Below are 70,091 nucleotides of genomic sequence, written 5' to 3' on the forward strand. Positions count from 1 at the left end.
GCAGAGTGTAAGAGACAGTAGCAGAGTGTAATAGACAGCAGCAGAGTGTAAGAGAGTGTAAGAGACAGTAGCAGAGTGTAATAGACAGTAACAGAGTGTAAGAGAGTGTTATAGACAATAGCAGAGTGTAAGAGACAATAGCAGAGTGTAAGAGACAGTAGCAGAGTGTAATAGACTGTAGCAGAGTGTAACATAGTGTAAGAGAGTGTAAGAGACAGTAGCAGAGTGTAATAGACAGTAACAGAGTGTAAGAGAGTGTTATAGACAGTAGCAGAGTGTAAGAGAGTGTAAGAGACAGTTACAGAGTGTAAGAGAGTGTAACAGAGTGTAAGAGAGTGTAAGAGACAGTAACATAGTGTAGGAGAGTGTAAGAGACAGTAACAGAGTGTAAGAGACAGTAGCAGAGTGTAAGAGAGTGTAAGAGAGTGTTATAGACAGTAGCAGAGTGTAAGGGACAATAGCAGAGTGTAAGAGACAGTAGCAGAGTGTAATAGACTGTAGCAGAGTGTAAAATAGTGTAAGAGAGTGTAAGAGACAGTAGCAGAGTGTAATAGACAGTAATAGAGTGTAAGAGAGTGTTATAGACAGTAGCAGAGTTTAAGAGACAGTAACAGAGTGTAAGAGACAGTAAGAGTGTAAGAGGGTGTAAGAGACAGTAGCAGAGTGTAGGAGAGTGTAAGAGAGTGTAAGAGAGTGTAAGAGACAGTAACAGAGTGTAAGAGACAGTAACAGAGTGTAAGAGACAGCAGCAGAGTGTAAGAGAGTGTAACAGAGTATAGGAGACAGTAACAGAGTATAGGAGACAGTAACAGAGTGTAAGAGAGTGTAAGAGACAGTTACAAAGTGTAAGAGAGTGTAACATAGTGTAAGAGACAGTAACAGAGTGTAAGAGACAGCAGAAGAGTGTAAGAGAGTTGAAGAGACAGTCGCAGAGTGTAATAGACAGTAACAGAGTGTAAGAGAGTGTTATAGACAGTAGCAGAGTGTAAGAGACAATAGCAGAGTGTAATAGACTGGAGCAGAGTGTAACATAGTGTAAGACAGTGTAAGAGACTGTAGCAGAGTGTAATAGACAGTAACAGAGTGTAAGAGAGTGTTATAGACAGTAGCAGAGTGTAAGAGACAATAGCAGAGTGTAAGAGACAGTAGCAGAGTGTAATAGACAGCAGCAGAGTGTAAGAGAGTGTAAGAGACAGTAGCAGAGTGTAATAGACAGTAACAGAGTGTAAGAGAGTGTTATAGACAATAGCAGAGTGTAAGAGACAATAGCAGAGTGTAAGAGACAGTAGCAGAGTGTAATAGACTGTAGCAGAGTGTAACATAGTGTAAGAGAGTGTAAGAGACAGTAGCAGAGTGTAATAGACAGTAACAGAGTGTAAGAGAGTGTTATAGACAGTAGCAGAGTGTAAGAGAGTGTAAGAGACAGTTACAGAGTGTAAGAGAGTGTAACAGAGTGTAAGAGAGTGTAAGAGACAGTAACATAGTGTAGGAGAGTGTAAGAGACAGTAACAGAGTGTAAGAGACAGTAGCAGAGTGTAAGAGAGTGTAAGAGAGTGTTATAGACAGTAGCAGAGTGTAAGGGACAATAGCAGAGTGTAAGAGACAGTAGCAGAGTGTAATAGACTGTAGCAGAGTGTAAAATAGTGTAAGAGAGTGTAAGAGACAGTAGCAGAGTGTAATAGACAGTAATAGAGTGTAAGAGAGTGTTATAGACAGTAGCAGAGTTTAAGAGACAGTAACAGAGTGTAAGAGACAGTAAGAGTGTAAGAGGGTGTAAGAGACAGTAGCAGAGTGTAGGAGAGTGTAAGAGAGTGTAAGAGAGTGTAAGAGACAGTAACAGAGTGTAAGAGACAGTAACAGAGTGTAAGAGACAGCAGCAGAGTGTAAGAGAGTGTAACAGAGTATAGGAGACAGTAACAGAGTATAGGAGACAGTAACAGAGTGTAAGAGAGTGTAAGAGACAGTTACAGAGTGTAAGAGAGTGTAACATAGTGTAAGAGACAGTAACAGAGTGTAAGAGACAGCAGAAGAGTGTAAGAGAGTTGAAGAGACAGTCGCAGAGTGTAATAGACAGTAACAGAGTGTAAGAGAGTGTTATAGACAGTAGCAGAGTGTAAGAGACAATAGCAGAGTGTAATAGACTGGAGCAGAGTGTAAAATAGTGTAAGAGAGTGTAAGAGACTGTAGCAGAGTGTAATAGACAGTAACAGAGTGTAAGAGAGTGTTATAGACAGTAGCAGAGTGTAAGAGACAATAGCAGAGTGTAAGAGACAGTAGCAGAGTGTAATAGACAGCAGCAGAGTGTAAGAGAGTGTAAGAGACAGTAGCAGAGTGTAATAGACAGTAACAGAGTGTAAGAGAGTGTTATAGACAGTAGCAGAGTGTAAGAGACAATAGCAGAGTGTAAGAGACAGTAGCAGAGTGTAATAGACTGTAGCAGAGTGTAACATAGTGTAAGAGAGTGTAAGAGACAGTAGCAGAGTGTAATAGACAGTAACAGAGTGTAAGAGAGTGTTATAGACAGTAACATAGTGTAGGAGAGTGTAAGAGACAGTAACAGAGTGTAAGAGACAGTAGCAGAGTGTAAGAGAGTGTAAGAGAGTGTTATAGACAGTAGCAGAGTGTAAGAGACAATAGCAGAGTGTAAGAGACAGTAGCAGAGTGTAATAGACTGTAGCAGAGTGTAACAGTGTAAGAGAGTGTAAGAGACAGTAGCAGAGTGTAATAGACAGTAACAGAGTGTAAGAGAGTGTTATAGACAGTAGCAGAGTGTAAGAGACAGTAGCAGAGTGTAAGAGACAATAGCAGAGTGTAAGAGACAGTAGCAGAGTGTAATAGACTGTAGCAGAGTGTAACATAGTGTAAGAGAGTGTAAGAGACAGTAGCAGAGTGTAATAGACAGTAACAGAGTGTACGAGAGTGTTATAGACAGTAGCAGAGTTTAAGAGACAGTAACAGAGTGTAAGAGACAGTAACAGAGTGTAAGAGACAGTAACAGAGTGTAAGAGGGTGTAAGAGACAGTAGGAGAGTGTAAGAGAGTGTAAGAGAGTGTAAGAGAGTGTAAGAGACAGTAACAGAGTGTAAGAGACAGCAGCAGAGTGTAAGAGAGTGTAACAGAGTATAGGAGACAGTAACAGAGTATAGGAGACAGTAACAGAGTATAGGAGACAGTTACAGAGTGTAAGAGAGTGTAACATAGTGTAAGAGACAGTAACAGAGTGTAAGAGACAGCAGAAGAGTGTAAGAGAGTTGAAGAGACAGTCGCAGAGTGTAATAGACAGTAACAGAGTGTAAGAGAGTGTTATAGACAGTAGCAGAGTGTAAGAGACAATAGCAGAGTGTAATAGACTGGAGCAGAGTGTAACATAGTGTAAGACAGTGTAAGAGACTGTAGCAGAGTGTAATAGACAGTAACAGAGTGTAAGAGAGTGTTATAGACAGTAGCAGAGTGTAAGAGACAATAGCAGAGTGTAAGAGACAGTAGCAGAGTGTAATAGACAGCAGCAGAGTGTAAGAGAGTGTAAGAGACAGTAGCAGAGTGTAATAGACAGTAACAGAGTGTAAGAGAGTGTTATAGACAATAGCAGAGTGTAAGAGACAATAGCAGAGTGTAAGAGACAGTAGCAGAGTGTAATAGACTGTAGCAGAGTGTAACATAGTGTAAGAGAGTGTAAGAGACAGTAGCAGAGTGTAATAGACAGTAACAGAGTGTAAGAGAGTGTTATAGACAGTAGCAGAGTGTAAGAGAGTGTAAGAGACAGTTACAGAGTGTAAGAGAGTGTAACAGAGTGTAAGAGAGTGTAAGAGACAGTAACATAGTGTAGGAGAGTGTAAGAGACAGTAACAGAGTGTAAGAGACAGTAGCAGAGTGTAAGAGAGTGTAAGAGAGTGTTATAGACAGTAGCAGAGTGTAAGGGACAATAGCAGAGTGTAAGAGACAGTAGCAGAGTGTAATAGACTGTAGCAGAGTGTAAAATAGTGTAAGAGAGTGTAAGAGACAGTAGCAGAGTGTAATAGACAGTAATAGAGTGTAAGAGAGTGTTATAGACAGTAGCAGAGTTTAAGAGACAGTAACAGAGTGTAAGAGACAGTAAGAGTGTAAGAGGGTGTAAGAGACAGTAGCAGAGTGTAAGAGAGTGTAAGAGAGTGTAAGAGACAGTAACAGAGTGTAAGAGACAGTAACAGAGTGTAAGAGACAGCAGCAGAGTGTAAGAGAGTGTAACAGAGTATAGGAGACAGTAACAGAGTATAGGAGACAGTAACAGAGTGTAAGAGAGTGTAAGAGACAGTTACAGAGTGTAAGAGAGTGTAACATAGTGTAAGAGACAGTAACAGAGTGTAAGAGACAGCAGAAGAGTGTAAGAGAGTTGAAGAGACAGTCGCAGAGTGTAATAGACAGTAACAGAGTGTAAGAGAGTGTTATAGACAGTAGCAGAGTGTAAGAGACAATAGCAGAATGTAATAGACTGGAGCAGAGTGTAACATAGTGTAAGAGAGTGTAAGAGACTGTAGCAGAGTGTAATAGACAGTAACAGAGTGTAAGAGAGTGTTATAGACAGTAGCAGAGTGTAAGAGACAATAGCAGAGTGTAAGAGACAGTAGCAGAGTGTAATAGACAGCAGCAGAGTGTAAGAGAGTGTAAGAGACAGTAGCAGAGTGTAATAGACAGTAACAGAGTGTAAGAGAGTGTTATAGACAGTAGCAGAGTGTAAGAGACAATAGCAGAGTGTAAGAGACAGTAGCAGAGTATAATAGACAGCAGCAGAGTGTAAGAGAGTGTAAGAGACAGTAGCAGAGTGTAATAGACTGTAGCAGAGTGTAACAGTGTAAGAGAGTGTAAGAGACAGTAGCAGAGTGTAATAGACATTAACAGAGTGTAAGAGAGTGTTATAGACAGTAGCAGAGTTTAAGAGACAGTAACAGAGTGTAAGAGACAGTAACAGAGTGTAAGAGGGTGTAAGAGACAGTAGCAGAGTGTAGGAGAGTGTAAGAGAGTGTAAGAGACAGTAACAGAGTGTAAGAGACAGTAACAGAGTGTAAGAGACAGCAGCAGAGTGTAAGAGAGTGTAACAGAGTGTAAGAGACAGTAACAGAGTGTAAGAGAGTGTTATAGACAGTAGCAGAGTGTAAGAGACAATAGCAGAGTGTAAGAGACAGTAGCAGAGTGTAATAGACAGCAGCAGAGTGTAAGAGAGTGTAAGAGACAGTAGCAGAGTGTAATAGACAGTAACAGAGTGTAAGAGAGTGTTATAGACAGTAGCAGAGTGTAAGAGACAATAGCAGAGTGTAAGAGACAGTAGCAGAGTGTAATAGACAGCAGCAGAGTGTAAGAGAGTGTAAGAGACAGTAGCAGAGTGTAATAGACAGTAACAGAGTGTAAGAGAGTGTTATAGACAGTAGCAGAGTGTAAGAGACAATAGCAGAGTGTAAGAGACAGTAGCAGATTGTAATAGACTGTAGCAGAGTGTAACATAGTGTAAGAGAGTGTAAGAGACAGTAGCAGAGTGTAATAGACAGTAACAGAGTGTAAGAGAGTGTTATAGACAGTAGCAGAGTGTAAGAGACAATAGCAGAGTGTAAGAGACAGTAGCAGAGTGTAATAGACAGCAGCAGAGTGTAAGAGAGTGTAAGAGACAGTAGCAGAGTGTAATAGACAGTAACAGTGTAAGAGAGTGTTATAGACAGTAGCAGAGTGTAAGAGACAATAGCAGAGTGTAAGAGACAGTAGCAGAGTGTAATAGACTGTAGCAGAGTGTAACATAGTGTAAGAGAGTGTAAGAAACAGTAGCAGAGTGTAATAGACAGTAACAGAGTGTAAGAGAGTGTTATAGACAGTAGCAGAGTGTAAGAGAGTGTAAGAGACAGTTACAGAGTGTAAGAGAGTGTAACAGAGTGTAAGAGAGTGTAAGAGACAGTAACATAGTGTAGGAGAGTGTAAGAGACAGTAACAGAGTGTAAGAGACAGTAGCAGAGTGTAAGAGAGTGTAAGAGAGTGTTATAGACAGTAGCAGAGTGTAAGGGACAATAGCAGAGTGTAAGAGACAGTAGCAGAGTGTAATAGACTGTAGCAGAGTGTAAAATAGTGTAAGAGAGTGTAAGAGACAGTAGCAGAGTGTAATAGACAGTAATAGAGTGTAAGAGAGTGTTATAGACAGTAGCAGAGTTTAAGAGACAGTAACAGAGTGTAAGAGACAGTAAGAGTGTAAGAGGGTGTAAGAGACAGTAGCAGAGTGTAGGAGAGTGTAAGAGAGTGTAAGAGAGTGTAAGAGACAGTAACAGAGTGTAAGAGACAGTAACAGAGTGTAAGAGACAGCAGCAGAGTGTAAGAGAGTGTAACAGAGTATAGGAGACAGTAACAGAGTATAGGAGACAGTAACAGAGTGTAAGAGAGTGTAAGAGACAGTTACAAAGTGTAAGAGAGTGTAACATAGTGTAAGAGACAGTAACAGAGTGTAAGAGACAGCAGAAGAGTGTAAGAGAGTTGAAGAGACAGTCGCAGAGTGTAATAGACAGTAACAGAGTGTAAGAGAGTGTTATAGACAGTAGCAGAGTGTAAGAGACAATAGCAGAGTGTAATAGACTGGAGCAGAGTGTAACATAGTGTAAGACAGTGTAAGAGACTGTAGCAGAGTGTAATAGACAGTAACAGAGTGTAAGAGAGTGTTATAGACAGTAGCAGAGTGTAAGAGACAATAGCAGAGTGTAAGAGACAGTAGCAGAGTGTAATAGACAGCAGCAGAGTGTAAGAGAGTGTAAGAGACAGTAGCAGAGTGTAATAGACAGTAACAGAGTGTAAGAGAGTGTTATAGACAATAGCAGAGTGTAAGAGACAATAGCAGAGTGTAAGAGACAGTAGCAGAGTGTAATAGACTGTAGCAGAGTGTAACATAGTGTAAGAGAGTGTAAGAGACAGTAGCAGAGTGTAATAGACAGTAACAGAGTGTAAGAGAGTGTTATAGACAGTAGCAGAGTGTAAGAGAGTGTAAGAGACAGTTACAGAGTGTAAGAGAGTGTAACAGAGTGTAAGAGAGTGTAAGAGACAGTAACATAGTGTAGGAGAGTGTAAGAGACAGTAACAGAGTGTAAGAGACAGTAGCAGAGTGTAAGAGAGTGTAAGAGAGTGTTATAGACAGTAGCAGAGTGTAAGGGACAATAGCAGAGTGTAAGAGACAGTAGCAGAGTGTAATAGACTGTAGCAGAGTGTAAAATAGTGTAAGAGAGTGTAAGAGACAGTAGCAGAGTGTAATAGACAGTAATAGAGTGTAAGAGAGTGTTATAGACAGTAGCAGAGTTTAAGAGACAGTAACAGAGTGTAAGAGACAGTAAGAGTGTAAGAGGGTGTAAGAGACAGTAGCAGAGTGTAGGAGAGTGTAAGAGAGTGTAAGAGAGTGTAAGAGACAGTAACAGAGTGTAAGAGACAGTAACAGAGTGTAAGAGACAGCAGCAGAGTGTAAGAGAGTGTAACAGAGTATAGGAGACAGTAACAGAGTATAGGAGACAGTAACAGAGTGTAAGAGAGTGTAAGAGACAGTTACAGAGTGTAAGAGAGTGTAACATAGTGTAAGAGACAGTAACAGAGTGTAAGAGACAGCAGAAGAGTGTAAGAGAGTTGAAGAGACAGTCGCAGAGTGTAATAGACAGTAACAGAGTGTAAGAGAGTGTTATAGACAGTAGCAGAGTGTAAGAGACAATAGCAGAGTGTAATAGACTGGAGCAGAGTGTAAAATAGTGTAAGAGAGTGTAAGAGACTGTAGCAGAGTGTAATAGACAGTAACAGAGTGTAAGAGAGTGTTATAGACAGTAGCAGAGTGTAAGAGACAATAGCAGAGTGTAAGAGACAGTAGCAGAGTGTAATAGACAGCAGCAGAGTGTAAGAGAGTGTAAGAGACAGTAGCAGAGTGTAATAGACAGTAACAGAGTGTAAGAGAGTGTTATAGACAGTAGCAGAGTGTAAGAGACAATAGCAGAGTGTAAGAGACAGTAGCAGAGTGTAATAGACTGTAGCAGAGTGTAACATAGTGTAAGAGAGTGTAAGAGACAGTAGCAGAGTGTAATAGACAGTAACAGAGTGTAAGAGAGTGTTATAGACAGTAACATAGTGTAGGAGAGTGTAAGAGACAGTAACAGAGTGTAAGAGACAGTAGCAGAGTGTAAGAGAGTGTAAGAGAGTGTTATAGACAGTAGCAGAGTGTAAGAGACAATAGCAGAGTGTAAGAGACAGTAGCAGAGTGTAATAGACTGTAGCAGAGTGTAACAGTGTAAGAGAGTGTAAGAGACAGTAGCAGAGTGTAATAGACAGTAACATAGTGTAAGAGAGTGTTATAGACAGTAGCAGAGTGTAAGAGACAGTAGCAGAGTGTAAGAGACAATAGCAGAGTGTAAGAGACAGTAGCAGAGTGTAATAGACTGTAGCAGAGTGTAACATAGTGTAAGAGAGTGTAAGAGACAGTAGCAGAGTGTAATAGACAGTAACAGAGTGTACGAGAGTGTTATAGACAGTAGCAGAGTTTAAGAGACAGTAACAGAGTGTAAGAGACAGTAACAGAGTGTAAGAGGGTGTAAGAGACAGTAGGAGAGTGTAAGAGAGTGTAAGAGAGTGTAAGAGAGTGTAAGAGACAGTAACAGAGTGTAAGAGACAGCAGCAGAGTGTAAGAGAGTGTAACAGAGTATAGGAGACAGTAACAGAGTATAGGAGACAGTAACAGAGTATAGGAGACAGTTACAGAGTGTAAGAGAGTGTAACATAGTGTAAGAGACAGTAACAGAGTGTAAGAGACAGCAGAAGAGTGTAAGAGAGTTGAAGAGACAGTCGCAGAGTGTAATAGACAGTAACAGAGTGTAAGAGAGTGTTATAGACAGTAGCAGAGTGTAAGAGACAATAGCAGAGTGTAATAGACTGGAGCAGAGTGTAACATAGTGTAAGACAGTGTAAGAGACTGTAGCAGAGTGTAATAGACAGTAACAGAGTGTAAGAGAGTGTTATAGACAGTAGCAGAGTGTAAGAGACAATAGCAGAGTGTAAGAGACAGTAGCAGAGTGTAATAGACAGCAGCAGAGTGTAAGAGAGTGTAAGAGACAGTAGCAGAGTGTAATAGACAGTAACAGAGTGTAAGAGAGTGTTATAGACAATAGCAGAGTGTAAGAGACAATAGCAGAGTGTAAGAGACAGTAGCAGAGTGTAATAGACTGTAGCAGAGTGTAACATAGTGTAAGAGAGTGTAAGAGACAGTAGCAGAGTGTAATAGACAGTAACAGAGTGTAAGAGAGTGTTATAGACAGTAGCAGAGTGTAAGAGAGTGTAAGAGACAGTTACAGAGTGTAAGAGAGTGTAACAGAGTGTAAGAGAGTGTAAGAGACAGTAACATAGTGTAGGAGAGTGTAAGAGACAGTAACAGAGTGTAAGAGACAGTAGCAGAGTGTAAGAGAGTGTAAGAGAGTGTTATAGACAGTAGCAGAGTGTAAGGGACAATAGCAGAGTGTAAGAGACAGTAGCAGAGTGTAATAGACTGTAGCAGAGTGTAAAATAGTGTAAGAGAGTGTAAGAGACAGTAGCAGAGTGTAATAGACAGTAATAGAGTGTAAGAGAGTGTTATAGACAGTAGCAGAGTTTAAGAGACAGTAACAGAGTGTAAGAGACAGTAAGAGTGTAAGAGGGTGTAAGAGACAGTAGCAGAGTGTAAGAGAGTGTAAGAGAGTGTAAGAGACAGTAACAGAGTGTAAGAGACAGTAACAGAGTGTAAGAGACAGCAGCAGAGTGTAAGAGAGTGTAACAGAGTATAGGAGACAGTAACAGAGTATAGGAGACAGTAACAGAGTGTAAGAGAGTGTAAGAGACAGTTACAGAGTGTAAGAGAGTGTAACATAGTGTAAGAGACAGTAACAGAGTGTAAGAGACAGCAGAAGAGTGTAAGAGAGTTGAAGAGACAGTCGCAGAGTGTAATAGACAGTAACAGAGTGTAAGAGAGTGTTATAGACAGTAGCAGAGTGTAAGAGACAATAGCAGAATGTAATAGACTGGAGCAGAGTGTAACATAGTGTAAGAGAGTGTAAGAGACTGTAGCAGAGTGTAATAGACAGTAACAGAGTGTAAGAGAGTGTTATAGACAGTAGCAGAGTGTAAGAGACAATAGCAGAGTGTAAGAGACAGTAGCAGAGTGTAATAGACAGCAGCAGAGTGTAAGAGAGTGTAAGAGACAGTAGCAGAGTGTAATAGACAGTAACAGAGTGTAAGAGAGTGTTATAGACAGTAGCAGAGTGTAAGAGACAATAGCAGAGTGTAAGAGACAGTAGCAGAGTGTAATAGACAGCAGCAGAGTGTAAGAGAGTGTAAGAGACAGTAGCAGAGTGTAATAGACTGTAGCAGAGTGTAACAGTGTAAGAGAGTGTAAGAGACAGTAGCAGAGTGTAATAGACATTAACAGAGTGTAAGAGAGTGTTATAGACAGTAGCAGAGTTTAAGAGACAGTAACAGAGTGTAAGAGACAGTAACAGAGTGTAAGAGGGTGTAAGAGACAGTAGCAGAGTGTAGGAGAGTGTAAGAGAGTGTAAGAGACAGTAACAGAGTGTAAGAGACAGTAACAGAGTGTAAGAGACAGCAGCAGAGTGTAAGAGAGTGTAACAGAGTGTAAGAGACAGTAACAGAGTGTAAGAGAGTGTTATAGACAGTAGCAGAGTGTAAGAGACAATAGCAGAGTGTAAGAGACAGTAGCAGAGTGTAATAGACAGCAGCAGAGTGTAAGAGAGTGTAAGAGACAGTAGCAGAGTGTAATAGACAGTAACAGAGTGTAAGAGAGTGTTATAGACAGTAGCAGAGTGTAAGAGACAATAGCAGAGTGTAAGAGACAGTAGCAGAGTGTAATAGACAGCAGCAGAGTGTAAGAGAGTGTAAGAGACAGTAGCAGAGTGTAATAGACAGTAACAGAGTGTAAGAGAGTGTTATAGACAGTAGCAGAGTGTAAGAGACAATAGCAGAGTGTAAGAGACAGTAGCAGATTGTAATAGACTGTAGCAGAGTGTAACATAGTGTAAGAGAGTGTAAGAGACAGTAGCAGAGTGTAATAGACAGTAACAGAGTGTAAGAGAGTGTTATAGACAGTAGCAGAGTGTAAGAGACAATAGCAGAGTGTAAGAGACAGTAGCAGAGTGTAATAGACAGCAGCAGAGTGTAAGAGAGTGTAAGAGACAGTAGCAGAGTGTAATAGACAGTAACAGTGTAAGAGAGTGTTATAGACAGTAGCAGAGTGTAAGAGACAATAGCAGAGTGTAAGAGACAGTAGCAGAGTGTAATAGACTGTAGCAGAGTGTAACATAGTGTAAGAGAGTGTAAGAAACAGTAGCAGAGTGTAATAGACAGTAACAGAGTGTAAGAGAGTGTTATAGACAGTAGCAGAGTGTAAGAGAGTGTAAGAGACAGTTACAGAGTGTAAGAGAGTGTAACAGAGTGTAAGAGAGTGTAAGAGACAGTAACATAGTGTAGGAGAGTGTAAGAGACAGTAACAGAGTGTAAGAGACAGTAGCAGAGTGTAAGAGAGTGTAAGAGAGTGTTATAGACAGTAGCAGAGTGTAAGGGACAATAGCAGAGTGTAAGAGACAGTAGCAGAGTGTAATAGACTGTAGCAGAGTGTAAAATAGTGTAAGAGAGTGTAAGAGACAGTAGCAGAGTGTAATAGACAGTAATAGAGTGTAAGAGAGTGTTATAGACAGTAGCAGAGTTTAAGAGACAGTAACAGAGTGTAAGAGACAGTAAGAGTGTAAGAGGGTGTAAGAGACAGTAGCAGAGTGTAAGAGAGTGTAAGAGAGTGTAAGAGACAGTAACAGAGTGTAAGAGACAGTAACAGAGTGTAAGAGACAGCAGCAGAGTGTAAGAGAGTGTAACAGAGTATAGGAGACAGTAACAGAGTATAGGAGACAGTAACAGAGTGTAAGAGAGTGTAAGAGACAGTTACAGAGTGTAAGAGAGTGTAACATAGTGTAAGAGACAGTAACAGAGTGTAAGAGACAGCAGAAGAGTGTAAGAGAGTTGAAGAGACAGTCGCAGAGTGTAATAGACAGTAACAGAGTGTAAGAGAGTGTTATAGACAGTAGCAGAGTGTAAGAGACAATAGCAGAGTGTAATAGACTGGAGCAGAGTGTAACATAGTGTAAGAGAGTGTAAGAGACTGTAGCAGAGTGTAAGAGAGTGTAAGAGACAGTAGCAGAGTGTAATAGACAGTAACAGAGTGTAAGAGAGTGTTATAGACAGTTGCAGAGTGTAAGAGACAATAGCAGAGTGTAAGATACAGTAGAAGAGTGTAAGAGACTGTAACAGAGTGTAAGAGACAGTAACAGAGTGTAAGAGACAGTAACAGAGTGTAAGAGACAGTAGCAGAGTGAAAGAGACAGTAGTAGAGTGTAGTAGAGTGTAAGAGAGCGTCACATGGCATATACCGTCCTCTAGGACCACATGGTCCCGAATGATCTCAGTATACTGTGAACGTCTTTGGGTATCTCTTCGCGTAGACATCGTAAACCTGTGTAAGAGACAGTAACAGAGTATATGAGACAGCAGCAGAGTGTAAGAGAGTGTAACATAGTGTAAGACAGTGTAAGAGACAGTAGCAGAGTGAAAGAGACAGTAGCAGAGTGTAAGAGACAGTAGCAGAGTGTAAGAGACAGTAACAGAGTGTAAGAGATAGTAGCAGAGTGTAAGAGAGTGTAAGAGACAGTAACAGTGTGTAAGAGGGTGTAACAGCGTGTAAGAGAGTGTAACAGCATGTAAGAGAGTGTAACAGCATGTAAGAGAGTGTAACAGAGTGTAAGGGAGTGTAAGAGACAGTAACAGAGTGTAAGGGGGTGTAAGAGAAAGTAGAAGAGTGTAGGAGAGTGTAAGAGAGTGTAATAGACAGTAACAGAGTGTAAGAGACAGTAAAAGAGTGTAAGAGACAGCAGCAGAGTGTAAGAGAGTGTAAGAGACAGTAACAGAGTGTAAGAGACAGTAACAGAGTGTAAGAGACAGTAAATGAGTATACGAGAGTGTAGTAGAGTGTAAGAGACAGTAACAGAGCGTAAGAGACAGTAGCAGTGTGTAAGAGACAGAAGCAAAGTGAAAGAGAGAGTAGCAGAGTGTAAGAGACAGTAGCAGAGTGTAAGAGAGTGTAAGAGACAGTAACAGAGTGTAAGAGAGTGTAACAGCGTGTAAGAGAGTGCAACAGAGTGTAAGAGACAGTAACAGAGTGTAGGAGAGTGTAAGAGACAGTAACAGAGTGTAAGAGACAGTAACAGAGTGTAAGAGACAGCAGCAGAGTGTAAGAGAGTGTAACATAGTGTAAGAGAGTGTAAGAGACAGTAGCAGAGTGTAATAGACAGTAACAGAGTGTAATAGAGTGTAAGAGACAGTAGAAGAGTGTAAGAGACAGTAGCAGAGTGTAATAGACTGTAACAGAGTGTAAGAGAGTGTAAGAGACAATAGCAGAGTGTAATAGACAGTAACAGAGTGTAAGAGAGTGTTATAGACAGTAGCAGAGTGCAAGAGACAATAGCAGAGTGTAAGAGACAGTAGCCGAGTGTAATAGACAGCAGCAGAGTGTAAAATAGTGTAAGAGAGTGTAAGAGACAGTAGCAGAGTGTAATAGACAGTAATAGAGTGTAAGATTGTGTAAGAGAGTGTTATAGACAGTAGCAGAGTGTAAGAGACAGTAACAGAGTGTAAGAGACAGTAACAAAGTGAAAGAGACAGTAGCAGAGTGAAAGAGACAGTAGTAGAGTGTAGTAGAGTGTAAGAGATAGGAGTGTAAGAGACAGTAACAGAGTGTAAGAGACAGTAACAGAGTGTAAGAGACAGCAGCAGAGTGTAAGAGAGTGTAATAGACAGTAACAGAGTGTACGAGAGTGTAGTAGAGTGTAAGAGACAGTAGCAGAGTGTAAGAGAGTGTAACAGGGTGTAAGAGACAGTAACAGAGTATAGGAGACAGTAACAGAGTGTAAGAGACAGTAACAGAGTGTACGAGACAGTAACATAGTGTAAGATACAGTAACAGAGTGTATGACAGTGTAGTACAGTGTAAGACACAGTAACAGAGCGTAAGAGATAGTAGCAGAGTGTAAGAGACAGTAGCAGAGTGAAAGAGACAGTAGCAGAGTGTTAGAGACAGTAGCAGAGTGTAAGAAACAGTAACAGAGTGTAAGAGACAGTAGCAGAGTGTAAGAGAGTGTAAGAGACAGTAACAGTGTGTAAGAGGGTGTAACAGCGTGTAAGAGAGTGTAACAGCGTGTAAGAGAGTGTAACAGAGTGTAAGAGAGTGTAAGAGACAGTAACAGAGTGTAAGAGGGTGTAAGAGACAGTAGCAGAGTGTAAGAGAGTGTAAGAGAGTGTTATAGACAGTAGCAGAGTGTAAGAGACAATAGCAGAGTGTAAGAGACAGTAGCAGAGTGTAATAGACTGTAGCAGAGTGTAACAGTGTAAGAGAGTGTAAGAGACAGTAGCAGAGTGTAATAGACAGTAACAGAGTGTAAGAGAGTGTTATAGACAGTAGCAGAGTGTAAGAGACAGTAGCAGAGTGTAAGAGACAATAGCAGAGTGTAAGAGACAGTAGCAGAGTGTAATAGACTGTAGCAGAGTGTAACATAGTGTAAGAGAGTGTAAGAGACAGTAGCAGAGTGTAATAGACAGTAACAGAGTGTACGAGAGTGTTATAGACAGTAGCAGAGTTTAAGAGACAGTAACAGAGTGTAAGAGACAGTAACAGAGTGTAAGAGACAGCAGCAGAGTGTAAGAGAGTGTAACAGAGTATAGGAGACAGTAACAGAGTATAGGAGACAGTAACAGAGTGTAAGAGAGTGTAAGAGACAGTTACAGAGTGTAAGAGAGTGTAACATAGTGTAAGAGACAGTAACAGAGTGTAAGAGACAGCAGAAGAGTGTAAGAGAGTTGAAGAGACAGTCGCAGAGTGTAATAGACAGTAACAGAGTGTAAGAGAGTGTTATAGACAGTAGCAGAGTGTAAGAGACAATAGCAGAGTGTAATAGACTGGAGCAGAGTGTAACATAGTGTAAGACAGTGTAAGAGACTGTAGCAGAGTGTAATAGACAGTAACAGAGTGTAAGAGAGTGTTATAGACAGTAGCAGAGTGTAAGAGACGATAGCAGAGTGTAAGAGACAGTAGCAGAGTGTAATAGACAGCAGCAGAGTGTAAGAGACAGTAGCAGAGTGTAATAGACAGTAACAGAGTGTAAGAGAGTGTTATAGACAGTAGCAGAGTGTAAGAGACAATAGCAGAGTGTAAGAGACAGTAGCAGAGTGTAATAGACTGTAGCAGAGTGTAACATAGTGTAAGAGAGTGTTATAGACAGTAGCAGAGTGTAAGAGAGTGTAAGAGACAGTTACAGAGTGTAAGAGAGTGTAACAGAGTGTAAGAGAGTGTAAGAGACAGTAACATAGTGTAGGAGAGTGTAAGAGACAGTAACAGAGTGTAAGAGACAGTAAGAGAGTGTAAGAGAGTGTTATAGACAGTAGCAGAGTGTAAGGGACAATAGCAGAGTGTAAGAGACAGTAGCAGAGTGTAAGAGACAGTAGCAGAGTGTAAAATAGTGTAAGAGAGTGTAAGAGACAGTAGCAGAGTGTAATAGACAGTAATAGAGTGTAAGAGAGTGTTATAGACAGTAGCAGAGTTTAAGAGACAGTAACAGAGTGTAAGAGACAGTAAGAGTGTAAGAGGGTGTAAGAGACAGTAGCAGAGTGTAGGAGAGTGTAAGAGAGTGTAAGAGACAGTAACAGAGTGTAAGAGACAGCAGCAGAGTGTAAGAGACAGTAACAGAGTGTAAGAGAGTGTAACAGAGTTTAAGAGACAGTAACAGAGTGTACAAGAGTGTAGTAGAGTGTAAGAGACAGTAACAGAGCATAAGATACAGTAACAGAGCATAAGAGACAGAAGCAGAGTGTAAGAGACAGAAACAGAGTGAAAGAGAGAGTAGCAGAGTGTAAGAGACAGTAGCAGAGTGTAAGAGAGTGTAAGAGAAATTAACAGAGTGTAATAGAGTGTAACAGCGTGTAAGAGAGTGTAACAGAGTGTAAGAGAGTGTAGGAGACAGTAACAGAGTGTAGGAGAGTGTAAGAGACAGTAACAGAGTGTAAGAGACAGTAACAGAGTGTAAGAGAGTGTAACATAGTGTAAGAGAGTGAAAGAGACAGTAGCAGAGTGTAATAGACAGTAACAGAGTGTAAGACAGTGTTATAGACAGTAGCAGAGTGTAAGAGACAATAGCAGAGTGTAAGAGACAGTAACAGAGTGTAAGAGACAGTAACAGAGTGTATGAGAGTGTAGTAGAGTGTAAGAGACAGTAACAGAGCGTAAGAGATAGTAGCAGAGTGTAAGAGACAGTAGCAGAGTGAAAGAGACAGTAGTAGAGTGTAAGAGACAGTAGCAGAGTGTAAGAGACAGTAACAGAGTGTAAGAGATAGTAGCAGAGTGTAAGAGAGTGTAAGAGACAGTAACAGTTTGTAAGAGGGTGTAACAGCGTGTAAGAGAGTGTAACAGCATGTAAGAGAGTGTAACAGAGTGTAAGGGAGTGTAAGAGACAGTAACAGAGTGTAAGGGGGTGTAAGAGACAGTAGAAGAGTGTAGGAGAGTGTAAGAGAGTGTAATAGACAGTAACAGAGTGTAAGAGACAGTAACAGAGTGTAAGAGACAGCAGCAGAGTGTAAGAGAGTGTAACAGAGTATAGGAGACAGTAACAGAGTATAGGAGACAGTAACAGAGTGTAAGAGAGTGTAAGAGACAGTTACAGAGTGTAAGAGAGTGTAACATAGTGTAAGAGACAATAGCAGAGTGTAAGAGACAGTAGCAGAGTGTAATAGACAGCAGCAGAGTGTAAGAGAGTGTAAGAGACAGTAGCAGAGTGTAATAGACAGTAACAGAGTGTAAGAGAGTGTTATAGACAGTAGCAGAGTGTAAGAGACAATAGCAGAGTGTAAGAGACAGTAGCAGAGTGTAATAGACTGTAGCAGAGTGTAACAGTGTAAGAGAGTGTAAGAGACAGTAGCAGAGTGTAATAGACATTAACAGAGTGTAAGAGAGTGTTATAGACAGTAGCAGAGTTTAAGAGACAGTAACAGAGTGTAAGAGACAGTAACAGAGTGTAAGAGGGTGTAAGAGACAGTAGCAGAGTGTAGGAGAGTGCAAGAGAGTGTAAGAGACAGTAACAGAGTGTAAGAGACAGTAACAGAGTGTAAGAGACAGCAGCAGAGTGTAAGAGAGTGTAACAGAGTGTAAGAGACAGTAACAGAGCATAAGAGACAGTAGCAGAGTGTAAGAGACAGAAGCAGAGTGAAAGAGAGAGTAGCAGAGTGTAAGAGACAGTAGCAGAGAGTAAGAGACAGTAGCAGTGTAAGAGAGTGTAATAGACAGTAACAGAGTGTAAGAGAGTGTAACAGCATGTAAGAGAGTGTAACAGAGTGTAAGAGAGTGTAAGAGACAGTAACAGAGTGTAAGAGACAGTAACAGAGTGTAAGAGACAGCAGCAGAGTGTAAGAGTGTGTAACATAGTGTAAGAGAGTGAAAGAGATAGTAGCAGAGTGTAATAGACAGTAACAGAGTGTAATAGAGTGTAAGAGACAGTAGCAGAGTGTAAGAGACAATAGCAGAGTGTAAGAGACAGTAGCAGAGTGTAATAGACTGTAGCAGAGTGTAACAGAGTGTAAGAGAGTGTAAGAGACAATAGCAGAGTGTAATAGACAGTAACAGAGTGTAAGAGAGTGTTATAGACAGTAGCAGAGTGCAAGAGACAATAGCAGAGTGTAAGAGACAGTAGCAGAGTGTAATATACAGTAACAGAGTGTAAGAGACAGTAACAGAGTGTAAGAGACAGCAGCAGAGTGTAAGAGTGTAAGAGACAGTAACAGAGTGTAAGAGAGTGTAACAGAGTGTAAGAGACAGTAACAGAGTGTACGAGACAGTAACAGAGTGTACGAGACAGTAACAGAGTGTACGAGACAGTAACAGAGTGTAAGAGACAGTAACAGAGTATACGAGAGTGTAGTAGAGTGTAAGAGACAGTAACACAGCGTAAGAGACAGTAGCAGTGTGTAAGAGACAGAAGCAAAGTGAAAGAGAGAGTAGCAGAGTGTAATAGACAGTAGCAGAGTGTAAGAGACAGTAGCAGAGTGTAAGAGAGTGTAAGAGACAGTAACAGAGTGTAAGAGAGTGTAACAGCGTGTAAGAGAGTGTAACAGAGTGTAAGAGACAGTAAGAGAGTGTAAGAGAGTGTAAGAGACAGTAACAGAGTGTAGGAGAGTGTAAGAGACAGTAACAGAGTGTAAGAGACAGTAACAGAGTGTAAGAGACAGCAGCAGAGTGTAAGAGAGTGTAACATAGTGTAAGAGAGTGTAAGAGACAGTAGCAGAGTGTAATAGACAGTAACAGAGTGTAATAGAGTGTAAGAGACAGTAGCAGAGTGTAAGAGACAATAGCAGAGTGTAAGAGACAGTAGCAGAGTGTAACATAGTGTAAGAGAGTGTTATAGACAGTAGCAGAGTGTAAGAGACAGTAACAGAGTGTAAGAGACAGTAACAGAGTGAAAGAGACAGTAGCAGAGTGAAAGAGACAGTAGTAGAGTGTAGTAGAGTGTAAGAGATAGGAGTGTAAGAGACAGTAACAGAGTGTAAGAGACAGTAACAGAGTGTAAGAGACAGCAGCAGAGTGTAAGAGAGTGGAATAGACAGTAACAGAGTGTACGAGAGTGTAGTAGAGTGTAAGAGACAGTAGCAGAGTGTAAGAGAGTGTAACAGGGTGTAAGAGACAGTAACAGAGTATAGGAGACAGTAACAGAGTGTAAGAGACAGTAACAGAGTGTACGAGACAGTAACATAGTGTAAGATACAGTAACATAGTGTAAGATACAGTAACAGAGTGTATGACAGTGTAGTACAGTGTAAGACACAGTAACAGAGCGTAAGAGATAGTAGCAGAGTGTAAGAGACAGTAGCAGAGTGAAAGAGACAGTAGCAGAGTGTTAGAGACAGTAGCAGAGTGTAAGAAACAGTAACAGAGTGTAAGAGACAGTAGCAGAGTGTAGGAGAGTGTAAGAGACAGTAACAGTGTGTAAGAGGGTGTAACAGCGTGTAAGAGAGTGTAACAGCGTGTAAGAGAGTGTAACAGAGTGTAAGAGAGTGTAAGAGACAGTAACAGAGTGTAAGAGGGTGTAAGAGACAGTAGCAGAGTGTAAGAGAGTGTAAGAGACAATAGCAGAGTGTAAGAGACAGTAGCAGAGTGTAATAGACTGTAGCAGAGTGTAACAGTGTAAGAGAGTGTAAGAGACAGTAGCAGAGTGTAATAGACAGTAACAGAGTGTAAGAGAGTGTTATAGACAGTAGCAGAGTGTAAGAGACAGTAGCAGAGTGTAAGAGACAATAGCAGAGTGTAAGAGACAGTAGCAGAGTGTAATAGACTGTAGCAGAGTGTAACATAGTGTAAGAGAGTGTAAGAGACAGTAGCAGAGTGTAATAGACAGTAACAGAGTGTACGAGAGTGTTATAGACAGTAGCAGAGTTTAAGAGACAGTAACAGAGTGTAAGAGACAGTAACAGAGTGTAAGAGGGTGTAAGAGACAGTAGGAGAGTGTAAGAGAGTGTAAGAGAGTGTAAGAGACAGTAACAGAGTGTAAGAGACAGCAGCAGAGTGTAAGAGAGTGTAACAGAGTATAGGAGACAGTAACAGAGTATAGGAGACAGTAACAGAGTGTAAGAGAGTGTAAGAGACAGTTACAGAGTGTAAGAGAGTGTAACATAGTGTAAGAGACAGTAACAGAGTGTAAGAGACAGCAGAAGAGTGTAAGAGAGTTGAAGAGACAGTCGCAGAGTGTAATAGACAGTAACAGAGTGTAAGAGAGTGTTATAGACAGTAGCAGAGTGTAAGAGACAATAGCAGAGTGTAATAGACTGGAGCAGAGTGTAACATAGTGTAAGACAGTGTAAGAGACTGTAGCAGAGTGTAATAGACAGTAACAGAGTGTAAGAGAGTGTTATAGACAGTAGCAGAGTGTAAGAGACAATAGCAGAGTGTAAGAGACAGTAGCAGAGTGTAATAGACAGCAGCAGAGTGTAAGAGAGTGTAAGAGACAGTAGCAGAGTGTAATAGACAGTAACAGAGTGTAAGAGAGTGTTATAGACAGTAGCAGAGTGTAAGAGACAATAGCAGAGTGTAAGAGACAGTAGCAGAGTGTAAGAGACAGTAGCAGAGTGTAACATAGTGTAAGAGAGTGTAAGAGACAGTAGCAGAGTGTAATAGACAGTAACAGAGTGTAAGAGAGTGTTATAGACAGTAGCAGAGTGTAAGAGAGTGTAAGAGACAGTTACAGCGTGTAAGAGAGTGTAACAGAGTGTAAGAGAGTGTAAGAGACAGTAACATAGTGTAGGAGAGTGTAAGAGACAGTAACATAGTGTAAGAGACAGTAGCAGAGTGTAAGAGAGTGTAAGAGAGTGTTATAGACAGTAGCAGAGTGTAAGAGACAATAGCAGAGTATAAGAGACAGTAGCAGAGTGTAATAGACTGTAGCAGAGTGTAACAGTGTAAGAGAGTGTAAGAGACAGTAGCAGAGTGTAATAGACAGTAACAGAGTGTAAGAGAGTGTTATAGACAGTAGCAGAGTGTAAGAGACAGTAGCAGAGTGTAAGAGACAATAGCAGAGTGTAAGAGACAGTAGCAGAGTGTAATAGACTGTAGCAGAGTGTAACATAGTGTAAGAGAGTGTAAGAGACAGTAGCAGAGTGTAATAGACAGTAACAGAGTGTACGAGAGTGTTATAGACAGTAGCAGAGTTTAAGAGACAGTAACAGAGTGTAAGAGACAGTAACAGAGTGTAAGAGGGTGTAAGAGACAGTAGGAGAGTGTAAGAGAGTGTAAGAGAGTGTAAGAGAGTGTAAGAGACAGTAACAGAGTGTAAGAGACAGCAACAGAGTGTAAGAGACAGCAGCAGAGTGTAAGAGAGTGTAACAGAGTATAGGAGACAGTAACAGAGTATAGGAGACAGTAACAGAGTATAGGAGACAGTAACAGAGTGTAAGAGAGTGTAAGAGACAGTTACAGAGTGTAAGAGAGTGTAACATAGTGTAAGAGACAGTAACAGAGTGTAAGAGACAGTAACAGAGTGTAAGAGACAGCAGAAGAGTGTAAGAGAGTTGAAGAGACAGTCGCAGAGTGTAATAGACAGTAACAGAGTGTAAGAGAGTGTTATAGACAGTAGCAGAGTGTAAGAGACAATAGCAGAGTGTAATAGACTGGAGCAGAGTGTAACATAGTGTAAGACAGTGTAAGAGACTGTAGCAGAGTGTAATAGACAGTAACAGAGTGTAAGAGAGTGTTATAGACAGTAGCAGAGTGTAAGAGACAATAGCAGAGTGTAAGAGACAGTAGCAGAGTGTAATAGACAGCAGCAGAGTGTAAGAGAGTGTAAGAGACAGTAGCAGAGTGTAATAGACAGTAACAGAGTGTAAGAGAGTGTTATAGACAATAGCAGAGTGTAAGAGACAATAGCAGAGTGTAAGAGACAGTAGCAGAGTGTAATAGACTGTAGCAGAGTGTAACATAGTGTAAGAGAGTGTAAGAGACAGTAGCAGAGTGTAATAGACAGTAACAGAGTGTAAGAGAGTGTTATAGACAGTAGCAGAGTGTAAGAGAGTGTAAGAGACAGTTACAGAGTGTAAGAGAGTGTAACAGAGTGTAAGAGAGTGTAAGAGACAGTAACATAGTGTAGGAGAGTGTAAGAGACAGTAACAGAGTGTAAGAGACAGTAGCAGAGTGTAAGAGAGTGTAAGAGAGTGTTATAGACAGTAGCAGAGTGTAAGGGACAATAGCAGAGTGTAAGAGACAGTAGCAGAGTGTAATAGACTGTAGCAGAGTGTAAAATAGTGTAAGAGAGTGTAAGAGACAGTAGCAGAGTGTAATAGACAGTAATAGAGTGTAAGAGAGTGTTATAGACAGTAGCAGAGTTTAAGAGACAGTAACAGAGTGTAAGAGACAGTAAGAGTGTAAGAGGGTGTAAGAGACAGTAGCAGAGTGTAGGAGAGTGTAAGAGAGTGTAAGAGAGTGTAAGAGACAGTAACAGAGTGTAAGAGACAGTAACAGAGTGTAAGAGACAGCAGCAGAGTGTAAGAGAGTGTAACAGAGTATAGGAGACAGTAACAGAGTATAGGAGACAGTAACAGAGTGTAAGAGAGTGTAAGAGACAGTTACAGAGTGTAAGAGAGTGTAACATAGTGTAAGAGACAGTAACAGAGTGTAAGAGACAGCAGAAGAGTGTAAGAGAGTTGAAGAGACAGTCTCAGAGTGTAATAGACAGTAACAGAGTGTAAGAGAGTGTTATAGACAGTAGCAGAGTGTAAGAGACAATAGCAGAGTGTAATAGACTGGAGCAGAGTGTAAAATAGTGTAAGAGAGTGTAAGAGACTGTAGCAGAGTGTAATAGACAGTAACAGAGTGTAAGAGAGTGTTATAGACAGTAGCAGAGTGTAAGAGACAATAGCAGAGTGTAAGAGACAGTAGCAGAGTGTAATAGACAGCAGCAGAGTGTAAGAGAGTGTAAGAGACAGTAGCAGAGTGTAATAGACAGTAACAGAGTGTAAGAGAGTGTTATAGACAGTAGCAGAGTGTAAGAGACAATAGCAGAGTGTAAGAGACAGTAGCAGAGTGTAATAGACTGTAGCAGAGTGTAACAGTGTAAGAGAGTGTAAGAGACAGTAGCAGAGTGTAATAGACATTAACAGAGTGTAAGAGAGTGTTATAGACAGTAGCAGAGTTTAAGAGACAGTAACAGAGTGTAAGAGACAGTAACAGAGTGTAAGAGGGTGTAAGAGACAGTAGCAGAGTGTAGGAGAGTGTAAGAGAGTGTAAGAGACAGTAACAGAGTGTAAGAGACAGTAACAGAGTGTAAGAGACAGCAGCAGAGTGTAAGAGAGTGTAACAGAGTGTAAGAGACAGTAACAGAGCATAAGAGACAGTAGCAGAGTGTAAGAGACAGAAGCAGAGTGAAAGAGAGAGTAGCAGAGTGTAAGAGACAGTAGCAGAGAGTAAGAGACAGTAGCAGAGTGTAAGAGAGTGTAATAGACAGTAACAGAGTGTAAGAGAGTGTAACAGCATGTAAGAGAGTGTAACAGAGTGTAAGAGAGTGTAAAAGACAGTAACAGAGTGTAAGAGACAGTAACAGAGTGTAAGAGACAGCAGCAGAGTGTAAGAGTGTGTAACATAGTGTAAGAGAGTGAAAGAGATAGTAGCAGAGTGTAATAGACAGTAACAGAGTGTAATAGAGTGTAAGAGACAGTAGCAGAGTGTAAGAGACAATAGCAGAGTGTAAGAGACAGTAGCAGAGTGTAATAGACTGTAGCAGAGTGTAACAGAGTGTAAGAGACAATAGCAGAGTGTAATAGACAGTAACAGAGTGTAAGAGAGTGTTATAGACAGTAGCAGAGTGCAAGAGACAATAGCAGAGTGTAAGAGACAGTAGCAGAGTGTAATATACAGTAACAGAGTGTAAGAGACAGTAACAGAGTGTAAGAGACAGCAGCAGAGTGTAAGAGTGTAAGAGACAGTAACAGAGTGTAAGAGAGTGTAACAGAGTGTAAGAGACAGTAACAGAGTGTACGAGACAGTAACAGAGTGTACGAGACAGTAACAGAGTGTACGAGACAGTAACAGAGTGTAAGAGACAGTAACAGAGTATACGAGAGTGTAGTAGAGTGTAAGAGACAGTAACAGAGTGTAAGAGACAGTAGCAGAGTGTAAGAGAGTGTAAGAGAGTGTTATAGACAGTAGCAGAGTGTAAGGGACAATAGCAGAGTGTAATAGACTGTAGCAGAGTGTAAAATAGTGTAAGAGAGTGTAAGAGACAGTAGCAGAGTGTAATAGACAGTAATAGAGTGTAAGAGAGTGTTATAGACAGTAGCAGAGTTTAAGAGACAGTAACAGAGTGTAAGAGACAGTAAGAGTGTAAGAGGGTGTAAGAGACAGTAGCAGAGTGTAGGAGAGTGTAAGAGAGTGTAAGAGAGTGTAAGAGACAGTAACAGAGTGTAAGAGACAGTAACAGAGTGTAAGAGACAGCAGCAGAGTGTAAGAGAGTGTAACAGAGTATAGGAGACAGTAACAGAGTATAGGAGACAGTAACAGAGTGTAAGAGAGTGTAAGAGACAGTTACAGAGTGTAAGAGAGTGTAACAGTGTAAGAGACAGTAACAGAGTGTAAGAGACAGCAGAAGAGTGTAAGAGAGTTGAAGAGACAGTCGCAGAGTGTAATAGACAGTAACAGAGTGTAAGAGAGTGTTATAGACAGTAGCAGAGTGTAAGAGACAATAGCAGAGTGTAATAGACTGGAGCAGAGTGTAAAATAGTGTAAGAGAGTGTAAGAGACTGTAGCAGAGTGTAATAGACAGTAACAGAGTGTAAGAGAGTGTTATAGACAGTAGCAGAGTGTAAGAGACAATAGCAGAGTGTAAGAGACAGTAGCAGAGTGTAATAGACAGCAGCAGAGTGTAAGAGAGTGTAAGAGACAGTAGCAGAGTGTAATAGACAGTAACAGAGTGTAAGAGAGTGTTATAGACAGTAGCAGAGTGTAAGAGACAATAGCAGAGTGTAAGAGACAGTAGCAGAGTGTAATAGACTGTAGCAGAGTGTAACAGTGTAAGAGAGTGTAAGAGACAGTAGCAGAGTGTAATAGACATTAACAGAGTGTAAGAGAGTGTTATAGACAGTAGCAGAGTTTAAGAGACAGTAACAGAGTGTAAGAGACAGTAACAGAGTGTAAGAGGGTGTAAGAGACAGTAGCAGAGTGTAGGAGAGTGTAAGAGAGTGTAAGAGACAGTAACAGAGTGTAAGAGACAGTAACAGAGTGTAAGAGACAGCAGCAGAGTGTAAGAGAGTGTAACAGAGTGTAAGAGACAGTAACAGAGCATAAGAGACAGTAGCAGAGTGTAAGAGACAGAAGCAGAGTGAAAGAGAGAGTAGCAGAGTGTAAGAGACAGTAGCAGAGAGTAAGAGACAGTAGCAGAGTGTAAGAGAGTGTAATAGACAGTAACAGAGTGTAAGAGAGTGTAACAGCATGTAAGAGAGTGTAACAGAGTGTAAGAGAGTGTAAGAGACAGTAACAGAGTGTAAGAGACAGTAACAGAGTGTAAGAGACAGCAGCAGAGTGTAAGAGTGTGTAACATAGTGTAAGAGAGTGAAAGAGATAGTAGCAGAGTGTAATAGACAGTAACAGAGTGTAATAGAGTGTAAGAGACAGTAGCAGAGTGTAAGAGACAATAGCAGAGTGTAAGAGACAGTAGCAGAGTGTAATAGACTGTAGCAGAGTGTAACAGAGTGTAAGAGACAATAGCAGAGTGTAATAGACAGTAACAGAGTGTAAGAGAGTGTTATAGACAGTAGCAGAGTGCAAGAGACAATAGCAGAGTGTAAGAGACAGTAGCAGAGTGTAATATACAGTAACAGAGTGTAAGAGACAGTAACAGAGTGTAAGAGACAGCAGCAGAGTGTAAGAGTGTAAGAGACAGTAACAGAGTGTAAGAGAGTGTAACATAGTGTAAGAGACAGTAACAGAGTGTAAGAGACAGCAGAAGAGTGTAAGAGAGTTGAAGAGACAGTCGCAGAGTGTAATAGACAGTAACAGAGTGTAAGAGAGTGTTATAGACAGTAGCAGAGTGTAAGAGACAATAGCAGAGTGTAATAGACTGGAGCAGAGTGTAAAATAGTGTAAGAGAGTGTAAGAGACTGTAGCAGAGTGTAATAGACAGTAACAGAGTGTAAGAGAGTGTTATAGACAGTAGCAGAGTGTAAGAGACAATAGCAGAGTGTAAGAGACAGTAGCAGAGTGTAATAGACAGCAGCAGAGTGTAAGAGAGTGTAAGAGACAGTAGCAGAGTGTAATAGACAGTAACAGAGTGTAAGAGAGTGTTATAGACAGTAGCAGAGTGTAAGAGACAATAGCAGAGTGTAAGAGACAGTAGCAGAGTGTAATAGACTGTAGCAGAGTGTAACAGTGTAAGAGAGTGTAAGAGACAGTAGCAGAGTGTAATAGACATTAACAGAGTGTAAGAGAGTGTTATAGACAGTAGCAGAGTTTAAGAGACAGTAACAGAGTGTAAGAGACAGTAACAGAGTGTAAGAGGGTGTAAGAGACAGTAGCAGAGTGTAGGAGAGTGTAAGAGAGTGTAAGAGACAGTAACAGAGTGTAAGAGACAGTAACAGAGTGTAAGAGACAGCAGCAGAGTGTAAGAGAGTGTAACAGAGTGTAAGAGACAGTAACAGAGCATAAGAGACAGTAGCAGAGTGTAAGAGACAGAAGCAGAGTGAAAGAGAGAGTAGCAGAGTGTAAGAGACAGTAGCAGAGAGTAAGAGACAGTAGCAGAGTGTAAGAGAGTGTAATAGACAGTAACAGAGTGTAAGAGAGTGTAACAGCATGTAAGAGAGTGTAACAGAGTGTAAGAGAGTGTAAGAGACAGTAACAGAGTGTAAGAGACAGTAACAGAGTGTAAGAGACAGCAGCAGAGTGTAAGAGTGTGTAACATAGTGTAAGAGAGTGAAAGAGATAGTAGCAGAGTGTAATAGACAGTAACAGAGTGTAATAGAGTGTAAGAGACAGTAGCAGAGTGTAAGAGACAATAGCAGAGTGTAAGAGACAGTAGCAGAGTGTAATAGACTGTAGCAGAGTGTAACAGAGTGTAAGAGACAATAGCAGAGTGTAATAGACAGTAACAGAGTGTAAGAGAGTGTTATAGACAGTAGCAGAGTGCAAGAGACAATAGCAGAGTGTAAGAGACAGTAGCAGAGTGTAATATACAGTAACAGAGTGTAAGAGACAGTAACAGAGTGTAAGAGACAGCAGCAGAGTGTAAGAGTGTAAGAGACAGTAACAGAGTGTAAGAGAGTGTAACAGAGTGTAAGAGACAGTAACAGAGTGTAATAGACTGTAGCAGAGTGTAACATAGTGTAAGAGAGTGTAAGAGACAGTAGCAGAGTGTAATAGACAGTAACAGAGTGTAAGAGAGTGTTATAGACAGTAGCAGAGTGTAAGAGAGTGTAAGAGACAGTTACAGAGTGTAAGAGAGTGTAACAGAGTGTAAGAGAGTGTAAGAGACAGTAACATAGTGTAGGAGAGTGTAAGAGACAGTAACAGAGTGTAAGAGACAGTAGCAGAGTGTAAGAGAGTGTAAGAGAGTGTTATAGACAGTAGCAGAGTGTAAGGGACAATGTGTAAGAGACAGTAACAGAGTGTAAGAGGGTGTAAGAGACAGTAGCAGAGTGTAGGAGAGTGTAAGAGAGTGTAAGAGACAGTAACAGAGTGTAAGAGACAGTAACAGAGTGTAAGAGACAGCAGCAGAGTGTAAGAGAGTGTAACAGAGTGTAAGAGACAGTAACAGAGCATAAGAGACAGTAGCAGAGTGTAAGAGACAGAAGCAGAGTGAAAGAGAGAGTAGCAGAGTGTAAGAGACAGTAGCAGAGAGTAAGAGACAGTAGCAGAGTGTAAGAGAGTGTAATAGACAGTAACAGAGTGTAAGAGAGTGTAACAGCATGTAAGAGAGTGTAACAGAGTGTAAGAGAGTGTAAGAGACAGTAACAGAGTGTAAGAGACAGTAACAGAGTGTAAGAGACAGCAGCAGAGTGTAAGAGTGTGTAACATAGTGTAAGAGAGTGAAAGAGATAGTAGCAGAGTGTAATAGACAGTAACAGAGTGTAATAGAGTGTAAGAGACAGTAGCAGAGTGTAAGAGACAATAGCAGAGTGTAAGAGACAGTAGCAGAGTGTAATAGACTGTAGCAGAGTGTAACAGAGTGTAAGAGACAATAGCAGAGTGTAATAGACAGTAACAGAGTGTAAGAGAGTGTTATAGACAGTAGCAGAGTGCAAGAGACAATAGCAGAGTGTAAGAGACAGTAGCAGAGTGTAATATACAGTAACAGAGTGTAAGAGACAGTAACAGAGTGTAAGAGACAGCAGCAGAGTGTAAGAGTGTAAGAGACAGTAACAGAGTGTAAGAGAGTGTAACAGAGTGTAAGAGACAGTAACAGAGTGTAATAGACTGTAGCAGAGTGTAACATAGTGTAAGAGAGTGTAAGAGACAGTAGCAGAGTGTAATAGACAGTAACAGAGTGTAAGAGAGTGTTATAGACAGTAGCAGAGTGTAAGAGAGTGTAAGAGACAGTTACAGAGTGTAAGAGAGTGTAACAGAGTGTAAGAGAGTGTAAGAGACAGTAACATAGTGTAGGAGAGTGTAAGAGACAGTAACAGAGTGTAAGAGACAGTAGCAGAGTGTAAGAGAGTGTAAGAGAGTGTTATAGACAGTAGCAGAGTGTAAGGGACAATAGCAGAGTGTAAGAGACAGTAGCAGAGTGTAATAGACTGTAGCAGAGTGTAAAATAGTGTAAGAGAGTGTAAGAGACAGTAGCAGAGTGTAATAGACAGTAATAGAGTGTAAGAGAGTGTTATAGACAGTAGCAGAGTTTAAGAGACAGTAACAGAGTGTAAGAGACAGTAAGAGTGTAAGAGGGTGTAAGAGACAGTAGCAGAGTGTAGGAGAGTGTAAGAGAGTGTAAGAGAGTGTAAGAGACAGTAACAGAGTGTAAGAGACAGTAACAGAGTGTAAGAGACAGCAGCAGAGTGTAAGAGAGTGTAACAGAGTATAGGAGACAGTAACAGAGTATAGGAGACAGTAACAGAGTGTAAGAGAGTGTAAGAGACAGTTACAGAGTGTAAGAGAGTGTAACATAGTGTAAGAGACAGTAACAGAGTGTAAGAGACAGCAGAAGAGTGTAAGAGAGTTGAAGAGACAGTCGCAGAGTGTAATAGACAGTAACAGAGTGTAAGAGAGTGTTATAGACAGTAGCAGAGTGTAAGAGACAATAGCAGAGTGTAATAGACTGGAGCAGAGTGTAAAATAGTGTAAGAGAGTGTAAGAGACTGTAGCAGAGTGTAATAGACAGTAACAGAGTGTAAGAGAGTGTTATAGACAGTAGCAGAGTGTAAGAGACAATAGCAGAGTGTAAGAGACAGTAGCAGAGTGTAATAGACAGCAGCAGAGTGTAAGAGAGTGTAAGAGACAGTAGCAGAGTGTAATAGACAGTAACAGAGTGTAAGAGAGTGTTATAGACAGTAGCAGAGTGTAAGAGACAATAGCAGAGTGTAAGAGACAGTAGCAGAGTGTAATAGACTGTAGCAGAGTGTAACAGTGTAAGAGAGTGTAAGAGACAGTAGCAGAGTGTAATAGACATTAACAGAGTGTAAGAGAGTGTTATAGACAGTAGCAGAGTTTAAGAGACAGTAACAGAGTGTAAGAGACAGTAACAGAGTGTAAGAGGGTGTAAGAGACAGTAGCAGAGTGTAGGAGAGTGTAAGAGAGTGTAAGAGACAGTAACAGAGTGTAAGAGACAGTAACAGAGTGTAAGAGACAGCAGCAGAGTGTAAGAGAGTGTAACAGAGTGTAAGAGACAGTAACAGAGCATAAGAGACAGTAGCAGAGTGTAAGAGACAGAAGCAGAGTGAAAGAGAGAGTAGCAGAGTGTAAGAGACAGTAGCAGAGAGTAAGAGACAGTAGCAGTGTAAGAGAGTGTAATAGACAGTAACAGAGTGTAAGAGAGTGTAACAGCATGTAAGAGAGTATAACAGAGTGTAAGAGAGTGTAAGAGACAGTAACAGAGTGTAAGAGACAGTAACAGAGTGTAAGAGACAGCAGCAGAGTGTAAGAGTGTGTAACATAGTGTAAGAGAGTGAAAGAGATAGTAGCAGAGTGTAATAGACAGTAACAGAGTGTAATAGAGTGTAAGAGACAGTAGCAGAGTGTAAGAGACAATAGCAGAGTGTAAGAGACAGTAGCAGAGTGTAATAGACTGTAGCAGAGTGTAACAGAGTGTAAGAGAGTGTAAGAGACAATAGCAGAGTGTAATAGACAGTAACAGAGTGTAAGAGAGTGTTATAGACAGTAGCAGAGTGCAAGAGACAATAGCAGAGTGTAAGAGACAGTAGCAGAGTGTAATATACAGTAACAGAGTGTAAGAGACAGTAACAGAGTGTAAGAGACAGCAGCAGAGTGTAAGAGTGTAAGAGACAGTAACAGAGTGTAAGAGAGTGTAACAGAGTGTAAGAGACAGTAACAGAGTGTACGAGACAGTAACAGAGTGTACGAGACAGTAACAGAGTGTACGAGACAGTAACAGAGTGTAAGAGACAGTAACAGAGTATACGAGAGTGTAGTAGAGTGTAAGAGACAGTAACACAGCGTAAGAGACAGTAGCAGTGTGTAAGAGACAGAAGCAAAGTGAAAGAGAGAGTAGCAGAGTGTAATAGACAGTAGCAGAGTGTAAGAGACAGTAGCAGAGTGTAAGAGAGTGTAAGAGACAGTAACAGAGTGTAAGAGAGTGTAACAGCGTGTAAGAGAGTGTAACAGAGTGTAAGAGACAGTAAGAGAGTGTAAGAGAGTGTAAGAGACAGTAACAGAGTGTAGGAGAGTGTAAGAGACAGTAACAGAGTGTAAGAGACAGTAACAGAGTGTAAGAGACAGCAGCAGAGTGTAAGAGAGTGTAACATAGTGTAAGAGAGTGTAAGAGACAGTAGCAGAGTGTAATAGACAGTAACAGAGTGTAATAGAGTGTAAGAGACAGTAGCAGAGTGTAAGAGACAATAGCAGAGTGTAAGAGACAGTAGCAGAGTGTAACATAGTGTAAGAGAGTGTTATAGACAGTAGCAGAGTGTAAGAGACAGTAACAGAGTGTAAGAGACAGTAACAGAGTGAAAGAGACAGTAGCAGAGTGAAAGAGACAGTAGTAGAGTGTAGTAGAGTGTAAGAGATAGGAGTGTAAGAGACAGTAACAGAGTGTAAGAGACAGTAACAGAGTGTAAGAGACAGCAGCAGAGTGTAAGAGAGTGTAATAGACAGTAACAGAGTGTACGAGAGTGTAGTAGAGTGTAAGAGACAGTAGCAGAGTGTAAGAGAGTGTAACAGGGTGTAAGAGACAGTAACAGAGTATAGGAGACAGTAACAGAGTGTAAGAGACAGTAACAGAGTGTACGAGACAGTAACATAGTGTAAGATACAGTAACATAGTGTAAGATACAGTAACAGAGTGTATGACAGTGTAGTACAGTGTAAGACACAGTAACAGAGCGTAAGAGATAGTAGCAGAGTGTAAGAGACAGTAGCAGAGTGAAAGAGACAGTAGCAGAGTGTTAGAGACAGTAGCAGAGTGTAAGAAACAGTAACAGAGTGTAAGAGACAGTAGCAGAGTGTAGGAGAGTGTAAGAGACAGTAACAGTGTGTAAGAGGGTGTAACAGCGTGTAAGAGAGTGTAACAGCGTGTAAGAGAGTGTAACAGAGTGTAAGAGAGTGTAAGAGACAGTAACAGAGTGTAAGAGGGTGTAAGAGACAGTAGCAGAGTGTAAGAGAGTGTAAGAGACAATAGCAGAGTGTAAGAGACAGTAGCAGAGTGTAATAGACTGTAGCAGAGTGTAACAGTGTAAGAGAGTGTAAGAGACAGTAGCAGAGTGTAATAGACAGTAACAGAGTGTAAGAGAGTGTTATAGACAGTAGCAGAGTGTAAGAGACAGTAGCAGAGTGTAAGAGACAATAGCAGAGTGTAAGAGACAGTAGCAGAGTGTAATAGACTGTAGCAGAGTGTAACATAGTGTAAGAGAGTGTAAGAGACAGTAGCAGAGTGTAATAGACAGTAACAGAGTGTACGAGAGTGTTATAGACAGTAGCAGAGTTTAAGAGACAGTAACAGAGTGTAAGAGACAGTAACAGAGTGTAAGAGACAGTAACAGAGTGTAAGAGGGTGTAAGAGACAGTAGGAGAGTGTAAGAGAGTGTAAGAGAGTGTAAGAAACAGTAACAGAGTGTAAGAGACAGCAGCAGAGTGTAAGAGAGTGTAACAGAGTATAGGAGACAGTAACAGAGTATAGGAGACAGTAACAGAGTATAGGAGACAGTAACAGAGTGTAAGAGAGTGTAAGAGACAGTTACAGAGTGTAAGAGAGTGTAACATAGTGTAAGAGACAGTAACAGAGTGTAAGAGACAGCAGAAGAGTGTAAGAGAGTTGAAGAGACAGTCGCAGAGTGTAATAGACAGTAAGAGTGTAAGAGAGTGTTATAGACAGTAGCAGAGTGTAAGAGACAATAGCAGGGTGTAATAGACTGGAGCAGAGTGTAACATAGTGTAAGACAGTGTAAGAGACTGTAGCAGAGTGTAATAGACAGTAACAGAGTGTAAGAGAGTGTTATAGACAGTAGCAGAGTGTAAGAGACAATAGCAGAGTGTAAGAGACAGTAGCAGAGTGTAATAGGCAGCAGCAGAGTGTAAGAGAGAGTAAGAGACAGTAGCAGAGTGTAATAGACAGTAACAGAGTGTAAGAGAGTGTTATAGACAGTAGCAGAGTGTAAGAGACAATAGCAGAGTGTAAGAGACAGTAGCAGAGTGTAATAGACTGTAGCAGAGTGTAACAGTGTAAGAGAGTGTAAGAGACAGTAGCAGAGTGTAATAGACATTAACAGAGTGTAAGAGAGTGTTATAGACAGTAGCAGAGTTTAAGAGACAGTAACAGAGTGTAAGAGACAGTAACAGAGTGTAAGAGGGTGTAAGAGACAGTAGCAGAGTGTAGGAGAGTGTAAGAGAGTGTAAGAGACAGTAACAGAGTGTAAGAGACAGTAACAGAGTGTAAGAGACAGCAGCAGAGTGTAAGAGAGTGTAACAGAGTGTAAGAGACAGTAACAGAGCGTAAGAGACAGTAGCACAGTGTAAGAGACAGAAGCAGAGTGAAAGAGAGAGTAGCAGAGTGTAAGAGACAGTAGCAGAGAGTAAGAGACAGTAGCAGAGTGTAAGAGAGTGTAATAGACAGTAACAGAGTGTAAGAGAGTGTAACAGCATGTAAGAGAGTGTAACAGAGTGTAAGAGAGTGTAAGAGACAGTAACAGAGTGTAAGAGACAGTAACAGAGTGTAAGAGACAGTAACAGAGTGTAAGAGACAGCAGCAGAGTGTAAGAGTGTGTAACATAGTGTAAGAGAGTGAAAGAGATAGTAGCAGAGTGTAATAGACAGTAACAGAGTGTAATAGAGTGTAAGAGACAGTAGCAGAGTGTAAGAGACAATAGCAGAGTGTAAGAGACAGTAGCAGAGTGTAATAGACTGTAGCAGAGTGTAACAGAGTGTAAGAGAGTGTAAGAGACAATAGCAGAGTGTAATAGACAGTAACAGAGTGTAAGAGCGTGTTATAGACAGTAGCAGAGTGCAAGAGACAATAGCAGAGTGTAAGAGACAGTAGCAGAGTGTAATATACAGTAACAGAGTGTAAGAGACAGTAACAGAGTGTAAGAGACAGCAGCAGAGTGTAAGAGTGTAAGAGACAGTAACAGAGTGTAAGAGAGTGTAACAGAGTGTAAGAGACAGTAACAGAGTGTACGAGACAGTAACAGAGTGTACGAGACAGTAACAGAGTGTACGAGACAGTAACAGAGTGTAAGAGACAGTAACAGAGTATACGAGAGTGTAGTAGAGTGTAAGAGACAGTAACACAGCGTAAGAGACAGTAGCAGTGTGTAAGAGACAGAAGCAAAGTGAAAGAGAGAGTAGCAGAGTGTAAGAGACAGTAGCAGAGTGTAAGAGACAGTAGCAGAGTGTAAGAGTGTAAGAGACAGTAACAGAGTGTAAGAGAGTGTAACAGCGTGTAAGAGAGTGTAACAGAGTGTAAGAGACAGTAAGAGAGTGTAACAGAGTGTAAGAGACAGTAACAGAGTGTAGGAGAGTGTAAGAGACAGTAACGGAGTGTAAGAGACAGTAACAGAGTGTAAGAGACAGCAGCAGAGTGTTAGAGAGTGTAACATAGTGTAAGAGAGTGTAAGAGACAGTAGCAGAGTGTAATAGACAGTAACAGAGTGTAAGAGAGTGTAAGAGACAGTAGCAGAGTGTAAGAGACAGTAGCAGAGTGTAATAGACTGTAGCAGAGTGTAACAGAGTGTAAGAGAGTGTAAGAGACAATAGCAGAGTGTAATAGACAGTAACAGAGTGTAAGAGAGTGTTATAGACAGTAGCAGAGTGCAAGAGACAATAGCAGAGTGTAAGAGACAGTAGCAGAGTGTAATAGACTGTAACAGAGTGTAACAGAGTGTAAGAGAGTGTAAGAGACAGTAGCGGAGTGTAATAGACAGTAACAGAGTGTAAGAGAGTGTTATAGACAGTAGCAGAGTGTTATAGACAATAGCAGAGTGTAAGAGACAGTAGCAGAGTGTAATAGACAGCAGCAGAGTGTAAGAGAGTGTAAGAGACAGTAGCAGAGTGTAATATACAGTAACAGAGTGTAAGAGAGTGTTATAGACAGTATCAGAGTGTAAGAGACAATAGCAGAGTGTAAGAGACAGTAGCAGAGTGTAATAGACTGTAGCAGAGTGTAACATAGTGTAAGAGAGTGTAAGAGACAGTAGCAGAGTGTAATAGACAGTAACAGAGTGTAAGAGAGTGTTATAGACAGTAGCAGAGTGTAAGAGAGTGTAAGAGACAGTTACAGAGTGTAAAAGAGTGTAACAGAGTGTAACAGAGTGTAAGAGACAGTAACATAGTGTAGGAGAGTGTAAGAGACAGTAACAGAGTGTAAGAGACAGTAACAGAGTGTAAGAGGGTGTAAGAGACAGTAGCAGAGTATAGGAGAGTGTAAGAGAGTGTAAGAGACAGTAAGAGTGTAAGAGACAGTAACAGAGTGTAAGAGACAGCAGCAGAGTGTAAGAGAGTGTAACAGAGTGTAAGAGACAGTAACAGAGCGTAAGAGACAGTAGCAGAGTGTAAGAGACAGAAGCAGAGTGAAAGAGAGAGTAGCAGAGTGTAAGAGACAGTAGCAGAGTGTAAGAGACAGTAGCAGAGTGTAAGAGAGTGTAAGAGACAGTAACAGAGTGTAAGAGAGTGTAACAGCATGTAAGAGAGTGTAACAGAGTGTAAGAGAGTGTAAGAGACAGTAACAGAGTGTAGTAGAGTGTAAGAGACAGTAACAGAGTGTAAGAGACAGTAACAGAGTGTAAGAGACAGCAGCAGAGTGTAAGAGAGTGTAACATAGTGTAAGAGAGTGAAAGAGACAGTAGCAGAGTGTAATAGACAGTAACAGAGTGTAGGAGAGTGTCAGAGACAGTAACAGAGTGTAAGAGTCAGCAGCAGAGTGTAAGAGAGTGTAACATAGTGTAAGAGAGTGTAAGAGACAGTAGCAGAGTGTAATAGACAGTAACAGAGTGTAAGAGAGTGTTATAGACAGTAGCAGAGTGTAAGAGACAATAGCAGAGTGTAAGATACAGTAGCAGAGTGTAAGAGACAGTAACAGAGTGTAAAAGACAGTAACAGAGTGTAAGAGACAGTAGCAGAGTGAAAGAGACAGTAGTAGAGTGTAGTAGAGTGTAAGAGAGTGTCACATGGCATATACCGTCCTCTAGGATCACATAGTCCTGAATGATCTCAGTATACTGTGAACGTCTTTGGGGATCTCTTCGCGTAGACCTCGTAAACCTGTGTAAGAGACAGTAAAAGAGTATATGAGACAGTAGTGGAGTGTAAGAAAGTGTAACAGAGTATAGGAGACAGTAACAGAGTGTAAGAGAGTGTAAGAGACAGTTACAGAGTGTAAGAGAGTGTAAGAGAGTGTAACAGAGTGTAAGAGACAGTAACAGAGTGTAAGAGACAGCAGCAGAGTGTAAGAGAGTGTAAGAGACAGTAGCAGAGTGTAATAGACAGTAACAGAGTGTAAGAGAGTGTTATAGACAGTAGCAGAGTGTTATAGACAATAGCAGAGTGTAAGAGACAGTAGCAGAGTGTAATAGACAGCAGCAGAGTGTAAGAGAGTGTAAGAGACAGTAGCAGAGTGTAATAGACAGTAACAGAGTGTAAGAGAGTGTTATAGACAGTAGCAGAGTGTAAGAGACAATAGCAGAGTGTAAGAGACAGTAGCAGAGTGTAATAGACTGTAGCAGAGTGTAACATAGTGTAAGAGAGTGTAAGAGACAGTAGCAGAGTGTAATAGACAGTAACAGAGTGTAAGAGAGTGTTATAGACAGTAGCAGAGTTTAAGAGACAGTAACAGAGTGTAAGAGGGTGTAAGAGACAGTAGCAGAGTGTAAGAGAGTGTAAGAGAGTGTAAGAGAGTGTAAGAGACAGTAACAGAGTGTAAGAGACAGTAACAGAGTGTAAGAGACAGTAACAGAGTGTAAGAGACAGCAGCAGAGTGTAAGAGAGTGTAACAGAGTATAGGAGACAGTAACAGAGTATAGGAGACAGTAACAGAGTGTAAGAGAGTGTAAGAGACAGTTACAGAGTGTAAGAGAGTGTAACATAGTGTAAGAGACAGTAACAGAGTGTAAGAGACAGCAGAAGAGTGTAAGAGAGTTGAAGAGACAGTCGCAGAGTGTAAGAGACAATAGCAGAGTGTAAGAGACAGTAGCAGAGTGTAATAGACTGTAGCAGAGTGTAACATAGTGTAAGAGAGTGTAAGAGACAGTAGCAGAGTGTAATAGACAGTAACAGAGTGTAAGAGAGTGTTATAGACAGTAGCAGAGTGTAAGAGACAATAGCACAGTGTAATAGAGTGTAGCAGAGTGTAATAGAGTGTAGCAGAGTGTAAGAGAGTGTAAGAGACAGTAGCAGAGTGTAATAGACAGTAACAGAGTGTAAGAGAGTGTTATAGACAGTTGCAGAGTGTAAGAGACAATAGCAGAGTGTAAGATACAGTAACAGAGTGTAAGAGAGTGTAAGAGACAGTTACAGAGTGTAAGAGAGTGTAAGAGAGTGTAACAGAGTGTAAGAGACAGTAACAGAGTGTAAGAGACAGCAGCAGAGTGTAAGAGAGTGTAAGAGACAGTAGCAGAGTGTAATAGACAGTAACAGAGTGTAAGAGAGTGTTATAGACAGTAGCAGAGTGTTATAGACAATAGCAGAGTGTAAGAGAGTGTAAGAGACAGTAGCAGAGTGTAATAGACAGTAACAGAGTGTAAGAGAGTGTTATAGACAGTAGCAGAGTTTAAGAGACAATAGCAGAGTGTAAGAGACAGTAGCAGAGTGTAATAGACTGTAGCAGAGTGTAACATAGTGTAAGAGAGTGTAAGAGACAGTAGCAGAGTGTAATAGACAGTAACAGAGTGTAAGAGAGTGTTATAGACAGTAGCAGAGTTTAAGAGACAGTAACAGAGTGTAAGAGACAGTAACAGAGTGTAAGAGGGTGTAAGAGACAGTAGCAGAGTGTAGGAGAGTGTAAGAGAGTGTAAGAGAGTGTAAGAGACAGTAACAGAGTGTAAGAGACAGTAGCAGAGTGTAAGAGACAGCAGCAGAGTGTAAGAGAGTGTAACAGAGTATAGGAGACAGTAACAGAGTATAGGAGACAGTAACAGAGTGTAAGAGAGTGTAAGAGACAGTTACAGAGTGTAAGAGAGTGTAACATAGTGTAAGAGACAGTAACAGAGTGTAAGAGACAGCAGAAGAGTGTAAGAGAGTTGAAGAGACAGTCACAGAGTGTAAGAGACAATAGCAGAGTGTAAGAGACAGTAGCAGAGTGTACTAGACTGTAGCAGAGTGTAACATAGTGTAAGAGAGTGTAAGAGACAGTAGCAGAGTGTAATAGACAGTAACAGAGTGTAAGAGAGTGTTATAGACAGTAGCAGAGTGTAAGAGACAATAGCAGAGTGTAATAGAGTGTAGCAGAGTGTAATAGAGTGTAGCAGAGTGTAAGAGAGTGTAAGAGACAGTAGCAGAGTGTAATAGACAGTAACAGAGTGTAAGAGAGTGTTATAGACAGTTGCAGAGTGTAAGAGACAATAGCAGAGTGTAAGATACAGTAGAAGAGTGTAAGAGACTGTAACAGAGTGTAAGAGACAGTAACAGAGTGTAAGAGACAGTAACAGAGTGTAAGAGACAGTAGCAGAGTGAAAGAGACAGTAGTAGAGTGTAGTAGAGTGTAAGAGAGCGTCACATGGCATATACCGTCCTCTAGGACCACATGGTCCCGAATGATCTCAGTATACTGTGAACGTCTTTGGGTATCTCTTCGCGTAGACATCGTAAACCTGTGTAAGAGACAGTAACAGAGTATATGAGACAGCAGCAGAGTGTAAGAGAGTGTAACATAGTGTAAGACAGTGTAAGAGACAGTAGCAGAGTGAAAGAGACAGTAGCAGAGTGTAAGAGACAGTAGCAGAGTGTAAGAGACAGTAACAGAGTGTAAGAGATAGTAGCAGAGTGTAAGAGAGTGTAAGAGACAGTAACAGTGTGTAAGAGGGTGTAACAGCGTGTAAGAGAGTGTAACAGCATGTAAGAGAGTGTAACAGCATGTAAGAGAGTGTAACAGAGTGTAAGGGAGTGTAAGAGACAGTAACAGAGTGTAAGGGGGTGTAAGAGACAGTAGAAGAGTGTAGGAGAGTGTAAGAGAGTGTAATAGACAGTAACAGAGTGTAAGAGACAGTAAAAGAGTGTAAGAGACAGCAGCAGAGTGTAAGAGAGTGTAAGAGACAGTAACAGAGTGTAAGAGACAGTAACAGAGTGTAAGAGACAGTAAATGAGTATACGAGAGTGTAGTAGAGTGTAAGAGACAGTAACAGAGCGTAAGAGACAGTAGCAGTGTGTAAGAGACAGTAGCAGAGTGTAAGAGAGTGTAAGAGACAGTAACAGAGTGTAAGAGAGTGTAACAGCGTGTAAGAGAGTGCAACAGAGTGTAAGAGACAGTAACAGAGTGTAGGAGAGTGTAAGAGACAGTAACAGAGTGTAAGAGACAGTAACAGAGTGTAAGAGACAGCAGCAGAGTGTAAGAGAGTGTAACATAGTGTAAGAGAGTGTAAGAGACAGTAGCAGAGTGTAATAGACAGTAACAGAGTGTAATAGAGTGTAAGAGACAGTAGAAGAGTGTAAGAGACAATAGCAGAGTGTAAGAGACAATAGCAGAGTGTAACATAGTGTAAGGGAGTGTTATAGACAGTAGCAGAGTGTAAGAGACAGTAACAGAGTGTAAGAGACAGTAACAGAGTGAAAGAGACAGTAGCAGAGTGAAAGAGACAGTAGTAGAGTGTAGTAGAGTGTAAGAGATAGGAGTGTAAGAGACAGTAACAGAGTGTAAGAGACAGTAACAGAGTGTAAGAGACAGCAGCAGAGTGTAAGAGAGTGTAATAGACAGTAACAGAGTGTACGAGAGTGTAGTAGAGTATAAGAGACAGTAGCAGAGTGTAAGAGAGTGTAACAGGGTGTAAGAGACAGTAACAGAGTATAGGAGACAGTAACAGAGTGTAAGAGACAGTAACAGAGTGTACGAGACAGTAACATAGTGTAAGATACAGTAACAGAGTGTATGACAGTGTAGTACAGTGTAAGACACAGTAACAGAGCGTAAGAGATAGTAGCAGAGTGTAAGAGACAGTAGCAGAGTGAAAGAGACAGTAGCAGAGTGTTAGAGACAGTAGCAGAGTGTAAGAAACAGTAACAGAGTGTAAGAGACAGTAGCAGAGTGTAAGAGAGTGTAAGAGACAGTAACAGTGTGTAAGAGGGTGTAACAGCGTGTAAGAGAGTGTAACAGCGTGTAAGAGAGTGTAACAGAGTGTAAGAGAGTGTAAGAGACAGTAACAGAGTGTAAGAGGGTGTAAGAGACAGTAGCAGAGTGTAAGAGAGTGTAAGAGAGTGTTATAGACAGTAGCAGAGTGTAAGAGACAATAGCAGAGTGTAAGAGACAGTAGCAGAGTGTAATAGACTGTAGCAGAGTGTAACAGTGTAAGAGAGTGTAAGAGACAGTAGCAGAGTGTAATAGACAGTAACAGAGTGTAAGAGAGTGTTATAGACAGTAGCAGAGTGTAAGAGACAGTAGCAGAGTGTAAGAGACAATAGAAGAGTGTAAGAGACAGTAGCAGAGTGTAATAGACTGTAGCAGAGTGTAACATAGTGTAAGAGAGTGTAAGAGACAGTAGCAGAGTGTAATAGACAGTAACAGAGTGTACGAGAGTGTTATAGACAGTAGCAGAGTTTAAGAGACAGTAACAGAGTGTAAGAGACAGTAACAGAGTGTAAGAGGGTGTAAGAGACAGTAGGAGAGTGTAAGAGAGTGTAAGAGAGTGTAAGAGAGTGTAAGAGTGTAAGAGACAGTAACAGAGTGTAAGAGACAGTAACAGAGTGTAAGAGACAGCAGCAGAGTGTAAGAGAGTGTAACAGAGTATATGAGACAGTAACAGAGTATAGGAGACAGTAACAGAGTGTAAGAGAGTGTAAGAGACAGTTACAGAGTGTAAGAGAGTGTAACATAGTGTAAGAGACAGTAACAGAGTGTAAGAGACAGCAGAAGAGTGTAAGAGAGTTGAAGAGACAGTCGCAGAGTGTAATAGACAGTAACAGAGTGTAAGAGAGTGTTATAGACAGTAGCAGAGTGTAAGAGACAATAGCAGAGTGTAATAGACTGGAGCAGAGTGTAACATAGTGTAAGACAGTGTAAGAGACTGTAGCAGAGTGTAATAGACAGTAACAGAGTGTAAGAGAGTGTTATAGACAGTAGCAGAGTGTAAGAGACAATAGCAGAGTGTAAGAGACAGTAGCAGAGTGTAATAGACAGCAGCAGAGTGTAAGAGAGTGTAAGAGACAGTAGCAGAGTGTAATAGACAGTAACAGAGTGTAAGAGAGTGTTATAGACAGTAGCAGAGTGTAAGAGACAATAGCAGAGTGTAAGAGACAGTAGCAGAGTGTAATAGACTGTAGCAGAGTGTAACATAGTGTAAGAGAGTGTTATAGACAGTAGCAGAGTGTAAGAGAGTGTAAGAGACAGTTACAGAGTGTAAGAGAGTGTAACAGAGTGTAAGAGAGTGTAAGAGACAGTAACATAGTGTAGGAGAGTGTAAGAGACAGTAACAGAGTGTAAGAGACAGTAAGAGAGTGTAAGAGAGTGTTATAGACAGTAGCAGAGTGTAAGGGACAATAGCAGAGTGTAAGAGACAGTAGCAGAGTGTAAGAGACAGTAGCAGAGTGTAAAATAGTGTAAGAGAGTGTAAGAGACAGTAGCAGAGTGTAATAGACAGTAATAGAGTGTAAGAGAGTGTTATAGACAGTAGCAGAGTTTAAGAGACAGTAACAGAGTGTAAGAGACAGTAAGAGTGTAAGAGGGTGTAAGAGACAGTAGCAGAGTGTAGGAGAGTGTAAGAGAGTGTAAGAGACAGTAACAGAGTGTAAGAGACAGCAGCAGAGTGTAAGAGACAGTAACAGAGTGTAAGAGAGTGTAACAGAGTTTAAGAGACAGTAACAGAGTGTACAAGAGTGTAGTAGAGTGTAAGAGACAGTAACAGAGCATAAGAGACAGTAACAGAGCATAAGAGACAGAAGCAGAGTGTAAGAGACAGAAACAGAGTGAAAGAGAGAGTAGCAGAGTGTAAGAGACAGTAGCAGAGTGTAAGAGAGTGTAAGAGAAATTAACAGAGTGTAATAGAGTGTAACAGCGTGTAAGAGAGTGTAACAGAGTGTAAGAGAGTGTAGGAGACAGTAACAGAGTGTAGGAGAGTGTAAGAGACAGTAACAGAGTGTAAGAGACAGTAACAGAGTGTAAGAGAGTGTAACATAGTGTAAGAGAGTGAAAGAGACAGTAGCAGAGTGTAATAGACAGTAACAGAGTGTAAGACAGTGTTATAGACAGTAGCAGAGTGTAAGAGACAATAGCAGAGTGTAAGAGACAGTAACAGAGTGTAAGAGACAGTAACAGAGTGTAAGATACAGTAACAGAGTGTATGAGAGTGTAGTAGAGTGTAAGAGACAGTAACAGAGCGTAAGAGATAGTAGCAGAGTGTAAGAGACAGTAGCAGAGTGAAAGAGACAGTAGTAGAGTGTAAGAGACAGTAGCAGAGTGTAAGAGACAGTAACAGAGTGTAGGAGATAGTAGCAGAGTGTAAGAGAGTGTAAGAGACAGTAACAGTGTGTAAGAGGGTGTAACAGCGTGTAAGAGAGTGTAACAGCATGTAAGAGAGTGTAACAGAGTGTAAGGGAGTGTAAGAGACAGTAACAGAGTGTAAGGGGGTGTAAGAGACAGTAGAAGAGTGTAGGAGAGTGTAGGAGAGTGTAAGAGACAGTAACAGAGTGTAAGAGACAGTAACAGAGTGTAAGAGACAGCAGCAGAGTGTAAGAGAGTGTAACAGAGTATAGGAGACAGTAACAGAGTATAGGAGACAGTAACAGAGTGTAAGAGAGTGTAAGAGACAGTTACAGAGTGTAAGAGAGTGTAACATAGTGTAAGAGACAATAGCAGAGTGTAAGAGACAGTAGCAGAGTGTAATAGACAGCAGCAGAGTGTAAGAGAGTGTAAGAGACAGTAGCAGAGTGTAATAGACAGTAACAGAGTGTAAGAGAGTGTTATAGACAGTAGCAGAGTGTAAGAGACAATAGCAGAGTGTAAGAGACAGTAGCAGAGTGTAATAGACTGTAGCAGAGTGTAACAGTGTAAGAGAGTGTAAGAGACAGTAGCAGAGTGTAATAGACATTAACAGAGTGTAAGAGAGTGTTATAGACAGTAGCAGAGTTTAAGAGACAGTAACAGAGTGTAAGAGACAGTAACAGAGTGTAAGAGGGTGTAAGAGACAGTAGCAGAGTGTAGGAGAGTGTAAGAGAGTGTAAGAGACAGTAACAGAGTGTAAGAGACAGTAACAGAGTGTAAGAGACAGCAGCAGAGTGTAAGAGAGTGTAACAGAGTGTAAGAGACAGTAACAGAGCATAAGAGACAGTAGCAGAGTGTAAGAGACAGAAGCAGAGTGAAAGAGAGAGTAGCAGAGTGTAAGAGACAGTAGCAGAGAGTAAGAGACAGTAGCAGAGTGTAAGAGAGTGTAATAGACAGTAACAGAGTGTAAGAGAGTGTAACAGCATGTAAGAGAGTGTAACAGAGTGTAAGAGAGTGTAAGAGACAGTAACAGAGTGTAAGAGACAGTAACAGAGTGTAAGAGACAGCAGCAGAGTGTAAGAGTGTGTAACATAGTGTAAGAGAGTGAAAGAGATAGTAGCAGAGTGTAATAGACAGTAACAGAGTGTAATAGAGTGTAAGAGACAGTAGCAGAGTGTAAGAGACAATAGCAGAGTGTAAGAGACAGTAGCAGAGTGTAATAGACTGTAGCAGAGTGTAACAGAGTGTAAGAGAGTGTAAGAGACAATAGCAGAGTGTAATAGACAGTAACAGAGTGTAAGAGAGTGTTATAGACAGTAGCAGAGTGCAAGAGACAATAGCAGAGTGTAAGAGACAGTAGCAGAGTGTAATATACAGTAACAGAGTGTAAGAGACAGTAACAGAGTGTAAGAGACAGCAGCAGAGTGTAAGAGTGTAAGAGACAGTAACAGAGTGTAAGAGAGTGTAACAGAGTGTAAGAGAGTGTAACAGAGTGTAAGAGACAGTAACAGAGTGTACGAGACAGTAACAGAGTGTAAGAGACAGTAACAGAGTATACGAGAGTGTAGTAGAGTGTAAGAGACAGTAACACAGCGTAAGAGACAGTAGCAGTGTGTAAGAGACAGAAGCAAAGTGAAAGAGAGAGTAGCAGAGTGTAATAGACAGTAGCAGAGTGTAAGAGACAGTAGCAGAGTGTAAGAGAGTGTAAGAGACAGTAACAGAGTGTAAGAGAGTGTAACAGCGTGTAAGAGAGTGTAACAGAGTGTAAGAGACAGTAAGAGAGTGTAAGAGAGTGTAAGAGACAGTAACAGAGTGTAAGAGAGTGTAAGAGACAGTAACAGAGTGTAAGAGACAGTAACAGAGTGTAAGAGACAGCAGCAGAGTGTAAGAGAGTGTAACATAGTGTAAGAGAGTGTAAGAGACAGTAGCAGAGTGTAATAGACAGTAACAGAGTGTAATAGAGTGTAAGAGACAGTAGCAGAGTGTAAGAGACAATAGCAGAGTGTAAGAGACAGTAGCAGAGTGTAACATAGTGTAAGAGAGTGTTATAGACAGTAGCAGAATGTAAGAGACAGTAACAGAGTGTAAGAGACAGTAACAGAGTGAAAGAGACAGTAGTAGAGTGTAGTAGAGTGTAAGAGATAGGAGTGTAAGAGACAGTAACAGAGTGTAAGAGACAGTAACAGAGTGTAAGAGACAGCAGCAGAGTGTAAGAGAGTGTAATAGACAGTAACAGAGTGTACGAGAGTGTAGTAGAGTGTAAGAGACAGTAGCAGAGTGTAAGAGAGTGTAACAGGGTGTAAGAGACAGTAACAGAGTATAGGAGACAGTAACAGAGTGTAAGAGACAGTAACAGTGTACGAGACAGTAACATAGTGTAAGATACAGTAACATAGTGTAAGATACAGTAACAGAGTGTATGACAGTGTAGTACAGTGTAAGACACAGTAACAGAGCGTAAGAGATAGTAGCAGAGTGTAAGAGACAGTAGCAGAGTGAAAGAGACAGTAGCAGAGTGTTAGAGACAGTAGCAGAGTGTAAGAAACAGTAACAGAGTGTAAGAGACAGTAGCAGAGTGTAGGAGAGTGTAAGAGACAGTAACAGTGTGTAAGAGGGTGTAACATCGTGTAAGAGAGTGTAACAGCGTGTAAGAGAGTGTAACAGAGTGTAAGAGAGTGTAAGAGACAGTAACAGAGTGTAAGAGGGTGTAAGAGACAGTAGCAGAGTGTAAGAGAGTGTAAGAGACAATAGCAGAGTGTAAGAGACAGTAGCAGAGTGTAATAGACTGTAGCAGAGTGTAACAGTGTAAGAGAGTGTAAGAGACAGTAGCAGAGTGTAATAGACAGTAACAGAGTGTAAGAGAGTGTTATAGACAGTAGCAGAGTGTAAGAGACAGTAGCAGAGTGTAAGAGACAATAGCAGAGTGTAAGAGACAGTAGCAGAGTGTAATAGACTGTAGCAGAGTGTAACATAGTGTAAGAGAGTGTAAGAGACAGTAGCAGAGTGTAATAGACAGTAACAGAGTGTACGAGAGTGTTATAGACAGTAGCAGAGTTTAAGAGACAGTAACAGAGTGTAAGAGACAGTAACAGAGTGTAAGAGACAGTAACAGAGTGTAAGAGGGTGTAAGAGACAGTAGGAGAGTGTAAGAGAGTGTAAGAGAGTGTAAGAGACAGTAACAGAGTGTAAGAGACAGCAGCAGAGTGTAAGAGAGTGTAACAGAGTATAGGAGACAGTAACAGAGTATAGGAGACAGTAACAGAGTATAGGAGACAGTAACAGAGTGTAAGAGAGTGTAAGAGACAGTTACAGAGTGTAAGAGAGTGTAACATAGTGTAAGAGACAGTAACAGAGTGTAAGAGACAGCAGAAGAGTGTAAGAGAGTTGAAGAGACAGTCGCAGAGTGTAATAGACAGTAACAGAGTGTAAGAGAGTGTTATAGACAGTAGCAGAGTGTAAGAGACAATAGCAGAGTGTAATAGACTGGAGCAGAGTGTAACATAGTGTAAGACAGTGTAAGAGACTGTAGCAGAGTGTAATAGACAGTAACAGAGTGTAAGAGAGTGTTATAGACAGTAGCAGAGTGTAAGAGACAATAGCAGAGTGTAAGAGACAGTAGCAGAGTGTAATAGACAGCAGCAGAGTGTAAGAGAGTGTAAGAGACAGTAGCAGAGTGTAATAGACAGTAACAGAGTGTAAGAGAGTGTTATAGACAGTAGCAGAGTGTAAGAGACAATAGCAGAGTGTAAGAGACAGTAGCAGAGTGTAATAGACTGTAGCAGAGTGTAACATAGTGTAAGAGAGTGTTATAGACAGTAGCAGAGTGTAAGAGAGTGTAAGAGACAGTTACAGAGTGTAAGAGAGTGTAACAGAGTGTAAGAGAGTGTAAGAGACAGTAACATAGTGTAGGAGAGTGTAAGAGACAGTAACAGAGTGTAAGAGACAGTAAGAGAGTGTAAGAGAGTGTTATAGACAGTAGCAGAGTGTAAGGGACAATAGCAGAGTGTAAGAGACAGTAGCAGAGTGTAAGAGACAGTAGCAGAGTGTAAAATAGTGTAAGAGAGTGTAAGAGACAGTAGCAGAGTGTAATAGACAGTAATAGAGTGTAAGAGAGTGTTATAGACAGTAGCAGAGTTTAAGAGACAGTAACAGAGTGTAAGAGACAGTAAGAGTGTAAGAGGGTGTAAGAGACAGTAGCAGAGTGTAGGAGAGTGTAAGAGAGTGTAAGAGACAGTAACAGAGTGTAAGAGACAGCAGCAGAGTGTAAGAGACAGTAACAGAGTGTAAGAGAGTGTAACAGAGTTTAAGAGACAGTAACAGAGTGTACAAGAGTGTAGTAGAGTGTAAGAGACAGTAACAGAGCATAAGAGACAGTAACAGAGCATAAGAGACAGAAGCAGAGTGTAAGAGACAGAAACAGAGTGAAAGAGAGAGTAGCAGAGTGTAAGAGACAGTAGCAGAGTGTAAGAGAGTGTAAGATAAATTAACAGAGTGTAATAGAGTGTAACAGCGTGTAAGAGAGTGTAACAGAGTGTAAGAGAGTGTAGGAGACAGTAACAGAGTGTAGGAGAGTGTAAGAGACAGTAACAGAGTGTAAGAGACAGTAACAGAGTGTAAGAGAGTGTAACATAGTGTAAGAGAGTGAAAGAGACAGTAGCAGAGTGTAATAGACAGTAACAGAGTGTAAGACAGTGTTATAGACAGTAGCAGAGTGTAAGAGACAATAGCAGAGTGTAAGAGACAGTAACAGAGTGTAAGAGACAGTAACAGAGTGTAAGATACAGTAACAGAGTGTATGAGAGTGTAGTAGAGTGTAAGAGACAGTAACAGAGCGTAAGAGATAGTAGCAGAGTGTAAGAGACAGTAGCAGAGTGAAAGAGACAGTAGTAGAGTGTAAGAGACAGTAGCAGAGTGTAAGAGACAGTAACAGAGTGTAAGAGATAGTAGCAGAGTGTAAGAGAGTGTAAGAGACAGTAACAGTGTGTAAGAGGGTGTAACAGCGTGTAAGAGAGTGTAACAGCATGTAAGAGAGTGTAACAGAGTGTAAGGGAGTGTAAGAGACAGTAACAGAGTGTAAGGGGGTGTAAGAGACAGTAGAAGAGTGTAGGAGAGTGTAAGAGACAGTAACAGAGTGTAAGAGACAGTAACAGAGTGTAAGAGACAGCAGCAGAGTGTAAGAGAGTGTAACAGAGTATAGGAGACAGTAACAGAGTATAGGAGACAGTAACAGAGTGTAAGAGAGTGTAAGAGACAGTTACAGAGTGTAAGAGAGTGTAACATAGTGTAAGAGACAATAGCAGAGTGTAAGAGACAGTAGCAGAGTGTAATAGACAGCAGCAGAGTGTAAGAGAGTGTAAGAGACAGTAGCAGAGTGTAATAGACAGTAACAGAGTGTAAGAGAGTGTTATAGACAGTAGCAGAGTGTAAGAGACAATAGCAGAGTGTAAGAGACAGTAGCAGAGTGTAATAGACTGTAGCAGAGTGTAACAGTGTAAGAGAGTGTAAGAGACAGTAGCAGAGTGTAATAGACATTAACAGAGTGTAAGAGAGTGTTATAGACAGTAGCAGAGTTTAAGAGACAGTAACAGAGTGTAAGAGACAGTAACAGAGTGTAAGAGGGTGTAAGAGACAGTAGCAGAGTGTAGGAGAGTGTAAGAGAGTGTAAGAGACAGTAACAGAGTGTAAGAGACAGTAACAGAGTGTAAGAGACAGCAGCAGAGTGTAAGAGAGTGTAACAGAGTGTAAGAGACAGTAACAGAGCATAAGAGACAGTAGCAGAGTGTAAGAGACAGAAGCAGAGTGAAAGAGAGAGTAGCAGAGTGTAAGAGACAGTAGCAGAGAGTAAGAGACAGTAGCAGAGTGTAAGAGAGTGTAATAGACAGTAACAGAGTGTAAGAGAGTGTAACAGCATGTAAGAGAGTGTAACAGAGTGTAAGAGAGTGTAAGAGACAGTAACAGAGTGTAAGAGACAGTAACAGAGTGTAAGAGACAGCAGCAGAGTGTAAGAGTGTGTAACATAGTGTAAGAGAGTGAAAGAGATAGTAGCAGAGTGTAATAGACAGTAACAGAGTGTAATAGAGTGTAAGAGACAGTAGCAGAGTGTAAGAGACAATAGCAGAGTGTAAGAGACAGTAGCAGAGTGTAATAGACTGTAGCAGAGTGTAACAGAGTGTAAGAGAGTGTAAGAGACAATAGCAGAGTGTAATAGACAGTAACAGAGTGTAAGAGAGTGTTATAGACAGTAGCAGAGTGCAAGAGACAATAGCAGAGTGTAAGAGACAGTAGCAGAGTGTAATATACAGTAACAGAGTGTAAGAGACAGTAACAGAGTGTAAGAGACAGCAGCAGAGTGTAAGAGTGTAAGAGACAGTAACAGAGTGTAAGAGAGTGTAACAGAGTGTAAGAGACAGTAACAGAGTGTACGAGACAGTAACAGAGTGTACAAGACAGTAACAGAGTGTACGAGACAGTAACAGAGTGTAAGAGACAGTAACAGAGTATACGAGAGTGTAGTAGAGTGTAAGAGACAGTAACACAGCGTAAGAGACAGTAGCAGTGTGTAAGAGACAGAAGCAAAGTGAAAGAGAGAGTAGCAGAGTGTAATAGACAGTAGCAGAGTGTAAGAGACAGTAGCAGAGTGTAAGAGAGTGTAAGAGACAGTAACAGAGTGTAAGAGAGTGTAACAGCGTGTAAGAGAGTGAAACAGAGTGTAAGAGACAGTAAGAGAGTGTAAGAGAGTGTAAGAGACAGTAACAGAGTGTAGGAGAGTGTAAGAGACAGTAACAGAGTGTAAGAGACAGTAACAGAGTGTAAGAGACAGCAGCAGAGTGTAAGAGAGTGTAACATAGTGTAAGAGAGTGTAAGAGACAGTAGCAGAGTGTAATAGACAGTAACAGAGTGTAATAGAGTGTAAGAGACAGTAGCAGAGTGTAAGAGACAATAGCAGAGTGTAAGAGACAGTAGCAGAGTGTAACATAGTGTAAGAGAGTGTTATAGACAGTAGCAGAGTGTAAGAGACAGTAACAGAGTGTAAGAGACAGTAACAGAGTGAAAGAGACAGTAGCAGAGTGAAAGAGACAGTAGTAGAGTGTAGTAGAGTGTAAGAGATAGGAGTGTAAGAGACAGTAACAGAGTGTAAGAGACAGTAACAGAGTGTAAGAGACAGCAGCAGAGTGTAAGAGAGTGTAATAGACAGTAACAGAGTGTACGAGAGTGTAGTAGAGTGTAAGAGACAGTAGCAGAGTGTAAGAGAGTGTAACAGGGTGTAAGAGACAGTAACAGAGTATAGGAGACAGTAACAGAGTGTAAGAGACAGTAACAGAGTGTACGAGACAGTAACATAGTGTAAGATACAGTAACAGAGTGTATGACAGTGTAGTACAGTGTAAGACACAGTAACAGAGCGTAAGAGATAGTAGCAGAGTGTAAGAGACAGTAGCAGAGTGAAAGAGACAGTAGCAGAGTGTTAGAGACAGTAGCAGAGTGTAAGAAACAGTAACAGAGTGTAAGAGACAGTAGCAGAGTGTAAGAGAGTGTAAGAGACAGTAACAGTGTGTAAGAGGGTGTAACAGCGTGTAAGAGAGTGTAACAGCGTGTAAGAGAGTGTAACAGAGTGTAAGAGAGTGTAAGAGACAGTAACAGAGTGTAAGAGGGTGTAAGAGACAGTAGCAGAGTGTAAGAGAGTGTAAGAGAGTGTTATAGACAGTAGCAGAGTGTAAGAGACAATAGCAGAGTGTAAGAGACAGTAGCAGAGTGTAATAGACTGTAGCAGAGTGTAACAGTGTAAGAGAGTGTAAGAGACAGTAGCAGAGTGTAATAGACAGTAACAGAGTGTAAGAGAGTGTTATAGACAGTAGCAGAGTGTAAGAGACAGTAGCAGAGTGTAAGAGACAATAGAAGAGTGTAAGAGACAGTAGCAGAGTGTAATAGACTGTAGCAGAGTGTAACATAGTGTAAGAGAGTGTAAGAGACAGTAGCAGAGTGTAATAGACAGTAACAGAGTGTACGAGAGTGTTATAGACAGTAGCAGAGTTTAAGAGACAGTAACAGAGTGTAAGAGACAGTAACAGAGTGTAAGAGGGTGTAAGAGACAGTAGGAGAGTGTAAGAGAGTGTAAGAGAGTGTAAGAGAGTGTAAGAGTGTAAGAGACAGTAACAGAGTGTAAGAGACAGTAACAGAGTGTAAGAGACAGCAGCAGAGTGTAAGAGAGTGTAACAGAGTATATGAGACAGTAACAGAGTATAGGAGACAGTAACAGAGTGTAAGAGAGTGTAAGAGACAGTTACAGAGTGTAAGAGAGTGTAACATAGTGTAAGAGACAGTAACAGAGTGTAAGAGACAGCAGAAGAGTGTAAGAGAGTTGAAGAGACAGTCGCAGAGTGTAATAGACAGTAACAGAGTGTAAGAGAGTGTTATAGACAGTAGCAGAGTGTAAGAGACAATAGCAGAGTGTAATAGACTGGAGCAGAGTGTAACATAGTGTAAGACAGTGTAAGAGACTGTAGCAGAGTGTAATAGACAGTAACAGAGTGTAAGAGAGTGTTATAGACAGTAGCAGAGTGTAAGAGACAATAGCAGAGTGTAAGAGACAGTAGCAGAGTGTAATAGACAGCAGCAGAGTGTAAGAGAGTGTAAGAGACAGTAGCAGAGTGTAATAGACAGTAACAGAGTGTAAGAGAGTGTTATAGACAGTAGCAGAGTGTAAGAGACAATAGCAGAGTGTAAGAGACAGTAGCAGAGTGTAATAGACTGTAGCAGAGTGTAACATAGTGTAAGAGAGTGTTATAGACAGTAGCAGAGTGTAAGAGAGTGTAAGAGACAGTTACAGAGTGTAAGAGAGTGTAACAGAGTGTAAGAGAGTGTAAGAGACAGTAACATAGTGTAGGAGAGTGTAAGAGACAGTAACAGAGTGTAAGAGACAGTAAGAGAGTGTAAGAGAGTGTTATAGACAGTAGCAGAGTGTAAGGGACAATAGCAGAGTGTAAGAGACAGTAGCAGAGTGTAAGAGACAGTAGCAGAGTGTAAAATAGTGTAAGAGAGTGTAAGAGACAGTAGCAGAGTGTAATAGACAGTAATAGAGTGTAAGAGAGTGTTATAGACAGTAGCAGAGTTTAAGAGACAGTAACAGAGTGTAAGAGACAGTAAGAGTGTAAGAGGGTGTAAGAGACAGTAGCAGAGTGTAGGAGAGTGTAAGAGAGTGTAAGAGACAGTAACAGAGTGTAAGAGACAGCAGCAGAGTGTAAGAGACAGTAACAGAGTGTAAGAGAGTGTAACAGAGTTTAAGAGACAGTAACAGAGTGTACAAGAGTGTAGTAGAGTGTAAGAGACAGTAACAGAGCATAAGAGACAGTAACAGAGCATAAGAGACAGAAGCAGAGTGTAAGAGACAGAAACAGAGTGAAAGAGAGAGTAGCAGAGTGTAAGAGACAGTAGCAGAGTGTAAGAGAGTGTAAGAGAAATTAACAGAGTGTAATAGAGTGTAACAGCGTGTAAGAGAGTGTAACAGAGTGTAAGAGAGTGTAGGAGACAGTAACAGAGTGTAGGAGAGTGTAAGAGACAGTAACAGAGTGTAAGAGACAGTAACAGAGTGTAAGAGAGTGTAACATAGTGTAAGAGAGTGAAAGAGACAGTAGCAGAGTGTAATAGACAGTAACAGAGTGTAAGACAGTGTTATAGACAGTAGCAGAGTGTAAGAGACAATAGCAGAGTGTAAGAGACAGTAACAGAGTGTAAGAGACAGTAACAGAGTGTAAGATACAGTAACAGAGTGTATGAGAGTGTAGTAGAGTGTAAGAGACAGTAACAGAGCGTAAGAGATAGTAGCAGAGTGTAAGAGACAGTAGCAGAGTGAAAGAGACAGTAGTAGAGTGTAAGAGACAGTAGCAGAGTGTAAGAGACAGTAACAGAGTGTAAGAGATAGTAGCAGAGTGTAAGAGAGTGTAAGAGACAGTAACAGTGTGTAAGAGGGTGTAACAGCGTGTAAGAGAGTGTAACAGCATGTAAGAGAGTGTAACAGAGTGTAAGGGAGTGTAAGAGACAGTAACAGAGTGTAAGGGGGTGTAAGAGACAGTAGAAGAGTGTAGGAGAGTGTAGGAGAGTGTAAGAGACAGTAACAGAGTGTAAGAGACAGTAACAGAGTGTAAGAGAAAGCAGCAGAGTGTAAGAGAGTGTAACAGAGTATAGGAGACAGTAACAGAGTATAGGAGACAGTAACAGAGTGTAAGAGAGTGTAAGAGACAGTTACAGAGTGTAAGAGAGTGTAACATAGTGTAAGAGACAATAGCAGAGTGTAAGAGACAGTAGCAGAGTGTAATAGACAGCAGCAGAGTGTAAGAGAGTGTAAGAGACAGTAGCAGAGTGTAATAGACAGTAACAGAGTGTAAGAGAGTGTTATAGACAGTAGCAGAGTGTAAGAGACAATAGCAGAGTGTAAGAGACAGTAGCAGAGTGTAATAGACTGTAGCAGAGTGTAACAGTGTAAGAGAGTGTAAGAGACAGTAGCAGAGTGTAATAGACATTAACAGAGTGTAAGAGAGTGTTATAGACAGTAGCAGAGTTTAAGAGACAGTAACAGAGTGTAAGAGACAGTAACAGAGTGTAAGAGGGTGTAAGAGACAGTAGCAGAGTGTAGGAGAGTGTAAGATAGTGTAAGAGACAGTAACAGAGTGTAAGAGACAGTAACATAGTGTAAGAGACAGCAGCAGAGTGTAAGAGAGTGTAACAGAGTGTAAGAGACAGTAACAGAGCATAAGAGACAGTAGCAGAGTGTAAGAGACAGAAGCAGAGTGAAAGAGAGAGTAGCAGAGTGTAAGAGACAGTAGCAGAGAGTAAGAGACAGTAGCAGAGTGTAAGAGAGTGTAATAGACAGTAACAGAGTGTAAGAGAGTGTAACAGCATGTAAGAGAGTGTAACAGAGTGTAAGAGAGTGTAAGAGACAGTAACAGAGTGTAAGAGACAGTAACAGAGTGTAAGAGACAGCAGCAGAGTGTAAGAGTGTGTAACATAGTGTAAGAGAGTGAAAGAGATAGTAGCAGAGTGTAATAGACAGTAACAGAGTGTAATAGAGTGTAAGAGACAGTAGCAGAGTGTAAGAGACAATAGCAGAGTGTAAGAGACAATAGCAGAGTGTAAGAGACAGTAGCAGAGTGTAATAGACTGTAGCAGAGTGTAACAGAGTGTAAGAGAGTGTAAGAGACAATAGCAGAGTGTAATAGACAGTAACAGAGTGTAAGAGAGTGTTATAGACAGTAGCAGAGTGCAAGAGACAATAGCAGAGTGTAAGAGACAGTAGCAGAGTGTAATATACAGTAACAGAGTGTAAGAGACAGTAACAGAGTGTAAGAGACAGCAGCAGAGTGTAAGAGTGTAAGAGACAGTAACAGAGTGTAAGAGAGTGTAACAGAGTGTAAGAGAGTGTAACAGAGTGTAAGAGACAGTAACAGAGTGTACGAGACAGTAACAGAGTGTAAGAGACAGTAACAGAGTATACGAGAGTGTAGTAGAGTGTAAGAGACAGTAACACAGCGTAAGAGACAGTAGCAGTGTGTAAGAGACAGAAGCAAAGTGAAAGAGAGAGTAGCAGAGTGTAATAGACAGTAGCAGAGTGTAAGAGACAGTAGCAGAGTGTAAGAGAGTGTAAGAGACAGTAACAGAGTGTAAGAGAGTGTAACAGCGTGTAAGAGAGTGTAACAGAGTGTAAGAGACAGTAAGAGAGTGTAAGAGAGTGTAAGAGACAGTAACAGAGTGTAGGAGAGTGTAAGAGACAGTAACAGAGTGTAAGAGACAGTAACAGAGTGTAAGAGACAGCAGCAGAGTGTAAGAGAGTGTAACATAGTGTAAGAGAGTGTAAGAGACAGTAGCAGAGTGTAATAGACAGTAACAGAGTGTAATAGAGTGTAAGAGACAGTAGCAGAGTGTAAGAGACAATAGCAGAGTGTAAGAGACAGTAGCAGAGTGTAACATAGTGTAAGAGAGTGTTATAGACAGTAGCAGAGTGTAAGAGACAGTAACAGAGTGTAAGAGACAGTAACAGAGTGAAAGAGACAGTAGTAGAGTGTAGTAGAGTGTAAGAGATAGGAGTGTAAGAGACAGTAACAGAGTGTAAGAGACAGTAACAGAGTGTAAGAGACAGCAGCAGAGTGTAAGAGAGTGTAATAGACAGTAACAGAGTGTACGAGAGTGTAGTAGAGTGTAAGAGACAGTAGCAGAGTGTAAGAGAGTGTAACAGGGTGTAAGAGACAGTAACAGAGTATAGGAGACAGTAACAGAGTGTAAGAGACAGTAACAGTGTACGAGACAGTAACATAGTGTAAGATACAGTAACATAGTGTAAGATACAGTAACAGAGTGTATGACAGTGTAGTACAGTGTAAGACACAGTAACAGAGCGTAAGAGATAGTAGCAGAGTGTAAGAGACAGTAGCAGAGTGAAAGAGACAGTAGCAGAGTGTTAGAGACAGTAGCAGAGTGTAAGAAACAGTAACAGAGTGTAAGAGACAGTAGCAGAGTGTAGGAGAGTGTAAGAGACAGTAACAGTGTGTAAGAGGGTGTAACATCGTGTAAGAGAGTGTAACAGCGTGTAAGAGAGTGTAACAGAGTGTAAGAGAGTGTAAGAGACAGTAACAGAGTGTAAGAGGGTGTAAGAGACAGTAGCAGAGTGTAAGAGAGTGTAAGAGACAATAGCAGAGTGTAAGAGACAGTAGCAGAGTGTAATAGACTGTAGCAGAGTGTAACAGTGTAAGAGAGTGTAAGAGACAGTAGCAGAGTGTAATAGACAGTAACAGAGTGTAAGAGAGTGTTATAGACAGTAGCAGAGTGTAAGAGACAGTAGCAGAGTGTAAGAGACAATAGCAGAGTGTAAGAGACAGTAGCAGAGTGTAATAGACTGTAGCAGAGTGTAACATAGTGTAAGAGAGTGTAAGAGACAGTAGCAGAGTGTAATAGACAGTAACAGAGTGTACGAGAGTGTTATAGACAGTAGCAGAGTTTAAGAGACAGTAACAGAGTGTAAGAGACAGTAACAGAGTGTAAGAGACAGTAACAGAGTGTAAGAGGGTGTAAGAGACAGTAGGAGAGTGTAAGAGAGTGTAAGAGAGTGTAAGAGACAGTAACAGAGTGTAAGAGACAGCAGCAGAGTGTAAGAGAGTGTAACAGAGTATAGGAGACAGTAACAGAGTATAGGAGACAGTAACAGAGTATAGGAGACAGTAACAGAGTGTAAGAGAGTGTAAGAGACAGTTACAGAGTGTAAGAGAGTGTAACATAGTGTAAGAGACAGTAACAGAGTGTAAGAGACAGCAGAAGAGTGTAAGAGAGTTGAAGAGACAGTCGCAGAGTGTAATAGACAGTAACAGAGTGTAAGAGAGTGTTATAGACAGTAGCAGAGTGTAAGAGACAATAGCAGAGTGTAATAGACTGGAGCAGAGTGTAACATAGTGTAAGACAGTGTAAGAGACTGTAGCAGAGTGTAATAGACAGTAACAGAGTGTAAGAGAGTGTTATAGACAGTAGCAGAGTGTAAGAGACAATAGCAGAGTGTAAGAGACAGTAGCAGAGTGTAATAGACAGCAGCAGAGTGTAAGAGAGTGTAAGAGACAGTAGCAGAGTGTAATAGACAGTAACAGAGTGTAAGAGAGTGTTATAGACAGTAGCAGAGTGTAAGAGACAATAGCAGAGTGTAAGAGACAGTAGCAGAGTGTAATAGACTGTAGCAGAGTGTAACATAGTGTAAGAGAGTGTTATAGACAGTAGCAGAGTGTAAGAGAGTGTAAGAGACAGTTACAGAGTGTAAGAGAGTGTAACAGAGTGTAAGAGAGTGTAAGAGACAGTAACATAGTGTAGGAGAGTGTAAGAGACAGTAACAGAGTGTAAGAGACAGTAAGAGAGTGTAAGAGAGTGTTATAGACAGTAGCAGAGTGTAAGGGACAATAGCAGAGTGTAAGAGACAGTAGCAGAGTGTAAGAGACAGTAGCAGAGTGTAAAATAGTGTAAGAGAGTGTAAGAGACAGTAGCAGAGTGTAATAGACAGTAATAGAGTGTAAGAGAGTGTTATAGACAGTAGCAGAGTTTAAGAGACAGTAACAGAGTGTAAGAGACAGTAAGAGTGTAAGAGGGTGTAAGAGACAGTAGCAGAGTGTAGGAGAGTGTAAGAGAGTGTAAGAGACAGTAACAGAGTGTAAGAGACAGCAGCAGAGTGTAAGAGACAGTAACAGAGTGTAAGAGAGTGTAACAGAGTTTAAGAGACAGTAACAGAGTGTACAAGAGTGTAGTAGAGTGTAAGAGACAGTAACAGAGCATAAGAGACAGTAACAGAGCATAAGAGACAGAAGCAGAGTGTAAGAGACAGAAACAGAGTGAAAGAGAGAGTAGCAGAGTGTAAGAGACAGTAGCAGAGTGTAAGAGAGTGTAAGATAAATTAACAGAGTGTAATAGAGTGTAACAGCGTGTAAGAGTGTGTAACAGAGTGTAAGAGAGTGTAGGAGACAGTAACAGAGTGTAGGAGAGTGTAAGAGACAGTAACAGAGTGTAAGAGACAGTAACAGAGTGTAAGAGAGTGTAACATAGTGTAAGAGAGTGAAAGAGACAGTAGCAGAGTGTAATAGACAGTAACAGAGTGTAAGACAGTGTTATAGACAGTAGCAGAGTGTAAGAGACAATAGCAGAGTGTAAGAGACAGTAACAGAGTGTAAGAGACAGTAACAGAGTGTAAGATACAGTAACAGAGTGTATGAGAGTGTAGTAGAGTGTAAGAGACAGTAACAGAGCGTAAGAGATAGTAGCAGAGTGTAAGAGACAGTAGCAGAGTGAAAGAGACAGTAGTAGAGTGTAAGAGACAGTAGCAGAGTGTAAGAGACAGTAACAGAGTGTAAGAGATAGTAGCAGAGTGTAAGAGAGTGTAAGAGACAGTAACAGTGTGTAAGAGGGTGTAACAGCGTGTAAGAGAGTGTAACAGCATGTAAGAGAGTGTAACAGAGTGTAAGGGAGTGTAAGAGACAGTAACAGAGTGTAAGGGGGTGTAAGAGACAGTAGAAGAGTGTAGGAGAGTGTAAGAGACAGTAACAGAGTGTAAGAGACAGTAACAGAGTGTAAGAGACAGCAGCAGAGTGTAAGAGAGTGTAACAGAGTATAGGAGACAGTAACAGAGTATAGGAGACAGTAACAGAGTGTAAGAGAGTGTAAGAGACAGTTACAGAGTGTAAGAGAGTGTAACATAGTGTAAGAGACAATAGCAGAGTGTAAGAGACAGTAGCAGAGTGTAATAGACAGCAGCAGAGTGTAAGAGAGTGTAAGAGACAGTAGCAGAGTGTAATAGACAGTAACAGAGTGTAAGAGAGTGTTATAGACAGTAGCAGAGTGTAAGAGACAATAGCAGAGTGTAAGAGACAGTAGCAGAGTGTAATAGACTGTAGCAGAGTGTAACAGTGTAAGAGAGTGTAAGAGACAGTAGCAGAGTGTAATAGACATTAACAGAGTGTAAGAGAGTGTTATAGACAGTAGCAGAGTTTAAGAGACAGTAACAGAGTGTAAGAGACAGTAACAGAGTGTAAGAGGGTGTAAGAGACAGTAGCAGAGTGTAGGAGAGTGTAAGAGAGTGTAAGAGACAGTAACAGAGTGTAAGAGACAGTAACAGAGTGTAAGAGACAGCAGCAGAGTGTAAGAGACAGTAACAGAGCATAAGAGACAGTAGCAGAGTGTAAGAGACAGAAGCAGAGTGAAAGAGAGAGTAGCAGAGTGTAAGAGACAGTAGCAGAGAGTAAGAGACAGTAGCAGAGTGTAAGAGAGTGTAATAGACAGTAACAGAGTGTAAGAGAGTGTAACAGCATGTAAGAGAGTGTAACAGAGTGTAAGAGAGTGTAAGAGACAGTAACAGAGTGTAAGAGACAGTAACAGAGTGTAAGAGACAGCAGCAGAGTGTAAGAGTGTGTAACATAGTGTAAGAGAGTGAAAGAGATAGTAGCAGAGTGTAATAGACAGTAACAGAGTGTAATAGAGTGTAAGAGACAGTAGCAGAGTGTAAGAGACAATAGCAGAGTGTAAGAGACAGTAGCAGAGTGTAATAGACTGTAGCAGAGTGTAACAGAGTGTAAGAGAGTGTAAGAGACAATAGCAGAGTGTAATAGACAGTAACAGAGTGTAAGAGAGTGTTATAGACAGTAGCAGAGTGCAAGAGACAATAGCAGAGTGTAAGAGACAGTAGCAGAGTGTAATATACAGTAACAGAGTGTAAGAGACAGTAACAGAGTGTAAGAGACAGCAGCAGAGTGTAAGAGTGTAAGAGACAGTAACAGAGTGTAAGAGAGTGTAACAGAGTGTAAGAGACAGTAACAGAGTGTACGAGACAGTAACAGAGTGTACGAGACAGTAACAGAGTGTACGAGACAGTAACAGAGTGTAAGAGACAGTAACAGAGTATACGAGAGTGTAGTAGAGTGTAAGAGACAGTAACACAGCGTAAGAGACAGTAGCAGTGTGTAAGAGACAGAAGCAAAGTGAAAGAGAGAGTAGCAGAGTGTAATAGACAGTAGCAGAGTGTAAGAGACAGTAGCAGAGTGTAAGAGAGTGTAAGAGACAGTAACAGAGTGTAAGAGAGTGTAACAGCGTGTAAGAGAGTGTAACAGAGTGTAAGAGACAGTAAGAGAGTGTAAGAGAGTGTAAGAGACAGTAACAGAGTGTAGGAGAGTGTAAGAGACAGTAACAGAGTGTAAGAGACAGTAACAGAGTGTAAGAGACAGCAGCAGAGTGTAAGAGAGTGTAACATAGTGTAAGAGAGTGTAAGAGACAGTAGCAGAGTGTAATAGACAGTAACAGAGTGTAATAGAGTGTAAGAGACAGTAGCAGAGTGTAAGAGACAATAGCAGAGTGTAAGAGACAGTAGCAGAGTGTAACATAGTGTAAGAGAGTGTTATAGACAGTAGCAGAGTGTAAGAGACAGTAACAGAGTGTAAGAGACAGTAACAGAGTGAAAGAGACAGTAGCAGAGTGAAAGAGACAGTAGTAGAGTGTAGTAGAGTGTAAGAGATAGGAGTGTAAGAGACAGTAACAGAGTGTAAGAGACAGTAACAGAGTGTAAGAGACAGTAACAGAGTGTAAGAGACAGCAGCAGAGTGTAAGAGAGTGTAATAGACAGTAACAGAGTGTACGAGAGTGTAGTAGAGTGTAAGAGACAGTAGCAGAGTGTAAGAGAGTGTAACATGGTGTAAGAGACAGTAACAGAGTATAGGAGACAGTAACAGAGTGTAAGAGACAGTAACAGAGTGTACGAGACAGTAACATAGTGTAAGATACAGTAACATAGTGTAAGATACTATAACAGAGTGTATGACAGTGTAGTACAGTGTAAGACACAGTAACAGAGCGTAAGAGATAGTAGCAGAGTGTAAGAGACAGTAGCAGAGTGAAAGAGACAGTAGCAGAGTGTTAGAGACAGTAGCAGAGTGTAAGAAACAGTAACAGAGTGTAAGAGACAGTAGCAGAGTGTAGGAGAGTGTAAGAGACAGTAACAGTGTGTAAGAGGGTGTAACAGCGTGTAAGAGAGTGTAACAGCGTGTAAGAGAGTGTAACAGAGTGTAAGAGAGTGTAAGAGACAGTAACAGAGTGTAAGAGGGTGTAAGAGACAGTAGCAGAGTGTAAGAGAGTGTAAGAGACAATAGCAGAGTGTAAGAGACAGTAGCAGAGTGTAATAGACTGTAGCAGAGTGTAACAGTGTAAGAGAGTGTAAGAGACAGTAGCAGAGTGTAATAGACAGTAACAGAGTGTAAGAGAGTGTTATAGACAGTAGCAGAGTGTAAGAGACAGTAGCAGAGTGTAAGAGACAATAGCAGAGTGTAAGAGACAGTAGCAGAGTGTAATAGACTGTAGCAGAGTGTAAGAGACAGTAGCAGAGTGTAATAGACAGTAACAGAGTGTACGAGAGTGTTATAGACAGTAGCAGAGTTTAAGAGACAGTAACAGAGTGTAAGAGACAGTAACAGAGTGTAAGAGGGTGTAAGAGACAGTAGGAGAGTGTAAGAGAGTGTAAGAGAGTGTAAGAGAGTGTAAGAGACAGTAACAGAGTGTAAGAGACAGCAGCAGAGTGTAAGAGAGTGTAACAGAGTATAGGAGACAGTAACAGAGTATAGGAGACAGTAACAGAGTATAGGAGACAGTAACAGAGTGTAAGAGAGTGTAAGAGACAGTTACAGAGTGTAAGAGAGTGTAACATAGTGTAAGAGACAGTAACAGAGTGTAAGAGACAGCAGAAGAGTGTAAGAGAGTTGAAGAGACAGTCGCAGAGTGTAATAGACAGTAAGAGTGTAAGAGAGTGTTATAGACAGTAGCAGAGTGTAAGAGACAATAGCAGAGTGTAATAGACTGGAGCAGAGTGTAACAGTGTAAGACAGTGTAAGAGACTGTAGCAGAGTGTAATAGACAGTAACAGAGTGTAAGAGAGTGTTATAGACAGTAGCAGAGTGTAAGAGACAATAGCAGAGTGTAAGAGACAGTAGCAGAGTGTAATAGACAGCAGCAGAGTGTAAGAGAGTGTAAGAGACAGTAGCAGAGTGTAATAGACAGTAACAGAGTGTAAGAGAGTGTTATAGACAGTAGCAGAGTGTAAGAGACAATAGCAGAGTGTAAGAGACAGTAGCAGAGTGTAATAGACTGTAGCAGAGTGTAACATAGTGTAAGAGAGTGTAAGAGACAGTAGCAGAGTGTAATAGACAGTAACAGAGTGTAAGAGAGTGTTATAGACAGTAGCAGAGTGTAAGAGAGTGTAAGAGACAGTTACAGAGTGTAAGAGAGTGTAACAGAGTGTAAGAGAGTGTAAGAGACAGTAACATAGTGTAGGAGAGTGTAAGAGACAGTAACAGAGTGTAAGAGACAGTAGCAGAGTGTAAGAGAGTGTAAGAGAGTGTTATAGACAGTAGCAGAGTGTAAGGGACAATAGCAGAGTGTAAGAGACAGTAGCAGAGTGTAATAGACTGTAGCAGAGTGTAAAATAGTGTAAGAGAGTTTAAGAGACAGTAGCAGAGTGTAATATACAGTAATAGAGTGTAAGAGAGTGTTATAGACAGTAGCAGAGTTTAAGAGACAGTAACAGAGTGTAAGAGACAGTAAGAGTGTAAGAGGGTGTAAGAGACAGTAGCAGAGTGTAGGAGAGTGTAAGAGAGTGTAAGAGAGTGTAAGAGACAGTAACAGAGTGTAAGAGACAGTAACAGAGTGTAAGAGACAGCAGCAGAGTGTAAGAGAGTGTAACAGAGTATAGGAGACAGTAACAGAGTATAGGAGACAGTAACAGAGTGTAAGAGAGTGTAAGAGACAGTTACAGAGTGTAAGAGAGTGTAACATAGTGTAAGAGACAGTAACAGAGTGTAAGAGACAGCAGAAGAGTGTAAGAGAGTTGAAGAGACAGTCGCAGAGTGTAATAGACAGTAACAGAGTGTAAGAGAGTGTTATAGACAGTAGCAGAGTGTAAGAGACAATAGCAGAGTGTAATAGACTGGAGCAGAGTGTAACATAGTGTAAGAGAGTGTAAGAGACTGTAGCAGAGTGTAATAGACAGTAACAGAGTGTAAGAGAGTGTTATAGACAGTAGCAGAGTGTAAGAGACAATAGCAGAGTGTAAGAGACAGTAGCAGAGTGTAATAGACAGCAGCAGAGTGTAAGAGAGTGTAAGAGACAGTAGCAGAGTGTAATAGACAGTAACAGAGTGTAAGAGAGTGTTATAGACAGTAGCAGAGTGTAAGAGACAATAGCAGAGTGTAAGAGACAGTAGCAGAGTGTAATAGACTGTAGCAGAGTGTAACAGTGTAAGAGAGTGTAAGAGACAGTAGCAGAGTGTAATAGACATTAACAGAGTGTAAGAGAGTGTTATAGACAGTAGCAGAGTTTAAGAGACAGTAACAGAGTGTAAGAGACAGTAACAGAGTGTAAGAGGGTGTAAGAGACAGTAGCAGAGTGTAGGAGAGTGTAAGAGAGTGTAAGAGACAGTAACAGAGTGTAAGAGACAGTAACAGAGTGTAAGAGACAGCAGCAGAGTGTAAGAGAGTGTAACAGAGTGTAAGAGACAGTAACAGAGCGTAAGAGACAGTAGCAGAGTGTAAGAGACAGAAGCAGAGTGAAAGAGAGAGTAGCAGAGTGTAAGAGACAGTAGCAGAGAGTAAGAGACAGTAGCAGAGTGTAAGAGAGTGTAATAGACAGTAACAGAGTGTAAGAGAGTGTAACAGCATGTAAGAGAGTGTAACAGAGTGTAAGAGAGTGTAAGAGACAGTAACAGAGTGTAAGAGACAGTAACAGAGTGTAAGAGACAGTAACAGAGTGTAAGAGACAGCAGCAGAGTGTAAGAGTGTGTAACATAGTGTAAGAGAGTGAAAGAGATAGTAGCAGAGTGTAATAGACAGTAACAGAGTGTAATAGAGTGTAAGAGACAGTAGCAGAGTGTAAGAGACAATAGCAGAGTGTAAGAGACAGTAGCAGAGTGTAATAGACTGTAGCAGAGTGTAACAGAGTGTAAGAGAGTGTAAGAGACAATAGCAGAGTGTAATAGACAGTAACAGAGTGTAAGAGAGTGTTATAGACAGTAGCAGAGTGCAAGAGACAATAGCAGAGTGTAAGAGACAGTAGCAGAGTGTAATATACAGTAACAGAGTGTAAGAGACAGTAACAGAGTGTAAGAGACAGCAGCAGAGTGTAAGAGTGTAAGAGACAGTAACAGAGTGTAAGAGAGTGTAACAGAGTGTAAGAGACAGTAACAGAGTGTACGAGACAGTAACAGAGTGTACGAGACAGTAACAGAGTGTACGAGACAGTAACAGAGTGTAAGAGACAGTAACAGAGTATACGAGAGTGTAGTAGAGTGTAAGAGACAGTAACACAGCGTAAGAGACAGTAGCAGTGTGTAAGAGACAGAAGCAAAGTGAAAGAGAGAGTAGCAGAGTGTAAGAGACAGTAGCAGAGTGTAAGAGACAGTAGCAGAGTGTAAGAGTGTAAGAGACAGTAACAGAGTGTAAGAGAGTGTAACAGCGTGTAAGAGAGTGTAACAGAGTGTAAGAGACAGTAAGAGAGTGTAACAGAGTGTAAGAGACAGTAACAGAGTGTAGGAGAGTGTAAGAGACAGTAACGGAGTGTAAGAGACAGTAACAGAGTGTAAGAGACAGCAGCAGAGTGTTAGAGAGTGTAACATAGTGTAAGAGAGTGTAAGAGACAGTAGCAGAGTGTAATAGACAGTAACAGAGTGTAAGAGAGTGTAAGAGACAGTAGCAGAGTGTAAGAGACAGTAGCAGAGTGTAATAGACTGTAGCAGAGTGTAACAGAGTGTAAGAGAGTGTAAGAGACAATAGCAGAGTGTAATAGACAGTAACAGAGTGTAAGAGAGTGTTATAGACAGTAGCAGAGTGCAAGAGACAATAGCAGAGTGTAAGAGACAGTAGCAGAGTGTAATAGACTGTAACAGAGTGTAACAGAGTGTAAGAGAGTGTAAGAGACAGTAGCGGAGTGTAATAGACAGTAACAGAGTGTAAGAGAGTGTTATAGACAGTAGCAGAGTGTTATAGACAATAGCAGAGTGTAAGAGACAGTAGCAGAGTGTAATAGACAGCAGCAGAGTGTAAGAGAGTGTAAGAGACAGTAGCAGAGTGTAATAGACAGTAACAGAGTGTAAGAGAGTGTTATAGACAGTATCAGAGTGTAAGAGACAATAGCAGAGTGTAAGAGACAGTAGCAGAGTGTAATAGACTGTAGCAGAGTGTAACATAGTGTAAGAGAGTTTAAGAGACAGTAGCAGAGTGTAATAGACAGTAACAGAGTGTAAGAGAGTGTTATAGACAGTAGCAGAGTGTAAGAGAGTGTAAGAGACAGTTACAGAGTGTAAAAGAGTGTAACAGAGTGTAAGAGAGTGTAAGAGACAGTAACATAGTGTAGGAGAGTGTAAGAGACAGTAACAGAGTGTAAGAGACAGTAACAGAGTGTAAGAGGGTGTAAGAGACAGTAGCAGAGTGTAGGAGAGTGTAAGAGAGTGTAAGAGACAGTAAGAGTGTAAGAGACAGTAACAGAGTGTAAGAGACAGCAGCAGAGTGTAAGAGAGTGTAACAGAGTGTAAGAGACAGTAACAGAGCGTAAGAGACAGTAGCAGAGTGTAAGAGACAGAAGCAGAGTGAAAGAGAGAGTAGCAGAGTGTAAGAGACAGTAGCAGAGTGTAAGAGACAGTAGCAGAGTGTAAGAGAGTGTAAGAGTCAGTAACAGAGTGTAAGAGAGTGTAACAGCATGTAAGAGAGTGTAACAGAGTGTAAGAGAGTGTAAGAGACAGTAACAGAGTGTAGTAGAGTGTAAGAGACAGTAACAGAGTGTAAGAGACAGTAACAGAGTGTAAGAGACAGCAGCAGAGTGTAAGAGAGTGTAACATAGTGTAAGAGAGTGAAAGAGACAGTAGCAGAGTGTAATAGACAGTAACAGAGTGTAGGAGAGTGTCAGAGACAGTAACAGAGTGTAAGAGTCAGCAGCAGAGTGTAAGAGAGTGTAACATAGTGTAAGAGAGTGTAAGAGACAATAGCAGAGTGTAAGATACAGTAGCAGAGTGTAAGAGACAGTAACAGAGTGTAAAAGACAGTAACAGAGTGTAAGAGACAGTAGCAGAGTGAAAGAGACAGTAGTAGAGTGTAGTAGAGTGTAAGAGAGTGTCACATGGCATATACCGTCCTCTAGGATCACATAGTCCTGAATGATCTCAGTATACTGTGAACGTCTTTGGGGATCTCTTCGCGTAGACCTCGTAAACCTGTGTAAGAGACAGTAAAAGAGTATATGAGACAGTAGTGGAGTGTAAGAAAGTGTAACAGAGTATAGGAGACAGTAACAGAGTGTAAGAGAGTGTAAGAGACAGTTACAGAGTGTAAGAGAGTGTAAGAGAGTGTAACAGAGTGTAAGAGACAGTAACAGAGTGTAAGAGACAGCAGCAGAGTGTAAGAGAGTGTAAGAGACAGTAGCAGAGTGTAATAGACAGTAACAGAGTGTAAGAGAGTGTTATAGACAGTAGCAGAGTGTTATAGACAATAGCAGAGTGTAAGAGACAGTAGCAGAGTGTAATAGACAGCAGCAGAGTGTAAGAGAGTGTAAGAGACAGTAGCAGAGTGTAATAGACAGTAACAGAGTGTAAGAGAGTGTTATAGACAGTAGCAGAGTGTAAGAGACAATAGCAGAGTGTAAGAGACAGTAGCAGAGTGTAATAGACTGTAGCAGAGTGTAACATAGTGTAAGAGAGTGTAAGAGACAGTAGCAGAGTGTAATAGACAGTAACAGAGTGTAAGAGAGTGTTATAGACAGTAGCAGAGTTTAAGAGACAGTAACAGAGTGTAAGAGGGTGTAAGAGACAGTAGCAGAGTGTAAGAGAGTGTAAGAGAGTGTAAGAGAGTGTAAGAGACAGTAACAGAGTGTAAGAGACAGTAACAGAGTGTAAGAGACAGTAACAGAGTGTAAGAGACAGCAGCAGAGTGTAAGAGAGTGTAACAGAGTATAGGAGACAGTAACAGAGTATAGGAGACAGTAACAGAGTGTAAGAGACAGTAACAGAGTGTACGAGACAGTAACATAGTGTAAGATACAGTAACATAGTGTAAGATACAGTAACAGAGTGTATGACAGTGTAGTACAGTGTAAGACACAGTAACAGAGCGTAAGAGATAGTAGCAGAGTGTAAGAGACAGTAGCAGAGTGAAAGAGACAGTAGCAGAGTGTTAGAGACAGTAGCAGAGTGTAAGAAACAGTAACAGAGTGTAAGAGACAGTAGCAGAGTGTAGGAGAGTGTAAGAGACAGTAACAGTGTGTAAGAGGGTGTAACAGCGTGTAAGAGAGTGTAACAGCGTGTAAGAGAGTGTAACAGAGTGTAAGAGAGTGTAAGAGACAGTAACAGAGTGTAAGAGACAGTAACAGAGTGTAAGAGACAGCAGCAGAGTGTAAGAGAGTGTAATAGACAGTAACAGAGTGTACGAGAGTGTAGTAGAGTGTAAGAGACAGTAGCAGAGTGTAAGAGAGTGTAACAGGGTGTAAGAGACAGTAACAGAGTATAGGAGACAGTAACAGAGTGTAAGAGACAGTAACAGTGTACGAGACAGTAACATAGTGTAAGATACAGTAACATAGTGTAAGATACAGTAACAGAGTGTATGACAGTGTAGTACAGTGTAAGACACAGTAACAGAGCGTAAGAGATAGTAGCAGAGTGTAAGAGACAGTAGCAGAGTGAAAGAGACAGTAGCAGAGTGTTAGAGACAGTAGCAGAGTGTAAGAAACAGTAACAGAGTGTAAGAGACAGTAGCAGAGTGTAGGAGAGTGTAAGAGACAGTAACAGTGTGTAAGAGGGTGTAACATCGTGTAAGAGAGTGTAACAGCGTGTAAGAGAGTGTAACAGAGTGTAAGAGAGTGTAAGAGACAGTAACAGAGTGTAAGAGGGTGTAAGAGACAGTAGCAGAGTGTAAGAGAGTGTAAGAGACAATAGCAGAGTGTAAGAGACAGTAGCAGAGTGTAATAGACTGTAGCAGAGTGTAACAGTGTAAGAGAGTGTAAGAGACAGTAGCAGAGTGTAATAGACAGTAACAGAGTGTAAGAGAGTGTTATAGACAGTAGCAGAGTGTAAGAGACAGTAGCAGAGTGTAAGAGACAATAGCAGAGTGTAAGAGACAGTAGCAGAGTGTAATAGACTGTAGCAGAGTGTAACATAGTGTAAGAGAGTGTAAGAGACAGTAGCAGAGTGTAATAGACAGTAACAGAGTGTACGAGAGTGTTATAGACAGTAGCAGAGTTTAAGAGACAGTAACAGAGTGTAAGAGACAGTAACAGAGTGTAAGAGACAGTAACAGAGTGTAAGAGGGTGTAAGAGACAGTAGGAGAGTGTAAGAGAGTGTAAGAGAGTGTAAGAGACAGTAACAGAGTGTAAGAGACAGCAGCAGAGTGTAAGAGAGTGTAACAGAGTATAGGAGACAGTAACAGAGTATAGGAGACAGTAACAGAGTATAGGAGACAGTAACAGAGTGTAAGAGAGTGTAAGAGACAGTTACAGAGTGTAAGAGAGTGTAACATAGTGTAAGAGACAGTAACAGAGTGTAAGAGACAGCAGAAGAGTGTAAGAGAGTTGAAGAGACAGTCGCAGAGTGTAATAGACAGTAACAGAGTGTAAGAGAGTGTTATAGACAGTAGCAGAGTGTAAGAGACAATAGCAGAGTGTAATAGACTGGAGCAGAGTGTAACATAGTGTAAGACAGTGTAAGAGACTGTAGCAGAGTGTAATAGACAGTAACAGAGTGTAAGAGAGTGTTATAGACAGTAGCAGAGTGTAAGAGACAATAGCAGAGTGTAAGAGACAGTAGCAGAGTGTAATAGACAGCAGCAGAGTGTAAGAGAGTGTAAGAGACAGTAGCAGAGTGTAATAGACAGTAACAGAGTGTAAGAGAGTGTTATAGACAGTAGCAGAGTGTAAGAGACAATAGCAGAGTGTAAGAGACAGTAGCAGAGTGTAATAGACTGTAGCAGAGTGTAACATAGTGTAAGAGAGTGTTATAGACAGTAGCAGAGTGTAAGAGAGTGTAAGAGACAGTTACAGAGTGTAAGAGAGTGTAACAGAGTGTAAGAGAGTGTAAGAGACAGTAACATAGTGTAGGAGAGTGTAAGAGACAGTAACAGAGTGTAAGAGACAGTAAGAGAGTGTAAGAGAGTGTTATAGACAGTAGCAGAGTGTAAGGGACAATAGCAGAGTGTAAGAGACAGTAGCAGAGTGTAAGAGACAGTAGCAGAGTGTAAAATAGTGTAAGAGAGTGTAAGAGACAGTAGCAGAGTGTAATAGACAGTAATAGAGTGTAAGAGAGTGTTATAGACAGTAGCAGAGTTTAAGAGACAGTAACAGAGTGTAAGAGACAGTAAGAGTGTAAGAGGGTGTAAGAGACAGTAGCAGAGTGTAGGAGAGTGTAAGAGAGTGTAAGAGACAGTAACAGAGTGTAAGAGACAGCAGCAGAGTGTAAGAGACAGTAACAGAGTGTAAGAGAGTGTAACAGAGTTTAAGAGACAGTAACAGAGTGTACAAGAGTGTAGTAGAGTGTAAGAGACAGTAACAGAGCATAAGAGACAGTAACAGAGCATAAGAGACAGAAGCAGAGTGTAAGAGACAGAAACAGAGTGTAATAGAGTGTAACAGCGTGTAAGAGAGTGTAACAGAGTGTAAGAGAGTGTAGGAGACAGTAACAGAGTGTAGGAGAGTGTAAGAGACAGTAACAGAGTGTAAGAGACAGTAACAGAGTGTAAGAGAGTGTAACATAGTGTAAGAGAGTGAAAGAGACAGTAGCAGAGTGTAATAGACAGTAACAGAGTGTAAGACAGTGTTATAGACAGTAGCAGAGTGTAAGAGACAATAGCAGAGTGTAAGAGACAGTAACAGAGTGTAAGAGACAGTAACAGAGTGTAAGATACAGTAACAGAGTGTATGAGAGTGTAGTAGAGTGTAAGAGACAGTAACAGAGCATAAGAGATAGTAGCAGAGTGTAAGAGACAGTAGCAGAGTGAAAGAGACAGTAGTAGAGTGTAAGAGACAGTAGCAGAGTGTAAGAGACAGTAACAGAGTGTAAGAGATAGTAGCAGAGTGTAAGAGAGTGTAAGAGACAGTAACAGTGTGTAAGAGGGTGTAACAGCGTGTAAGAGAGTGTAACAGCATGTAAGAGAGTGTAACAGAGTGTAAGGGAGTGTAAGAGACAGTAACAGAGTGTAAGGGGGTGTAAGAGACAGTAGAAGAGTGTAGGAGAGTGTAAGAGACAGTAACAGAGTGTAAGAGACAGTAACAGAGTGTAAGAGACAGCAGCAGAGTGTAAGAGAGTGTAACAGAGTATAGGAGACAGTAACAGAGTATAGGAGACAGTAACAGAGTGTAAGAGAGTGTAAGAGACAGTTACAGAGTGTAAGAGAGTGTAACATAGTGTAAGAGACAATAGCAGAGTGTAAGAGACAGTAGCAGAGTGTAAGAGACAGCAGCAGAGTGTAAGAGAGTGTAAGAGACAGTAGCAGAGTGTAATAGACAGTAACAGAGTGTAAGAGAGTGTTATAGACAGTAGCAGAGTGTAAGAGACAATAGCAGAGTGTAAGAGACAGTAGCAGAGTGTAATAGACTGTAGCAGAGTGTAACAGTGTAAGAGAGTGTAAGAGACAGTAGCAGAGTGTAATAGACATTAACAGAGTGTAAGAGAGTGTTATAGACAGTAGCAGAGTTTAAGAGACAGTAACAGAGTGTAAGAGACAGTAACAGAGTGTAAGAGGGTGTAAGAGACAGTAGCAGAGTGTAGGAGAGTGTAAGAGAGTGTAAGAGACAGTAACAGAGTGTAAGAGACAGTAACAGAGTGTAAGAGACAGCAGCAGAGTGTAAGAGAGTGTAACAGAGTGTAAGAGACAGTAACAGAGCATAAGAGACAGTAGCAGAGTGTAAGAGACAGAAGCAGAGTGAAAGAGAGAGTAGCAGAGTGTAAGAGACAGTAGCAGAGAGTAAGAGACAGTAGCAGAGTGTAAGAGAGTGTAATAGACAGTAACAGAGTGTAAGAGAGTGTAACAGCATGTAAGAGAGTGTAACAGAGTGTAAGAGAGTGTAAGAGACAGTAACAGAGTGTAAGAGACAGTAACAGAGTGTAAGAGACAGCAGCAGAGTGTAAGAGTGTGTAACATAGTGTAAGAGAGTGAAAGAGATAGTAGCAGAGTGTAATAGACAGTAACAGAGTGTAATAGAGTGTAAGAGACAGTAGCAGAGTGTAAGAGACAATAGCAGAGTGTAAGAGACAGTAGCAGAGTGTAATAGACTGTAGCAGAGTGTAACAGAGTGTAACAGAGTGTAAGAGACAATAGCAGAGTGTAATAGACAGTAACAGAGTGTAAGAGAGTGTTATAGACAGTAGCAGAGTGCAAGAGACAATAGCAGAGTGTAAGAGACAGTAGCAGAGTGTAATATACAGTAACAGAGTGTAAGAGACAGTAACAGAGTGTAAGAGACAGCAGCAGAGTGTAAGAGTGTAAGAGACAGTAACAGAGTGTAAGAGAGTGTAACAGAGTGTAAGAGACAGTAACAGAGTGTACGAGACAGTAACAGAGTGTACGAGACAGTAACAGAGTGTACGAGACAGTAACAGAGTGTAAGAGACAGTAACAGAGTATACGAGAGTGTAGTAGAGTGTAAGAGACAGTAACACAGCGTAAGAGACAGTAGCAGTGTGTAAGAGACAGAAGCAAAGTGAAAGAGAGAGTAGCAGAGTGTAATAGACAGTAG

The sequence above is a fragment of the Sceloporus occidentalis genome, unplaced genomic scaffold (genome assembly GCF_023333645.1).
Source record: "Sceloporus occidentalis isolate IW3139 unplaced genomic scaffold, rSceOcc1.0.p SCAF_108, whole genome shotgun sequence".
Classification (NCBI taxonomy): domain Eukaryota; kingdom Metazoa; phylum Chordata; class Lepidosauria; order Squamata; family Phrynosomatidae; genus Sceloporus; species Sceloporus occidentalis.